Genomic DNA, 72089 nt, shown 5'->3' with positions numbered 1-72089 from the left:
GATGATGGTTTAGAGGAACCAGTTTATCTTGAGAGTACTATTTTCGAGTCAAACGATTTAGAAACAATAGTCTTAGATGAACTCGTAGAGATTAGCGAGGATGAACCTGACTTAGAAAAATCAATTACCGACCTAGAAATTAGGGAGGTTATGACCAGTCTATCTAGAGACGCCGAAAACTCTAAGTTTGGGGGTGAGTATCATTCTCCATGTGCTTTAACTCTTAGTAAGGTCCCTCACTTGGGACTTGACATCAATGCCTCAACCATCTTACAAGATTATCTTCATAATCGTTTTCCAGAACCTAATGATATCCAACAAGAGTCTCAACTGTTAGAAACCCATCCTCTGGTTGATGTGGTTAACCCAGGCAATAATACCAAGATTGATTTTGTTTTCCCACCAAATAGTTTTCTTCCAAATGTGGGAACGTATAGATTTCAAATGTGTCGAATATTAAGTCGTGAGACTAAACCTAAATGCTTTAGGAAATTAGAATCGACACATTTGCTTAAGAATGACCACTACTCTCATTGTGGTCAAATTTGTAAGTCAAATCTTATTGACTTAGAGGATCCTCAGTTATTTAGGTTATTATTGTGCGCTTCTAAGATCATATTTGAGTTTTTCCAGACTCTAGGACCTAATAATTTGGATCCAACCTATGAAGAAACGCATCCAATGAAAATATTCTATTTAGACCCTTTCATAGAACCTGAACCTGAACCACAATTAGATATTATCAGGAAACTAGTAAGGGCATGTTATTCGTTCATTTCTTGGGTTATTGTAGTTTCCTTTGGTCAGCTCTTTTTCGTTTTGAAGACCCACAGTTATTTCGCTACTTTATGGTTCGAGTTGACTAACCTTTCCTAAGTCTGGCTGAAGACTTTAAACTTAGCACTTCTTGGGAGGTAACCCAATCTTGCAACGGTAATATCCTTCCTTCACTCTTTGCTTCAAAAGTAACTGTCTCTCCTTGTTCATGCTTTTAATTTCATCTTTAGAACATTGAGGACAATGTTAGATTTAAGTTTGGGGGTATGGGAGAAACTTTTTAGTTGCAATAAATAAACTCCAGAGCCTAGAAATTTATGCGTATTAGGATAGCACTAACCAATCTAAGTGGATGGAAACATTTTTGTTTTAGGAGTTGAGGAACCAATCTGACTAGATGGAAACATCTATAGAGTCTATTCATAAAAGCACAGAGCTCAGGTGTTAGAAATAACATGATAGTTTCGCCATATCTTGTCGAGTCCTTTTCACTTTCTATTTTTAGTTTTCTTTTGTTTCAAGTGATTTGGTGGGGCACACGATTCAAGTTGTTACCTTTGCTAGGGTGAAATAGAGTGACTGAGTTACCTTTTCAAAAAAAAAAAAAAAAAAAAAAAAAAAAAAGACCGGACCAGTTAGACCAATCGGAATAAGTATTAACACTTGGATAGCAATATGCGTGTGTTCTCCCTGTTTCCGTCGCCTAAGCAAGCGTGGAATGCAGGACCCGTGGGAACTATCGTGTAATCTGCTGACAAGAAGCATGCGCTTGGATCCAAAAGATCTATTCATGCCGTTAATTAAAAAAAAAAAATGGTTATTGTTATGTGTAGTCAACTGCTGGTTCCCTTGTATTTGCCAGTTTGTTGATCTAGATTTAAGTTATTGACCACTGGTTCCCTTGTATATGCCAGTGTGTTAATATTAGTCAGACCGGTATCTCAGTCATTTAGGTTAGGTTCATCTTGGCAGAGGCCTTCAGACAGATATGGGAAACACCGTTCACTTTTCAACCATCTACATTTTTCTTTTTCCATCTTCTTAATCTTTTCATGTGATTAGTCTGACTCCGAGTATGATGTCCATCGTGAAACTATCTTAGTAGAGCTCTGTCACTTATATGAATTTTAGTATGCTTGAGTGCAAACTCGTGTACACAATTGGAATTTCGCATCAGGGTTCTTCCTCTTAGAGTCAATAATTGTATGCCAACCAAGGAGGTTCTTTAGTGCTTTCCAAGGTTCGGCGTAGATAGCTAGGGACTGGAGTATTGGTTTTTGTGGGTACACCTCTGATAAACCCACCCGAGATTAACTCGGTCACTTTTCAAGAATAATTTTGCTCGAGGACTAGCAAATAATAAGTTTGGGGGTATTTGATAGACACATTTTTGTGTCTAATTTGATCTCAATACTATATATTGTTGGCACTCGATTTTGTACTAATTTTGTTATTTTATGTATTTATAGGTATTTTTTGGAAATAAATATTTTTGGAAAATTCGGCTCGAAAAGTTGATTTTGGCACCCGGAGGACACGTGTTATTCGGACTCTCGCTTTTGGATAAGGGGTAACCTAATTACTAAGGGGCACCCCCAGGACACCCTCTTCTTCATTTGAATTTCGATTTTGGCGGGAAAAATATTCATAACACAGGAGAATTTTCGATCGAAGAAATGAAGTAGTTGTAGGTCGATTCAATGGCTGAATTTTGGCAGAAAGATGTGATTTAGCCTAAGGAAGATAGTTTGGGTGTCGAATTTGATCGGAATTGGCTGGAAATATCGATTTAATTCTCGAGCTCAAAACAGAGCTACACGGAGTGAACACGACCTGTACACGGTGTTGTGTGTGTTTTGGTTGTGCATGGAAGTGTTTTGGAGGAGTTGGATGACTTATGAGGCATGTATAAGGCTAACTAGAGCGTGCAGGATCAAAGTTTACGTGTGTAGAAGCCAAAAATGGAAATTATTGTTAAATATGGGCAGCGAGCAATGACGGGATTAATGGGAGATTATACGGTGTTATGGTCGGATATTTTTGTTCTAAAACACTATAAATACAAGGCTAAAGAGTTGAGAAGGGTTGGAGAGTCTTTGGGATAGTTTAGGAGTCGAGAAGAATCAATACAAGAGTACACAGCGAAAAGCTTCCTGCTGGTGCAAGGAAGAACACGAAGAACATTAGACAGTAAGAGAAAGTCGTTGAAAAGTGTCGCTTAAGTGCGACAGTTTCCAATTCCTTTCTCGCGACTTAGGAACAACAGCACTTCTGTTGTATCGTTTATTTTGAACGCTTTATATGCGTCGCAAACACTGTTGTAAACCGTTTTTCTCCATTTTCTCTTGATTGTAAACAACTTTTGAGTATCAATGAATCAATTTGAGAGGTTTTTCATCATGAGTAGCTAAACCCAATCCCAGGGGTGACGGAGGAAGCCGTTCTTCCAAAAGTTATGTGGTAAAATTTATTTAAATTATTTATGCAACTCTTTTATGATTAATTGCACCGAATAAATATGGAGTAAATGATTTTTATTAATCAATTGTGTTTTCTCTTGATGGAGTATGCTTAGTAAATTGCTTTTGATACTTCATGCTCGCGATTAACAATGGATGTTTTCAAAATCTAATTTAGGCAATGATTAGAATCACAATTTCCTTTTATTGGAGTTATATTGTCTAGAATTGCATGATAAGAACTGTTATTGAATCACATAAATTTTGGTGGATGGTGGAATCCTGACCCCTAGTAAAAATTCTCTCCCATATTTTGTTAATATTGTGCATATAATTTTATTTATTTAAATCTAGAAAAAAGTTACCTTCACAAGTTCGAAAGAACCTAGTTTTTACCACTATCTACAACAACATTTGAAAATACATCACTTGCTCTAGGGTGGTCGGTTTAGCCATGAAGCAAGTAAAAAAAAGACGCTACATGATAGTTGCTTGATTACTAAAGCGATTGCCTAGCTGCTCTAGACTTGTAGAAATCCCACCTTTTGCAACTCGAAAGAGAGAGCCAAATTAAGTCGCTTTAAGGGTTACAACGACTCAATATGCGCTTTTCCAACCAAAAATGCCTGGTCGCTTAATCCAACTTTTCTTGTAGTGATTCCAAATACCCAAGCAAGAACTAGAAGTAAGGAGAAAGAAATCAGACTTATCTAACCGAGGCGAGAATCGCTCTTTCCTTAAAACACAATTCACTCTATATACTATGCTAAACAGTTAACGGTGATGGTTTCCCAGGATACAACGGCTCCTTTCTAAGTAACACAACACTTGAATACTTCGAAAGCAGCGAACGCAAGATGAAGAACAAATTCTCAGACTTTTAATAAGATGGTTTAACAATGAATTTTTTTTCGGTGAATGAAAACAGAAAAGAGATGGGTTTTTATGCAGTTACCCACGTCTCTTGGTTTTGGACCAAATCTCCTTTCGTACGTGACGTTTGAAGTGGCGCCCCTTCACAATGGTCACAAAGAAATGGGTTTCTTTAGTCGTTAGATTCAAACCCTTTGGGGAGAGGCGCGATCCAACCAAAATGACTCCAGGCCATTGTTCGATCAAAACCCATAATTTTCATTCATATAACCAATAATCCCCCACATATGAATGAAAATTTCCTTACGAAGACGTATAACGAAAAACAAAATAAATTTTTAATGCAGACAGTAGAGAGTTTGTATACGGAAAATCACTACTTTTGGAAAGATAACTTTTGGCTTTGAATCTTCCATAGTGATTATCTACCGGGTGCACTAGTTGATTAGTGAACGCGATGTCTTGAACTATTCAACGGTATAGTGTACACTGATGCGGTATATATCACATAATGTATTTTCCTTTCATCTTTTGTTCTCGGTTGTGTTCATTTCGGCCCTGAACAATCCCGGTTTTCATAAGTGCTCTAGAGTAACATAGCCTTATAGTTCTCACCGAAGCGGCCCCACTTCACATTCATATAGGTGATATCCTATCAGAAGTATCCTGCCATACTTTTCTTTAACTAATTCTAAGCCATAGGAATCATTAAAAGATATTCTTAATCTCTCTCTTGACAGGCAACACCGACTATTTCATCCTGAAAATGGGAGTAGAGAAAATCTCTTCCAGTGTTATCCGGCGAGTAATTCACAACTTATATGTCCCTTTTGAACCTAGACCTTGGGATCTCAAATCACTAGGTTGGGTTACCGCTGCAACTTACTCTTTTATAGGCATCAATACCATTCCCCTTGATGAGGCAAATACTTGCTCTTTAGAGAATCCTTTTGTAAACGGATCCGCTAGATTATCTTTTGACCATATATAACTCACTGTTATAACTCCACTAGAGAGCAATTGCCTTATGGTGTCATGTCTACGGCGAATGTGTATAGACTTACCATTATACATCTTACTTTGTGCCTTAGCAATCGCTGCTTGATTGTCACAATGTATATTTATTGCAGACACAGGTTTAGAACATAACATTATATCCTCTAGGAAATTCCGAAGCCACTCTGCTTTTTCCATTGCTTTATTCAATGCAATGAATTCAGATTCCATTGTCGATCTAGCAATCAAAGTTTGTTTTGATGATTTCCATGATACCGCAGACCCACCCATAGTAAATACATAGACCCTTGTCGACTTAGTATCATCAGAACCTGAGATCCAATTTTCATCAACATATCCTTGAAGCACCACTGGATAAGTTGTATAATGCAAACCATAATCTTTTGTTTTTCTCAGATATCCCATAACTCGTACTAGGGCTTTCCAGTGAGTATTATTCGGATCACTCGTAAATCTACTTAATCTACTCACTACACATGCTATGTCTGGTCTAGTACAATTCATTAGATACATTAGACTCCCAATGATTCTAGAGTATTATAATTGACCTGTTGATTCACCTCTATTCTTAACAAGATGAGTAGCAGAATCTATAGGTGTACTAACAACTCTATTGTCATTCTTATTGAATTTATCCAAAATTTTCTCAACATAATGTTCTTGGGATAATTTTATGTCGTTCAAAGTTCTTGTAACTTTAATTCCAAGAATGACATCTGCTTTGCCTAATTCTTTCATGTCGAAATTTTTAGACAACATTTTCTTTGTAGATTTTATAGCTTCTAGGTCATTACCCATTATTAGCATATCATCTACATACAGACATAGAATTACACAACCTTTCGTTGCGGTTTTCGTGTAGACACATTTGTCACACTTACTGATCTTAAATCCATTTGATAACACTGTTTTATCAAATTTTTCATGCCATTGTTTAGGCGCCTGTTTTAACCCATAAAGGGACCTAACCAATTTACACACTTTCTTTTCTTTACCGGGCACAACAAATCCTTCTGGTTGTTCCATATATATTTCTTCCTCCAATTCTCCGTTTAAGAATGCAGTCTTTACATCCATTTGATGTATTTCCAAGTTATATAATGCTGATATTGCTATAAGCATTCGAATGGAACTGATTCTAGTAACGGGAGAATATGTATCGAAATAGTCTAACCCTTGTTTTTTCTTAAAGCCTTTAGCAACTAATCTGGCTTTATACTTTTCAATAGTTTCATCAATTCTCAGTTTTCGTTTGAAAACCCATTTACAACCCAATGGTTTAAAACCATTAGGCAAGTCAACTAACTCCCATGCGTGGTTTTGCATGACGGAATCTATCTTATTGTATGAAGCCTCTTTCCAGAATGGTGCTTCCGGAGTGGACATTGCTTCTGCATATGTTCGAGGCTCGTCTACTAACATAAACGTTACGAAGTCAGAGCCAAAAGTTTTAGCAACTCTGTACCTCTTACTTCTACGTGGCTCTTCAACAGTTTTCTGTGAAGTGTTAGTATCTACGCTACCTTCTTCAACAATTGTTTTCCTTTTTAAGGGATTTACATTGTTGTCTCGTTTCCATGGGAACACATTTTCAAAGAATTCAACCTCCCTTGATTCCATAATTGTGTTTACATGAATATCTTCAATTTCAGATTTATAGACAAGAAATATGTAGGCTCTATTATTTTCAGCATACCCAATGAAGATACAATCAACCGTCTTTGGACCTATTTTAACTCTTTTAGGTAACGGTACTCTAACTTTTGCTAAGCACCCCTACACTTTGATGAATTTATACAAAGGTTTTCTACCTTTCCATAACTCATAAGGGGTTTTCTCCTTTTTCTTGTGAGGCAACTTATTCAAAATGTAATTTGCGGTAAGCAAAGCCTCCCCCCACAAGTTGCCGGGTGCACCGGAATTTATTAAAAGAGCATTCATCATCTCTTTCAATGTACAGTTCTTGCGTTCTGCAATACCGTTTGACTGTGGCGAATATGGAGGAGTAGTTTGATGAATGATCCCACTTTTTTCACAAATCTCTTCTAAATGAGATTTATACTCCACTCCCCTATCGTTCTTAAGAATTTTGATCTTCTTGTTCAATTGATTTTCAACTTCATTTTTAAAAAGTTGAAATTTCTCAACAGCTTCGTCTTTATTTCTTAATAAGTAAACATGACAGTACCTAGTACTATCATCGATGAATGTGATAAAATAATTTTTACCACCTCTACTTTGAACCATTTTCAAATCACACAAATCTGTGTGAATTAAGTCTAATGGCTCCGTATTTCTTTCAACAACAGCAAATGGGAGCTTTGTGAATTTAGATTCAACACAAACTTCACATTTTTGTGTTGTATGTATGTCAAACTTGGGAAAGTGCTCCATATTCATTAATTTCTTAAAGAATTATAATGACCATGGCCTAACCTTTCATGCTAAACAGAGCATGAGTCGACAATGTACGGATAAGGTAAGACTTTATTAACTGTAGGCATAAGAGACACTACATTTGCCTTAAACATGCCTACCCATTTCCTATATACATGTCTTTCTTTGATATTACGAAGTTACTTCCTTCAAATACTAGTTTGAAACCATGTTTCACAAGCAAACCGCAAGTTTCTGCGGATGTCGGGAACATGCAACACTTCTACCAAAGTAATTTTCTTACCCGATGTAAACTCGAGCACTATGTTTCCCTTTCCTTGCACTACCAAGTCACGGCATTACCCATGTATACATGTTTTCAATGGTTTCATAGGTAGAAAAATAGACTGATCGAAGCAAACATGTCAGGTTGCTCCAGTATCAACCCACCACTCATGTGGATTGCTCACCATATCAATTTATGTTGCAACATAAATTAAACCCAAGCATACAGAGTTCATGGTTTACTGTAATAGAAATATCCAATATGCAACGTAGGTATATTGACAACAAAATATGTCACAACAACCAAATTTTGACTACACACACTAACAAGACTAAACTAATAAAAAATTGCGTTTTAAGATTGTTGTTTCTATGATTACTATGTACAAGAATTTGTTTATGACAAACTCTAATTCAACCAACTGTCAACCTATTATACTTTGGTTTAATCCAATTAATATGTTCAATTGATTTCAACTAATTATACTCACACTAACTTCAAAGTTCGGAGCAACTACACAATAACTGCGTAATTAATTAGTTAGGCAATGATACAGACAGTTGACAAGCCTAAAAGGATTCTTCAATTGTACTTTAAATGTACAATTCAATTATATCCAAATCGTGAATTGAAGCAGGCCAAGATAATAATAAGAATCACGGAATTAAGACAACAGTTGCAAGCAAGTATTCAATATGGAACATACCTTATGTATGCACACAAGTTTTCGCCGATTCTATGCATATATTCTACAAAACAGAAAGCATTCCAAATACCCAAGCAAGAACTAAAAGTAAGGAGAAAGAAATCAGACTTATCTAACCGAGGCGAGGATCACTCTTTCCTTAAACGCAATTCACTCTGTATACTATGCTGAACAGTTAACGGTGATTGTTTCCCAGGATACAACGACTCCTTTCTAAGTAACATAACACTTGAATACTTCGAAAACAGCGAACGCAAGATGAAGAACAAACTCTCAGACTTTTAAGAAGATGGCTTAACAATGAATTTTTTTTCGGTGAATGAAAATAGAAAAGAGATGTTTTTATGCAGTTACTCACGTCTCTTGGTTTTGGACCAAATCTCCTTTGGTACGTGACGTTTGAAGTGACGCCCCTTCACAATGGTCACAAAGAAATGGGTGTCTTTAGTCGTTAGATTCAAACCCTTTGGAGAGAGGCGCGATCCAACCAAAATGACCCCATGCCATTTTTCGATCAAAAACCATAATTCTCATTCATATAATCAACAATATTAGATGATCTCAACACTCAGAGAGATGGGTTTACATTTACATAAGCATTCCTATTCATAGATTGATAGGATAATAAGTAAACCCTACAAACCTAGAAGATAACAACCAATCTTATCTAGACTAGGTAAAACATGTTAGCTAGGATATACAAGATTTGCTAGCTAACTGATTTGTTTCCCACCATGTTTTCATTGGGTTAACAGTGAACATATTTGTCTTGACCATGACCTTCCACAGATGACTGATCTTAACATACATGATATTTCAATTTCATCATTTGATGTAGTTTTTAACTATGAAGTAACGGAAAATTAAACTCATAAGATGGATGCGGAATAATGAAACCCGTCGCTAACTATTCAACTAGTCTGATAGAAATGTCAAATCTAAACTTTTTAGAACGTGCAATACCCAGAGATTATGTAAAGCACGTAATTTTTTGAATTCCGTCATGAATATAAAGTTTTAATTTTGAATAATTTGCTGGCTAGCATGTTTCTTATCCGGTTAGATAAATATACAAAATATTTAAAAATCACGAGAAAATGTTTGTCCTAATCAATGATCCCTCAGCCTATCATATGAATTAGGACTCTTTATTCTTTAAATCTTCAAACAATATTATAAGTCAGTGGAGTCCGATTGGTAAATTTCGGGGCCGCAACATAGATATCTGGTTGCAAGGAAGATCTTGACCTTCCTTAGTGGCAATGCAGATTTTAGGTCAATGAGTATTTTTTGAGCCACTGACAAGTATCGAAACCCTACGCAAAAGGTCACACGTTATAGATTTTAGAGGCAATTTCTGGCAAGTGGCAAACTTTAGGTCTCGTGATGTAGATTTTAATTCAAGGGATAATTATTAGATTTATGATAAGAGACAAGATGAAGATGAAATAGAGAAGACAAAGATTAAAGTGGTTCGTTCTATTAGACCTACATCCACTGATAAAATCTGTAGTTGCAGGAAATCCTAAAATACACCCCTTGTATGATTTTATCGTTGATCAACCTATTTTTAGGTTTACACTCTTAATTTATTGATTAATTTCTGAATATTCTTACAAGGAAAATAAAGAAATCAAAAATGATCTCTGCTCTCAACTTTTTATCTCCTATTTACTTATCTCTCACTCAAAAAAGATCTCCCTCCCTTTACAACTCGAATGACTATTTATTAGGGAAATACATAGTGGATGACATCTAATCTATCCTTTATTTTCGGATATGGTTTGCGACATTCTCGCAACCTTACAAATGTTGACTTCGCAAGCTTTCTAATTTTCGCAAGACTATCACACCTTTCCCATGATCCTTGCTGATATCGTTTCTGAAATTGTTCTGCGACGCTTTTGTGCAATACCATTGTTAACTTAGCTGAAACATAACTGTTGCGAGATTCTGATCCTACATCTTGCCTCTTCTCATATCTTCTCTACAAAGTAGAGAATGATGTAAGAAATGCCGCAACCGCTTATTTTCTCATATTCTGCATTTATCACACGTATTCTTTCTTCCATTTATTTCTCGACACGTCTTTTGTAACCGTTACTTTTTAACCGCTTAAATCTTTCCGTATTAACCACGTTTATTTTCTCGAGGAAAAATTCCCTCTATATATATTTCTTTTCATCCTTTTCTTCTTTCTTTTTATTCTCTTTGCAACTTCATCGTTCTTCTGCAAACTCCATCGTTGCAACTTTTCTTCTTTCTTCTTCAATCTTTTTAAATTCTTCTTCATCTTCAAATTAGATCTTCATAGTTTGTGATCTTCTTCAAGATAATTTCCCTGCTATCATCTTTCATGGATTCATCAAGGTTAGTCTTCTTTTTTCTTCCTTATAAATTTTGCTGAAATTGATATATTTGAAATTGATCTTGTTTATTGTCTTATGTGATGTTGTTTATGTGATTCCCATACTCTTGTTATTTCAGCAAAAGCGGCTCCAACACCAAATTTTCAGTTCAGAATCCTAACAATCCCAAATCACAACATAAAGTTGTCGTTCATAAAAGGAAGTCTGTGAATGAGAAGGTAGTAAGAAACACTATCTTTTTCTAATAACAATATTGTTGCCTCTGTTTCTTATCTAGATTGTAATTCGCAGGGTGATAAAGATCTTCATAGACCTCACAAGAAATCTCGCCACCTCAAGGCTATTCCAACTATTGTTCCCTTCCATATACTCATTTCTTTCAAATCTCCTGCGACATTTTCGCAAGATAAACCTTTATCTCCAATTCATGAAGACGCTGCCTCTGACTTCATTTCTTCCAAATCTCCTGCGATATATTCGCAAGATAAATCTTTATCTCCAACTCGCGAGAATGCTTCCTCTGATTTCATTTCTCTAGTTGATCTTCCTATGACTGAAATTCCCCTTGTGGTTCCTTCTGCGAATGAAGCCTCTTCACTTCCCATTGAGAATGTTTCTCAACCTTCTGCTTCTACTAGTTCTCTTCCTAAGTCTCCTCCTTTGTCGAAAGAGAGCGTGGAAGGGATAAACATTGCTTTCAAGGTTTTATCTGAGATTCTAGATGATGGAAAGAAGTCTTCCACTGATCCCATCAAGTCTAATGTTTGCGAAATTCTGTGCAAGCATTTGGGATCCGACAAAGCTGCTTCGCAGACAACTTTAGAAAAAGAATGTAATGCTCTTCGTCTTGAAAATCAGAAACTTCAGAATGTTTTGCTGGATCGTGATAATCTTCCCCAAGAAGAATGATGAGTTAAGAGGTATAATTTCCTCATCTATGTCTTTGATTTGCTTTTTCGATGGTTTTATCCTTCCCCCGCTTAATTATCCTTTAAATCCCTCTTTCGTATGTTAAGCATTAAATCAGAAACGAGTAATGGAGAGATATCAATTTGAATCTGCTGTTGAAGAAGCCCGTGTTGATAAAGAAGTCTTAATGGATCAATATAACCAATTAGATAATCTCTATTCATATTCTCTTGATCAAATAAATAACCTTACCAATGAAAATACCCAATTAGTTGAAAAACAAGATCTATTAAGTAATGAAGTATCTCGTCTTTCTTATTCTTTAACCAAAGCTAATTTAGGGATGGAAACTTTATCAGATGAGAATAAAACCTTGTCTCAAGAGAAGCGAGTTTATTTAAACAAGATGGCGATATCTTCGCAACAACTTAATATTCTCCAAAAAGTATGTGCTGACCAAGAAAAATCTCTTCGCTCTTTAAGAAATGAACTTAAAGAAGTAACACAATCATCTATCACTGAAAGAGATTCACTTATTCAATGTAGAATAGCTTTAAGTGTGAAGGCAAATCAGCTTAAAGACCAATATTCCAAATTAGAAGAATCTTATTCTTCTCTTGCGAAGAAAAATGCCTTCCTTGTTTCTAAAGAGAAAAATCTTCAGTCTCGACTTAAAGGTTTAGTTGGAGATAAATTTGATGACGCAATGGATCATTGGGAAAATAGTTGTCTATCCTTGGTTCAACATCTTATTTCGCAAAAGGAAGGTAGTCATAATAGTTTGACTGCCTTAATTATCTTTCCTTTGTCATATCTCTCTGAATTCCTTATCTTAATAAAATTTTGTATTCTATTTTTCGCTGAGTCTGAGAAGAATCTTCATTCTTCTATTTCTGATTTGGAGGCTAAATATGCTAAATTCGCAAGGAGAATGCATTACTTGTCTCTACTCTTACTGGTTCTCGTGACCGGGCAGAAAGAAGACTTGATTATCTTGCTTATTTTAAGGATATTCAAGATAGGAATCATCAAAGAGCACTTCTTCGCCAAGTTCATCTCCGGGCTGAAGTCCTTGTAAATGACATTTTATTGTCCAACTCTCTTCCTCCTACATCAATTGATCCTTTAGAAGTAGATGATGATGAAGTTCCTCGTCCTGCTGATAGTGATTACGATTATGAAAGCGGTGCAGAGGATAATTTCCTGGAAGATGAAGAAAAGTTCCTTCTAAAGAAGTATCTGCTGGTGTTAATCAGAATGAGAAAGAAATTTCTCCTGAAGAAGTAGTTGCTGGCGATACTCAAGATGCTAATCAAGTAATTGCTGGTGATAATCAAAATGCTAGTCATGACGAAGATCAAAGCCGAAATGAAGGAGAAGCTTGCGAGAATGTTGGCGAAGAACTTCTGTCATCCTGCTACTGATATTGATATTGAAGCTTGAGCTTCTTTTCTAGCTTTGTTTTCTTGAGCTGTCTTATTTTTATACTTTTGAGAGCTACATTTTTCAATCGACTTTGGAGTCAACTTTTCTTTTAATATTTTGTTGATAAGAAAGATAATGCTTCTTGTATATCGATTCCCATACTTGCCTCTCATTATCTTTCTTGCAAAAATAATCTGTTATAAATGCTTATAATTAGTTGTTTTATTATATGGTCTTATTTTGCCTTCCTAATTAAAGGTCTTATTATGCCATCTCTTGTCATTGCGACAAAATCGCAGGACGTCCTTGCACTTTCATACAAAAACCCATTGATCTTGTCTTAACTTTTTCTTTTGTATTATGGCCTCTTCAGGAATGTTGCGACAATATGACAGGCCTAAATATTCTTGCGAAAATAAAGCCCCATGACATTGCCGTCTTGCGATGAAATCGCAGGACGTCTTCGCACTTTCATGCGAAAACCCATTGATCTCATCTTACTTTTTCTTTTGTATTATTGCCTCTTCAGGATGTTGCACAAATATGACAAGCCTTAATTATCCTTGCGAATAATAAGCCTCATGACATTTGCGTCTTAAGACACTTATCAGCTCCCTAATGGAGGGTGCCGCCCTTATCTTCCCCCTGGTTGCCCCTTCAAGGAGGCGTACTTCTACCATACAAGGTTAGCTCCTCCCATCCAGTCTTAACAACAACCAGTTGTTTTCGCAGCCTCTTATCCCTTTTACCTATAGGGCTTATGGTTACGAGACTGCACCCTAAGTGGGGTTTTCTTCAGGCCGAGTGCAGTATAAGCCAAGACTTGTCAAGAATGGCAAGGACGCTTCAAACGCCCTCGGCACTCTTGACTCAACCGTGTACCTCGGCGCCTTGATCAGATCTGCACTCCTTGGGAGAGTCCTTATTACCTTAGTCGCCCAACCTAAGTCATATGCTTAAGTTGAGAATCCAAGGTGCCTCTCCCGGATGGGTTTTATTGACCCCAAATCTCCATGACTCAGGTTCCGGTGGCGGTAGCCTTTCCCTGAGTCATGTAACAGGTACCCCCTAATATGACGTACTTTAGGTCTTACATTTGCCTCTTGCGAAATTTTATTCGCGAACTAGGGTGTACGCCATAAAGGTTCGCCCCTTTCTTTTATGTCATTGTTCTCTGCGAAAATTTCGCACATCATGATCTTGTTTTGTCATGAATAATCCTGCAATTATTCTTTCAGAATTCATAACTTCTCAAAGCTTCTTACGGATAATATCTTTTCAAGTACAATCTGTTCCATGGTCTATCTAATCTATGACCAACATCTTTCCTTCTGGGTCCATTAATCTATAAGCTCTGTTCCAACTATCTCCTTATGATGTAAGGTCCATCCCATTTTTTCGCTAATTTTCCACCATTTTCTCGCTGATATTGGTGTTTCTCGCAGAACTAAATCTCCTGGTTGAAATTCACGTTTTGACACGTTTATTATATTCTCGAGCAATCTTCGCTGATAATTCTCCATATGTTGTAAAGCTTTTTCTCTTTTTTCTTCTAATTCATCAAGTTTGTTTAGAATTAAACCCGCACTAAGATTTTCTCCCAAGCTTCTCTTTTTGTTGTCGGAATAACAACTTCTGTTGGTAACACCGCTTCAACTCCATATGTTAAACAAAAAGGTGACATTCCAGTAGCTTCTCTTCTAGTTGTATTATAAGCCCATACTGCATTATGTACTTGTTCACACCATGATCTGTGATGTCCTTCAATTTCTTCTTTAATATATCTGCAATTGTTTTATTTGTTGCTTCTACTTGCCCATTAGCTTGTGGATATAAAGGAGTGGACTTTCCACATTTTATCTTGAATGCATTGAGTAACATTTCTATGTTCTGCCCCTCAAACTGTTTCCCATTATCAGATACCAACTGTGCAGGAATTCCAAATCTGCAAAATATTTTCGAATATGAATGTAAAGATATCTTTGTCGCGAATATGTTGTACTGCCTTCACTTCTGTCCATTTTGTGAAATAATCTGTTGCGACTATTAAGTATCTTCTTTGTCCAGTTCCTGGTAAAAATGGCCCCACAATATCTAAGCCCCATTTTCCAAAGGGCCACACACTGGTTGAAGATGACAATGGTGCTCCTGGTGCATGTATCTTCTTTCCATCCGCTGACAATCTTCGCAACGTCTTGATATTTGTTTTGCATCTTCATGCATGTATGGCCAGTAATAACCTTGCATTTTTGCTCTATGTGCCAAAGATCTTCCTCCACTATGATTGCCAGTCTCCACTATGTAACATTTTCAGCATTTTCTCCTTCCTCTCGTGTCAAACATCTGAGTGATGGTCCACTAAAAGATTTTCGGTATAACAACCCATCTCTTAATTCATAATTCGTTGCTCGGCTTTTTAACTTGTGTGTTTCCAATCTATTTCTTGGTGTTTCTCCTTTCGCCAAATATGCGTGAAGCTCCATTCTCCAGTCTGCGACATTATTTATTTGTTCTTCTTTTTCATTATCTATGACCATCACATCCACATCTTCCTCTTCTTTATTGACTGATGGTGACAGAAGTGTTTGTATTTTTATGCATCTCGCAGTTGGATCTGTCATCATACTTGAGATGAAAGCAAAAGCGTCTGCGAGTCTATTATCCTTTCTTGAAATGTGCCTCCATTTTATTTTTGGGATTTTCGCTGACAATTCCTCAACCAGCTTCTTGTATTTCTTCAGGGATGGTTCATTTGTAGTATACTCTCCTTTTATTTGGCGAATAACTAGCTGCGAATCACTAGTGATCCTGGCGTTTTCTAGTTTCATTTCTATTGCGAATTTTAATGCATGTATCACAGCTTCATATTCTGTTTCATTATTAGTGGATTCAAATTCCAACCTGAATGAAAAAGCCATCTTTATTCCTTCTGGCGAAATTAAAACAATTCCAACTCCATTTCCTTCTCCATTTGATGATCCATCTACCAGTATTTCCCATCTATTTGGTTCTGTTAATAAATCTTTTGGATCTCCATGTTCGTCTTCTACATCCATCATTTCTTCTACTGCTTCATCTTCTTCTAAAGGAAATTCTGCCAAGAAATCCGCAACAACTTGTGATTTTGGTGAAGATAAAACTTCATATTTAATATCAAAATGGCCTACTTGTGCATTCCATCTCTTACCCTTCCTGATCTTTTAGAATTCTTCATCACTGATTCAATTGGTACTTTTGTTAATACCTTATCTTGTGTGCTTGAAATATATGCGGAGCTTAAATGATGCATAAACTAATGCTAAGATAACTTTTCAATTTTGAGTAATTCTTCTCTGCGGTATTAAAAGTTTTGCTAATGTAATAAATGGGTTTCTCCACTCCTGCGTCTACTCGCAATAAACAACACTTAATGCATGCGACGTTGTCGCAAGGTAAATCAATAATTCTTCTCCTGGTTCTGCCTTTTGTAAATAGTTGTATTCATAAGATGTTCTTTGATTCCTTGAAAAGCCTTTTCACATTCATCACTCCATTTAAATTTCGCACCCTTCTTGAGTATATCGAAAAAATATTTGCATTTGTCTGATGATCGCGAAATGAATCTCCCAGCGAAGCTAGAAGCCCATTCAACTTCTGTACATCTTTTATTGTTGCTGGTGTTGGCATGTCACGAACTGCTTGCACTTTTTCGGATCAACCTGTATTCCTTCCTTTGATACAATGTAGCCTAAAATTTTCCCGATGCAACTCCAATAGTACACTTCTCGGGATTCAATTTAATGTTATACTGCCGCATTTGTTCAAAAATCTCCCTCAAGTCTTGTACATGGTCTTAGCTTCCTTACTCTTTACCAACATGTCATCCACGTATACTTCTAATGTTTTGTGTATCCATTTTGCGAACACCTTCTCTACCATTCTTTGATATGTTGCTCCCGCATTTCGCAAACCAAACGGCATTTTCGTATAACAATATAAACCTCTAGGAGCAAAGAAAGCAGTATGTTCTTGATCTTCTTCAGAGAGGAATTTGGTTATACCCTTTGTACCCATCTAAAGATGATACCCTATCATTTCCTGCTGCAGATTCCACCATTTGAGGAATATCGGGTAACGGAAAACTATCTTTAGGGCAAGCTTTGTTCAAATCAGTGAAATCTATGCAAATCCTGATTCCCTTGTTTTTCTTTGGGACAATGACCATATTCGCTATCCATTCTGGGTATTTAGCTTCTCTTATAATTCCTGCTCCAGCATTTTCTGTAATTCTTCTTCTATTTGGGAATGGTAAGTTGTTGCGATTTTTCTTATTCTCTGTTTAAATGGTCTCACATTTTTGTTAATCTCCAGTTGTGGCAAGCAATTGTTGGATCTATTCCTGGTATCTCATCCATGTTTCCTGCGAAAATATCTTTATATTCTCGCAGTAAATTGACAGTTTTTCTTTCTTCTTATATCCATTTTGGTTCCAATTCTCAACACTAGAGGCTCCTCTTCAGTCCCAACATTTATTTTTTTGTTGGTTCTGCGGCAGTGTAACTGGGTTTAGGTTCTCCCATTGGTGTGGGTTCTTTAATTGCTTTTATGGATCCTTCTCCTTCTTCCGAAATTTCGCTGGGTATTCCTTTGCCTTCTTTCGCCCTTATCATATACTCTAAATTCTTCTTCCTTCTTTGCTTCCTTTACCAATTTTCTGCGAAATTGTTTCCTTTTTGCTTGTTCTTCATAACGCCTTACTTCAATTTGATGACATAATTTCGCATTATCAACATCTCCTCTGATTTCACCTATTCCACTTGGAGTGGGGAATTAATACATTGATGCAACGTTGATACCACAACTTTTATCGCATGTATCCATGATCTTCCTAATAACATATTATATGGCGATTCCATATCCACCACGCACAATGTCACATGTGTTTCGATTTCTCCAAGTGGAATTCGTACCACTATTTCTCCTTTAGGTTTTTGTGGATTTTCCAAAGCCGTGAACAAAATATGTTGAATTGGACATTTCTTCATCTTTAAATCCCATTCCCCGAAATGCATGATAAAATATTATCAACTGAACTTCCTGCATCAATTAAAGTTCTGTTCAACATCCATTCTCCTGTGGATTTTATTGTTGTATCCTTCTCTTTTCGTGTAATAGGCATTGTGACAACCAATGGAGATGTATGATTCAAATTTTCTTTTGGTATTTCTTCTGCCATGAACACAATTCTTTGCTTTTCCCAATCTTTCAAAGGTGAAGTCTTTTTTATTGCCATAATTTTCTTTCCTTCGAAATTTCGTTTATGTATTCTTCCTTTGATGTTTTCATGGAATTCATTAACCAAGCTTTTTGTTATCATATTACACTCCAATTTTTTGTCATTTTCATTAATTCTATTCATCTTTCCTCTAACTGATTCACTGATTTGTTTAATCACTTTCTTGATTTAAATTTTCTCGATCATCAATCTTCAACTTTCGATCTTCAATCTCCCTGTTTCTAGCGCCATTATATAGTTGCAGGAAATCCTACAATACACCCCTTGTATGATTTTATCGTTGATCAACCTATTTTTAGGTTTACACTCTTAATTTTATTGATTAATTTCTGAATATTCTTACAAGGAAAATAAAGAAATCAAGAATGATTTATGCTCTCAACTTTCTCTCTCCTATTTACTTATCTCTCACTCAAAAAAGATCTCCCTCCCTTTACAACTCGAATGACTATTTATAAGGGAAATACATAGTGGATGACAGCTAATCTATCCTTTATTTTCGGATATGGTTTGCGACATTCTCGCAACCTTACAAATGTTGACTTCGCAAGCTTTCTAATTTTCTCAAGACTATCACACCTTTCTCATGATCCTTGCTGATATCGATTCTGAAATTGTTCTGCGACGCTTTTGTGCAATACCATTGTTAACTTCGCTGAAACATAACTGTTGCGAGATTCTGATCCTACAAAACCCCTTAGGTGAAATGGTATTCATGATCATCAGGACATTCTGAGATAGTTTACATTTACATTAAACTCTTATTTATAGAGTAAACTAAACCTATGAGATAATACAATATCTCATTTGAATAGGTAATATTATCTAGAAATTGGTTCCACAATTATTTTGGATATCTTTGATTGTATCTTCACTTGTGCACAAACTTCACGGTCACTTGACTGTATCTTCACTTGGGTCTTCACGGTTACCTTGATATCTTGTATATGAGGGATATATTCCAACACCCCCCTCAAGTTGAGCATGGAAATGTTTTGAAGTATTCAACTTGAACAATTTCTTGAAAAATACCAATCTTGTAATCAAAACTTTGTATGAAAACTTCAACCACGATCACTTGATCTTCGAACACAGATCACGGCACTTGAATAAATGTAACCACATAACATAGGCAATGAAGGATCTTTACAGGTAGTCATGATCTTCCATGATATCATTGACGGATTGCTAGTACTTGGTCTTGTATTCTGAAAACGCGTCATTAAGGATGGAGAATGACGATATCTAAGGAATTTAAATTGAACATGGAAATATGTTCGGAAGTTTCTAGATATCCGAAGATATGGAATGATATATTCGGAAATAAGTGGATTATCCTTACCAATGAAACAACGAGATTAGTTGCTCCTTATAGAGAAGGTGATAGGATCGTGATTAGATGACAGAGGAAATGGAAATTTTAGCCATAAGAGGAACTAAAACCGAAATCACTTCAGTCTATGCAAATCAATAGACTAAACAGAGTCTGTTTAACAGACTATAAAGCCGTCACGAAACAAATGATTTTGTTTAAGAGAAAGAACACACCAAAGTCAGGTGAAAAAAAATGTTGTATAACTTTGATGGAGATTCACAAATATTGTATTCTATTTAATCGACGAAAATCCATGTCGAACTGTAAATTTGAAACTTTGTTTGATGAAAAAAAAACACTATTTTGAATTCAGATTTTGATTAACAAAATTGAATAGAGGAAAAAAAATGATTACAGTGATCATTAATATATCGAAGACAAAAATCTTCAAGAACACATTAATTAGTTGTTTAAACTAATAGAATTAATCTGAAAGATCAAAAGTCTGTGCATATGAATAAGGCACAAAGAATACCAAAAACAGGTATATATAAAGAAATAGGAATCACTCAAACAAGAGCTAGATTGCTTGTAACAAATGATATTTGATTTGTTCCAAAGAAAAATCATAACAAAGCCAGGCAAGAATTTTGCTATGCACTTTGATGGATAAAAACAAATTTAGTGTTGAATATATATATATATATATCGGAAACACTTGATATGATGGTACAAAGACCTGATTTTGAGAGAATGAAACATGTTTTGATGATGCCAAAACAGAGAGAAAATTGTTGGTATGAGGATTACGATATACCACACTAGACAAAGAGATTGACAAAATAAAAAAGAATATTGAGTCAAAATAGTGCATTTTCGATGAGTCCCAAAGATTAGTGAGCAAATAAGGAAATATCAGGTGAGTAAATACAGCTTCAGCGCCATGAATAGCGATAACTGCCGATCCAAAACATTCTGTTCCAAAAATAGAGGTTCAGAAAAAATAAAAATATTTCCAGAATTATCAGATGATAAAGATATCTTCCGAAAGAAGATAATTAACGAGCGTTGTCAACATAAGTTAGTTAACAACACTAATATTTGCGGATGTCTCATCATCAGGCAAACAAACCAACGTGGATAGCAGAATGAAAGTGATGCAAATACATGATTATTATTGTTCACTGATGACAAAGAAGTGAATATTTTTATCTTGAATAAAATTCAATTGTAGAAAAAAATTGATTCCCGGGAAGGGAAGATATACGAAAATATATTTTATTTTCGAGATTTAATTGATTGAAATATTTGCTCAGAAAAACAACGATTGTTCTTGGGAAAAGAAAACTTGTTGAATTTATTTTGTTTTCTTTGAACGTTTAACATGACAGGGAAAAAAAGTGAGTTCCTGTAAATGATTTGATCTGATTATGAGAAAATGTAATGAAACATCATATAATAGAAAATCAGAATCGATGAAAATGATAAGCCGAAGCAATATTTGATCAGAAAAAGAAATTTGGATCTTTTCCTACTCTGTAACATATTAGATTTATGATAAGAGACAAGATCAAGATGAAATAGAGAAGATAAAGATTAAAGTGGTTCGGTCTATTAGATCTATATCCACTAATAAAACCCCTTAGGGTGAAATGGTATTCATGATCTTCAGAACATTCTGAGATTGTTTTACATTTACATTAAACTCTTGTTTATAGAGTAAACTAATCCTATGAGATAATACAATATCTCATTTGAATAGGTAATATTATCTAGAAAATGATTTCACAATTATTTCGAATACAGATATTTTGTTAATTAGCCCTTGAATTTGAATTTTTTTGTATATAAGACAAGCAAAATATGAGTACCTTTCAAATATCCTAAACGGGATGTTTGACCCAAATTTACATCTTTTAATATCGATGACTGACTTAAGTACCCTTCGCTATAACTATGAGAAAAAAGATGGACGGAGAAAACAGAGTACTCGGTTTTAATCAGGAGAAAACAGAGTACTCCAATTTTTATCAATTTGAAAGAAAGAAAGGTTACGAAGAATGCTATTTAGTTTCTAGAGGACATCGGTGTGCATTCTCAATTGATTATAATGTAAATCACGAACCTGGTGATGGGGGAGACAGTAAATTGTTTGTTTTCAAAGATCCAACTGGTCACGACATTGAGGTCACATATGAATTAGGTCCTGAGTTAGAAGAGGTGAATGTGGTATCACTTATTTTATGTACAGATAAAGCATCGGGTGGTGGAGCTTAATGGAGTTTTACTGTCTTACAAACTTTCTTTGGATTTGATGTTACATTCACTGCACAGTTTCCTTCAAAGCCAACGTTTTCTCTACATATAGTTGATGAATTTGAAGTTGGATGAAATAGTGGAGCTAAACAAGAGGAAAAAAGTAGGTTCTCCGTTGAATTTGTGATAAATGGTTGGGACAGTGGACTCAATAGATTTTTTAGAGCGGTGAATGGATTAGAAGTTGTGGATTTGTGTTGATTTCATGCAATGCAGGGAAGGAGTTGGTTTCAACTATGTACGTGGCCATAATTAGTTTGCTAGACGCACATCAACTGTTCGACAGAAGTACCCAACCAATCTTCCATTCCTTTATGCAATCGTGAGCTTAGAAGTGAATTCAGTGGATAAGAGAGACACGGAAAATTAAAATTGATTTGATATTTAGTTTAATTATTAATAGAAATGAATGGTATGCTTTGTACGGTGAACCGTTAGTCTTAATTATCGGCTGCGCGCAATAATCATCGAAATACATAAGATACACCTGAGCGCATAATGTATATTCTGACAGAAAAATAGATTTTGGCCTATCCACATCTTAGTGCATAATGTATATTTTTTTGAATTTTACTGTTGTTCCTCTTTAATACTTAGTTTCAGGTAGATGTTTTAATGGTGAATGTGATGGCAACGGTGGTGGGTTTATTGTTCGAGATTATGAACTAATAATTTTGGTTGTGTATCATATATTCTAGGTGATTATTAGGATAAACCTGGATTTACTCAAGAAGTACATAAGATGCACCTGAGTTCATAATGTATAATTTTGGAAAATAGGTTTCGGCTGGTTGCACACAGGTGCATAACATATATTTTTTGATTCTTGTAGAAAAAATATTTTGGCCCGGTTGGACCTGGGTGCATAATGCATATTCTTATAGAAAATAAATTTTGGCCAAGTTGCACCTAGGTGTATAATGCATATCTTATAGGAAATTCTTTTTGGCTAGGTTGCACCCGGGTGCATAATGTAACCCGAGCCTAGCTTAAAATAATATTTTTTTCCTTCGAATTTCATATCAATAATGGATCTTGTTTTGTAGAGATTTTCGAGCCCTTTCCAAAAATATGAATTTTATTAAAATCCCATTTATATTTTGGAAGTTAAAACCTTGCTCGCGATTAATTCTAAATTAGAGAGAGAAAATAAATAAGAAAGAAAAAAGGATATAATAAAAAATAGTAAAATTTAAAGTAAATGGTATATATGACTATATTGTCTGGTGTCTTTTTCACCCAGACCTAGGGGTGAGCAACGGACGGACGGTTGCGGATTAGGGGTCACCCGCAACCAAACCGTCAAAGTTGCGGATTTGGGAATTCAAACCGTGACCGGCCCAATCACCCGCGGATTTGCCCTGTGCGGATCAGCGGATTTTGCGGGCCGGTTGCGGATTAACCGCGGATTTGATCACAAGACATCAAAAAAAAACTAAGTACAGAAAGAGTACTAATTCAGTAATTCAAAAGCAAAAGAGTACTAATTCAATAATTCAAAAGCAACAAAGGACATAAGATAGTTAACAGTTAACACAAAAGAGTACTAATTCAAATGCAACAAGTCTGCTGCAAAGCCATATGAATCTCTGATGCCAAAAACTGAAAAAGAGCCCTTGGATTCGAGTACTAGTTTATTCAATCCGTGATAGATATGTCTGGAATCTCCTGCAAGATTTCTGCCGCATCTGTAAAATGAGGAGTCATAGATAATTAGTAAACACTATAAGGCAGATATAAGGCAGCAATAAACAAGAAGAAACAAAAACCAATCAACATTGGTTAGTAAAGACCATTTAAAAGGGCTGATCACAACTAGACCGCAGACCCAATCGACATTGAGGAACAACAAGCCAAAGTTTTAAGATTGATTATGACTAATCAAATTCCAAGGAGACTAATAGAAAGTTATGCCCGCAGACCCTATAATGAACTGATCAGGTCACATTTGCACACAAAAAGTTATGCCCCATAGGCCGCAAAGTTGTAGCATAACATCAAAATATAGCAAGGTTTGAGAAATCAACTTAATTAGTGCAAGGCTGATCACAAAGAGAAAGATGCAAAAACAAAGGAAGCAAGGTTTGAGATTTACCTAAGTCAATTTTTTCAACCGCTTCTATCAGCTCATCGAGATTGATTGGTTTATCTAGAAGCCAATTTTGAGCACAGATCAGTGCTTGGACTGTTTTTGGCAGCATGGAACTTCGAAACTCATTAAGAACACGACCACTCGTGGAGAAAGCTGATTCTAAAGCTACTGTTGATACTTGCATAGCAAGCACGTCTCGAGCTATCATGGACAAGATCTTATACTTGGAAGAGTTAACCTTCCACCAATTCAGAATATCGAATTGTTGATTAAAATCCTCTCTTTTCTCTGAGAAATACATATACAGCTCTGTTTTTCCCTCCACTGTTTCTTGATGTTTTTCAGACTCAACAAATCTGTTGATCGGATTCTGAGATTCTAGTGAACGAGAAGTCTGTACTGAAGCTGTTGGTCTTGAATCCGTATCATCCCCTTTATATAACAGTGCATACTCCTCAAACATATTTGTTAAAATAAGTTTCACTGCAGTCATCATCTCATGGACCTCGTGGTCAACTGTAACATGATTCTCTTTCAGTAACTCTGTCAAAGCAAATCTAAGATATGCTTCCTTGCGTCGTGGGTCAAGCAACACAGCAATGTATAACATTTTGTTGATTTTATCCACTGCCCAATACTTTTCATATTTAAGAACCATCCAGTCAGCCATGTCAGACAATAACATATTACCATTCTTAACCCATTCTTGCAATACGTCATTAATACAAATTACTTCGTCGAGGAATAAATTAGACGTGACATAAGTTGATCCAGAAATTTCAATGTAGCATCATAGAAAGTTTTTAGCAATCTAACAAATGCACGAGCTGTTTCCCAATCAGAAGCAACGGGCCATACCTTAGGAACTGCTGGTACTGCTGGTACGTTTGTTTTACCTCTTGTTGGTGGTCGAGGGGGATTAAGAAATTTATCCGCATACCCTAATTCTTCAAATTGGTAGAAGGCCTCCTCATATTTTTCAGCTGCACTCAACATATGGTAAGTATAATTCCATCTAGTCTCGCAATCCAAGCTAAGAAATTTGGTGATGTTAATCTTCCGTTGTTCAGCGCATTCCTTAAACTTCTTCAATCTTTCTGCTGATCCTCTAACGAACTTAACGGCCTCGCGTATCCTAGAAATAGATTTATTATACAAATCCATATCGTCTTTAACCACTAAGGCAAGGATATGTGCTGCACATCTAAGATGCATGTGCTCTCCTCCCAAAATTGCAGCCTTCCAACCCACAACTCTCTTGGAAAAATAAGTAACTGCTTCGTTGTTAGAACTAATATTATCAACCGTCAAAGTGAATACCCTTTCAATCCCCCACTGTAAAAGACAAGCTGCAACTGTTTTACCTAATTCCAGACCAGTATGATCCGTAACTGGACAGAAATTCAATATCTTCTTCTTTAACACCCATTTCTCATCAATATAATGACCTGTCAACACCATGTAGCTCATGTTTGTAACTGAAGTCCACGTATCAGTGGTGAGACATAACCTTCTACCATACTTTTTAAATTCAGCTTTCAATTTGTGGTACTCACTTAAATACATCTTCATGCAGTCTTTAGCTTCAGTAAAACGAGAAGGAACATCAAACCTAGGTTCTAGTTGATGACAAAATTCTAAGAAGCCTTCACGCTGTACAAACATAAAAGGTAATTCATCTTTGATGATCATTCTGGTGAGGGATGCTCTGCATGCATCTTGGTCAAACGAGTGATTCACAACGGAACGAGTCTCACCATTATCACTTACTTGAAAGGCTAACTGTTGTTGTCCAGGTGGAGTGTAGTTAGGACACCTTCTTTGCTTCATATGGTTGTTCATGTTTGTTGTTCCATGAGAGTTAGAACCCCCTATATCGTCTTTACCCCATGAAAACTTCCTTTTACAATGCTTGCACTGAACTTTAGGTGGCTTAAGATCAAGACGCTTATCAAAATGTTTCCAGCAGTCTGATTGCTTCTTACCAGAAGCTTTCGGAGGCTTTGAAACTTCAACCAGAGATGATGGTGTAGCTGTAGATATGCTCTCGACGGTTGCCGGGTTAACTTTAGTCATGCTCTCATCAGGATCGTCAACAGGAATAGAAGGTCCCTCAGTACTTGAAGCCATCTGCTAACAAATTTAACACATTAGGTAAATGAACACAACAAGGAAAACACATTCTAAGAGATTAAGTCAATTGATCTGTATATAGAGAAATATTGTAGTCTTTGATAGAGAAGTGTGGTCAAGCAAGTAAGCTCATGAAATAGTAGCTCAAGGTAAATAGACAGTGCTCTCAGATTCTCCTGTTCATACCCATTGACAGTAGATATTGAAAAATAAGATTGACAGAATCAATGATGCAATGATCTATAAACTAAAAGAGTTAAAATCAACTCAAGGATGGAGTAACTGAGAACCAAAAACTGCAATATATGAGGACAAAAAAAGATGCAAGATGAACAGATAAACTGAAAGGAATTTAACTATTATGCGAGAATGCTTAACATGTATATTACATGGAAACAGTGAGTATGAAACACAGGGTGCAGCTAAATGAATATAACAAATGAAACACATGGAACAGATAAACTGAGATGTACAGAGATAAGCTACAATTACAGATTACAAAATGATTAGATGCAACCAGATGAATGGCTACAAAATGCAAATAAGAAGATATGTTACAGAATGCAGAGATAGCAACATCATACCCAAACAATTGTAGCACTGACAATACAAGCTTCACCACCTACCCAAGGATTTTAAATATTGTTCTCCTGAAGATTCTTCTCTCCAATCCGTGGATCTGCCTTGTTTCGTAAATAACATACATGAATTAGACAATCCACACCCACAACTGGTTTAATAATCAAACATACTGGTTTAATTTTCAGCACTGATAATACAAACTTCAACCAGAGATGATGGTCTTTACCGACCAAATCACCCAAAATCTCTAAACTGGAAGAAAAAACTAGTTTAAGAAAACCCTAAATCAAACATACTCAAAATTATTTTGACATCTAAGAAAATTCCAAACCAATTAAAACGAAATCAACATCACTAGAACATATAATAATCATTGAAAGTCAAAAGAAATGAAAATGAAAGAACTACTTACAGTTACTGATGCTGATGCTGCTCAGAGAAGAAGAATGATAGAACAACTAATTTGGTAGCAAGAGAGACTTTAGATCAGAAGGATATTTACTGTGATGAGAAGAAGATGAATGAAAGAACAACTAATTTACTCAGAGAAGAAGAAGAATCGAAGGTCTCTTCCTCTGAGACTATTAGGTCTCTTCCTCTCGAAAAAAAACTGATGATATTAGGTTTCACCGAAAGATAAAGATGTTTATATATAAAACTCCAACTTCCCATATTATCCTTAATACATTTACTAAATTCCCTATATGTCCTACGGTGCGGGTAATCCGCGGTTATCAAATCCCAACCGCAACCGTAACCGCACCGCGTGCGGATTTGAGAATGCACCCGTGTCCGGTCCTTAACTCTTGCGGATTGTTTTTCACCCGCAATTTTGCGGACGGATACGGATGAAATCCGCGGTTACGGTTTTTCTGCTCAGCCCTGCCAGACCTATATTTTACAAGTCCATTACTCCCACATTTTATGGGTTTTGGTCATATGACCCATTTTCCGTTTTTGAATATGTTTGACTGTATCTTCATTTGTGCACCACAAACTGCACGGTCACTTATTGGGTCTTCACGGTTACCTTGATACCTTGATATCTTGTACACTGAGGATATATTCCAACAATAATGTTGGATCAGTGGTTCCCTCGGCCAAGGAAGCAATTTAACAGAACTTGGGTTTCTAAGAAAAATTGCATGTCATGGCAGATTTTGGATCACTATGACAATTTTTGAGTTTCTCAGTGATCACATGATAAATTTTTGGCTGGCAATGGCAGATCATTGAGGTCAAAATGTAGATTGTGAAAGCCAGTATGTAGATTTTGGTCCAGTAATATAACTTTAAATCCAATTTAATGCACACATTCTTTGAAGGGTTTTGATCTCATACTTTCAAGCTACAACTTTACGTACTAAAAATATCGTCTATCATAACCAAAAATTACATCAAAGAACAAAATTTCCAGATAACAGAGTCCCAATTAGCAGAAGAACAAAACAAAACGTATAACTAAAAAAGAAACGCAATGTTTTCAACACATTCTTATTAAAATAAACCAAAATAAAATCTTCAATCAAATATGAGAACCTCATATCTAAAACCCTCCATACAAATGGCTCTTAAATGGAAAAGTTTCTGATTATTTGGTTCTGCTTTTCTTGTCTTACATTTCTTCCCTTTCCATGTGGCATTTTCCCTTAGTTGTGATCATTCACGGCAGAGACTTCACCTGATCCGGTAAGTTTTCCCCAAACAGTTTAGCAGCCACTTTTCCTTTTCTTAAGTCATCCGCAAATGCAATATCTGCATCACATTTCTAAACGTTAATGAATCAGAATTTCTGACGAAGATGCTTATACTCATAATAAAACTATACTTACGTGAAACAAATATCATAAGCAGTAATAAGCAGCTGATGAGAAGTACTCTTGCCATGATGATGATGATGATGATGATATATATATATCAAAATTAATCTGATACCGATGATACTCCGAAGTTCGACTTGAATTCTGGATGTTGAAAGTTCTATTGAACTCTTGGTACTAATTGTATATAAAATAAATGGCACCTCTTCTCACGAAAGCTACGCACTATAATAATTGCAGCAGAGTCAAAATTTGCCTAAATTAAATATGCCGCAATTTTGCTTGTCAAACGGTTCTGCCAAATTTCCGGGCGCTTCCTTTGATTTTCTGGAATAATAAACTAAGAAATTGTGTAAAGCACGCAAGTATTATGAATCATTTGCTGGCCACCATGTTTCCAGCTGGTTTGGATAAGAATTCAAAACATTTGAAAATGACGAGCAAATGCTCGACAGTGACTAGATTTGTCCTAATCATGACACTTCTTTTTGGAATGTGAAATTAAACATTGACTGAAACACAATTATTGGAAACAAAAATGATCAACTCCAGAGAGAAATTAATCCCAAGATTTTCAGCTGATTGGCCTGTGAAAATCGGAGTCCGAGCACAACTAACATAACGTCAAATTCCCTACGTGACCATTTAATTATCCTAGTTTAATTGGTGCCATAACTTCTAATTGGGGGCCATGGAATTTTGTTTGCCCCCAAATTTTTCAGGGTGTAAAAATCAGAAGATGAAAATACTATTTTATCATTGATTAATTTTTTTTTTTCAAGTAACGACCCTTCACCGACATTAACGACAGTTTAGGGTCGTCATATACATCATGATCAAAACAATAACGACTCTAAACTGTCATACACTAACGACTCTTTTTAGAAATTAACGACAGTCTATAACGACATTTCTAAAACATTAACGACTGTTTAAGTCGTCAAATGCGTAACCAAAACAGTAACGACCCTTCCAAAGGGTCGTCAGGGAATTGATCATTTTTATGACGACCCAAAACTGTCGTACATTTCCGCCATTAATGAATCTTCGACAGTTTAGAGTCGTCACTTTTTTTTTGAAAGATGAAAATTATTTATTAAGAAACCGAACTTACATATTTGGAATATCAAAAGGGTTCTTAACCCCTAACAGCCTAAGAGGTAAGGGCTGTAGTTGAGTGATATCCGCTTTTCGGTTAGAGACCTTTGTCGGTTTTTCCATGTTTAGCTTACCTAAGTTACATAGAAACATGTTGGTGCTTAGGAACTTCTCTAGCTTGTTGGTGATATGAGACTGCCTGGTTGTATGACACACCCGACTTCTTCTTGATTTCGATGTCAGCTGCTTGTTGAAGGTGCGGTAATACACTCTACTTCGAGAGTGGTAGAAGGCGAAGGCTAAGATTATTAGCGCTTCTTGAATGACTACCCATAAGAGCAGCCCAAAATTTTCAGGACGCAACGGTTCCGAGACTTTGTCATCCCTGATTGGCAAACGAAGTACCCGTCGGAGATAACCAACCCCAATTTCCTCGCGGTCATCATCCCTAGTTGGTAAACTAAGTACCCGCCAGAGAAAGTCGACGTGGAGAGAGGGATCACTTGGAACTGAAGCTGAGTATGGCCTATGTACAGGTTGTTGTGGAAGCACGCTGATGTAGAATCTTTTCCGGAGTCGAATGGATCTTAAACCTCCAGAGTAGCAAGTTGTCTGACCAAATTTCCTATCTTCACATAGAACTAGATTTTCATAGTAATTGTTACACATAATCTTAGACATGTTTACGGACATAGTAACTAAGACAGACATAAACACGAAGCAACTAAATGACACATAAACTAAAACAGACACGTACTGGAAGCAACTAAAGGGGTTTAACTTCACCTTCTTATTTATATACATGACATGAGGAGTTGATCTAACATTACTCTGTAGTTCATGAGTAATTTGGACTGTCAAAAACTGGAGTTTTCTTTGACAGTCCTCCTAGCTATTACTCATTTTGCATGCGAGAGTTGGGTCCTGCCAACATCTCGCATTTGTCCACAAAGTGACCCAGCAAACCTCTTTCCAGTGATTGAGAAGTCGCATCCAGGTTGTGATCGCCTCTGAATTGGTTTGTTCGGGGTACTAACGGTGCTTTGACTGCATGTTCTTTTGATGACCGCTGCCTTGACTTTCAAATTACCGTTAGTTGAAGCTATTGTTTTTATAGGGTAAAAAAAAGCAACGTGGTCAGGGGATTTTTGTCCCATCTTTTTCTGTTCAAATGTTTCTAGGTGTCGTCCCATAAGACCTATATCCCTTACTTTGTCAGAAACATTAACAGAGACAGGGACAGGCACTCTTCCCAAAACAATATTTGTCCCCGTTGGAGAAATTGTGACCCGAATCCATTTCATATCGGTTCGAAACGCATGGGTCTTCCCCAATGAGATTCTTTCTGATTCCATAACCCAGGTTTCCATCGACTCGGCCAAACTGCTCGGCGAAGAAAGTGAAAAAAAACGAGGAAGAAGAGAGTAGTATCATCTTCCCTGTGAAACACTTAACTAGGAGTGGGATTTCCTTGATACATCCAGATTGAGCCGAGCTTTGAGGATGAATTCCTACGATTCTTTAAAGATGCAGATCGATTCCCAAGGCATTCCAACCACCACCGATTTGCAGACGGAATACTACCCAATAAACTGTTTTCTCTTCCAGTTGTTCTACCAAACTAACATCTCTGTGTGGATTAAAGATCTTCTTTGGTTGATGATTTACCAGGCCCTGTTTAGCCATAAATTTAATCCTTTTCATCTGTAACGTCTTGGAGATCCAGATGCGGATCCTTTTGAGGAACATATAGTTTATGATAAACCCATCAAACATTAACCGGTAGATATAAGGGATAGTATGATGGAAGCAAGAAAACAGGTTGTGAGGTGATCTAGCTGATGTTAATTGAGATTTGATCATATTAGTTGTGACTGTTGAAATAGTCTGGACTGATTTTGGCATAGAAAAGTAAGAAGATTTACATAAATAAGGAAGAACTTTGAATGAACAGAGACTCGAGGTAATATGGTTTGTTAATATCTTCTGCTAAATCTGAGAACCATAAACAGACCACATACGAACTAAACTGAAAAACAAAAGGTCTGATGCTTAGAAATATGAGGATACTTACAGGAGGAAAAACAGAGGACGATTCCAAGAACTCAACCTAGTTTCCGACTTCTGGTAGAATCAGATTTTCATCTACTCAACCAAATACAATCCAAAAACTCAAGAGGTATGAAGAATACATATCTTCTGATTCCATCAATTGCAGAGCTATCCCAATTCAATCGACATCAAATTGAAAAACCATTTTGATTCAGGTTCGAATTAGTTGATTTGTGAATATGGAAGATCAGACAAAGAAGAAGAGGATGATGATGGTGGATCGGTTACGAACTCTCAAACCAACCGAGTCGCAGAGCAAACTCGGAAGAGAGAGAGAAAAGAGTGTCAGAGTCGTCACTTAAACAGTCTAAACATTAACGACTGTTGAGGGTCGTCAATGAAAATTTTTAATACCTTGACGATTTTTCATACTATCTGGGCAAAAAAAAAAGAAAAAAAATTTAGACTAAAAATTGCAGACAAAAACTCTGGAAAAAAATTAAACTCTAATTAAGTAAGATTATCACTAATTAATTAAGATTATCACTAATTAATTAAATTTTAACACTAATCATTTAGGGGCATTTTAGCCATTTAAAAAATATTTTTATAAGGGGTGACCCAAATTAGGTTCTGGTGACCTTTTTTGTCCTCTAATACATGGCCCCCAATTAATTCCGATGCCCCCAATTAAGCTAGGTTAATTACCCGTGGAATCCGAATCACTTTCCAGTAGCAAATGCCAAAGGGGCAATTCTTTTTCTTTTTCTTTTCCTGAACTCTTTCTGTCTTTTGAATTACTGATTTCTGTTCTTTAGTTAAGGCTATTGTTTGTTCAGGTACTTGGTTGGATGTGATAATCTTCTTGCCAAGTTACACACAAAGCATCCCTAATTGTGCGACAAGGTCATGGGCTCTTAACTATGCACATTGATGATACTAAAGCATTGGCCACTTCCTAGAGTTGAGCCTGTTCTTTTTCCACTATGAAGACTCGAATAAATATGTTGCTCCAACCCATTAATAAACTAAGCAGAAGGATGCAATGATTGTACAGGAAATCATGGTTGTGACAGTTGAAGGATGGTTCTCTTCATTTACCCAAGAGATCAGTCAGTATGGGATGCAATGAAAATAAAGAATATGGAATTCACGCCACAAACTGTTCTCCTCATTGAATTTTTATGTGTTCACTTTGCAAACTGATTTTATCAGCTTAAGAGAATCGATACATTAAAGGATTTCAAAAACTAGCACCGTACAACAGAAAACAAAACATCTACCCTTAACCCAACCCTTTTGTCCTGTTCCATAACCCAGGCAGTAGATGGGGTGTATTACTGTTATAAGTTTGGAAGCTGTAGTTTATACAAATCATCACAAGTTTTAGATGGAGTGATAGGGCTAAACCTGACCGAAAATGAGTAGGGTACTGGAGGAATCAGATACTTATCATGTACACACGGGTCCAGATATTATCTCCACCAACACCCATGTGTTTGTGATCAAGGTGCACCTGTCGAACAATACCACAAGATCGTAAAACTAATAGCTATTCAGAGAAGAAGAAAAAACAAGGAAATGAGCAAACAAACTTCCGTGGATCGATTGAGCCAAAGCCTATAAACACATTTAAGAAAGGGGTTGATTTATTTCAAGTATTCAATGTAATTCTCTAGGTTCTTTAGCCAAATTGGAGTACAATAGAGAGGTTTATAGCGTCAGACTAATGTTCTTATTTAAAGTGAAAAAAATAGTCACAATTAGGTTTGTAAGTTGTTGTTGATGTTATATAAAGACATTTAAAGAACAATTACCTCTATGGTATCTCCTTCGACAAGCTCTTCATTGTGTGTCGCCCTGTCAAGCTCCATAGTGCTATAGTTACTAGCATTCATTTGCATCAGGGGAGAGCTGTCATATACGGAAGCAAATATGCCATACCCACCACTGTTTCGAAGTGCAACCCATCTGATATCAGCTCTGCCAGAAGACTCCCCAGGAACAATGTTGGGCACATGCATGTTGCCCACATTCTCCTGATATACCCCGACATGGGCAGCCTCTTTTCGATCCGGATAACATTCAAATGGCCCTCTTCCATACCACTTGATTTGATCTAGAGATTTGTCCACATGAAATTCAACTCCAACACGTGGCAACAGAGGAAGGTCAGTTCTTGGGCATACATTGAGTTCTAGAATCACATCTCCGGAACCATATATTGTATACATCATTTCAACTTTAAAAATAGTAGTATTAGATCTTTCAGAACTGGAAAGGGTGCTTCCTTGATTTTTTCGGATACCAAGATACACTATAGCAATCTTGACAGTGTAGTCTGTCACATCCTGTATAGAGCAGCTAGCAATGTGAAAGAACAGGTTGTCCAGAAAGGCAGCCCTCCATTTGGAGGCATAGCTAGTTTCACCTCCACCTTTGTCGTTGTCTGTAGGTGCCCTCCAGAGGCAAGGAAATATGCCCTTATTCATCACCGAAACTCCTTCAACCTGTCAGCATGATACACATACAAGATGTCAGAAGGACAATAAATATAACTCTCTTGCCTCTTGTTTGTTTGTTTTTTTTCTCAACAGGAGTTCCGTTGCACAAGGAACCCAGTTCCATATTTTAATATTTTCTTGCTCCTTCGTTTTTTGAGAAAAGCGGATACATTGCAGTCTACTGGATTTCAAAAGGTTTTCTAAATAATTTAAAGTGCTTTTTCACGTCAGCAAACTCCTTCTGAGATGATTATAAGTAGAAGCAACACTCCAATAGTAAGAAAACTACCTTCCAACTCTCAATTGTTCCTGTCTGCGCATTAATGTTTATCTCCCAAGAATCCTGCTTGCTGACTCTGATAGTATCACCAAGACATTTGCCAAGAATTGGACCTCCTGTGGCTTTGATGACCTGAAGGCACTACCATGTTTTTCCTCAGAACTGTAAATGATATATATGTATTTTAGACACCTCGTTAAGATAAGAAGAAAACATACATGTGGTCCAAATTCTTGTTTGGCAGGCAACTGAAGTTGTGTGGAAGCAAGGATATGACCCGCTACAGCCCAGCGTGTCGATTTCGAGAGTTTGACAGTGATTGTTAGGAATACTTTTGTTGCCAATGACGATGCCCACAAAGAATACCATGGAGAAGATATAAATTCTATATCATAACTGCTTTGTGGTTTTATGACAAGGAGAGGTAGTAACCCAGATCCAAGGAGAGATCCATCCCCATGAACCACCCAGCTGAACTCCAATTCTTTTGTTGTATTAAAAAAATGTGTGTTTGACATCTGCATTTGCAATACCATCCAATTGTTACGGAAATTAAACTTCATATGTTTGAAATTGCATTTTCAAGATTAGGATATTTAGTTGAAAGTTAATACCTTGAGGGCAACATCCTTGGATAAGACCTTTATTGGCTGATAGACGTATTTAACTTCTGAAAGACAAATAACTGAAGGATTGAGTAGATACACACCCATAATGTCACCAATAACATGGTTTAGAATGATAGATAAAAAAATACATAATTACTATCAACTTACCATTTAGTGCAGGATGAAGGGTTCTATCTGGCCATACAAGACCATTTTAAACAAAAGTTCAAGTCATTAGGAGTATCCCCAAAGTCCCCTCCATAAGCCCAATGCTTACAACCATCTGAACCTTCCTTCAGCATCCCCTCTACACAGTTTGCAAAAAAAAAAAAAAAATTAATAGCAGAAGGAAAACAAAAGAACAACAAAAGTATACAACATATATTTAAAGACATACTCACAAGTTCTAAATAGAGATTAACAATGATGCATATACAATAGTGTGTCGACTCTTAAATAACCATAACAAAAGCTACCCACGAACAGACTCTGCTTCTCTAGACTTTTGCTACTGAAACGATCATCCATACGTGTTCTACCTCATCTGTCTCTGAAACTGGAAGTGGGAATCGAGTGAGCACATCGTCCCAAACGGGTGCTCAGTGGAAACAAATATAACGTCCATAATCACTAACATGCTTTAAAGTTCTACTAAAAGATCAGATAATTTAAAGGATAGTAATAAAGTTAAAAACTCCACAATCTATACACCCAACAATCAGCAAAAAATCCTAAATATGATATTAAGGAAGAAATGTTATCCTAACGTTACCAACTAAGCCACGCCTACCTCGAATCCTATAAGTTCTATCCTAACAAGAGTAAAATGGTCGAGTGCTTTGAAAACAATCATAAATAATCGTCTTCATAACTCCCTGGCGTCGTGGTTTTTCGTGTTCCTTTTTTCAATTTCTACCCACACCAGAAATCAATATATTTGGTTCATCTGAGCAAAACAAACTCTGGATTGCCATGTAAACAAAATTTACGAAAACCAAGAACCATCCTAAACACCCAAGAAATAAGATTTCCCGCTATAGGGATATTGTTATAATTGTTATAAAAATAAAAACGATAATTAATTTTGGACACGATGGAAGGAGACCCTCTGTCAATGTTTATCAGACTTGTTTCTCTATGATTCCTCAGTGCGGCTTTTACAGAAACCCTTCCTCACTGTATTAAGAAACCTGAGGCTAGGTTGGGCCCAAACTCAATGGCTTGAACCTTTTGCTGCGCTGGGGTAGGTCGTATGTGACCAGCTGCCCAAGTAGCTCTCTTTAAGTCTGTTTGCAAATAAAAGCCTTAATATTTCAACCCACCTGTTCAAAATGTGTTATCAATTGCCTCCCAATATTCATGAATATTTCCATTGCTATTCCCCATTGCATGAGAATACCTTCAAATAGTTGGGAATCACAACTTTGAATAAATTGGACACCTAAACGCAGCAGAGATAAGATAAAAGGCATGTGTGCAGTAATATGATCAGACACAAAAGAAGTTAAGGACATACTCGCATAAAATTATTGGTCTAGTTTCATAAGGATCCTTTGCAAGCTTAACAATGTCCCAGACACGCGTATACATCCGGCCAATTATATCTGTTGATGAAGTTCTTGATCCACCTCCTTCATAGTGCACTGTCCTTGTGGGATCCCTCCCTCGAATCCAACCTGAGGCCAGAAATGGTTATTGGCATAAATAAAACTAATAAAAGAATGACAATAATTGAACAAATACATGTTCAACCAAACGAAATATTACCAGCTAAAGCAGAATGATTAGGTCCATAACCAGCCTCATTTCCCAATGACCAAGATATAATGCATGCATGATTTTTGTCCCTTTCCACCATGCCTATTACACGATCTAGCATAGGATAAGCCCAACTTGGTTCTAGTGTAGGGTGCTTTATATGATCACAGTAATCAAATCCATGTGTCTCAATATTAGCTTCGTCTATCATGTAGAAACCAAACAAATCGCATAGCTCGTACCACCGTGGATGTTGGGGGTAATGGCTGTTTCTCACAGCATTGACGTTGTTTTGCTTCATTAATATCAAATCCTGAAGGCAAGGATAACATAGAAATCTCAACAAGATGCACATAACATACATATGAGTATGGAGAGTGTATTACAGATTTGGACGAGTCAAATATCAATTGCAACAGAACAGAAAGTAATCACCTTAACCATGCAGGACTCCATATTTGTCTTTCCAAGACGTGCATGATGTTCATGTCTGTTGACACCCCGTATTATTACTGGATGTCCATTAACCAGTATCTCATTTGTTGCTTTTGAAATTTGTCGAAAGCCTACTTGGCATGACTCACAGTCCACCTGTTGGCCAGATGCATCTTTGAGGATGACAACCAGCTTATAAAGGTTTGGCTGTTTATGACCCATATAAACAATTCATTAGAGAAAGATATATCCAATCCGATAAGAAAGCTAATAAAATTTGCAAAGGGCAAAACCATTTTGCAGAAATACAAGTTTTGACATGCAGTGATGAAGGAAAAGGAGAGTAACAGCCCTCTAATAGGATTGCACACAAATGATGAAGGAAAAGAAGAGTAATAACCCTCTAATAGGATTGCACACAAAATTGGGATACTTACTCAGATATAGGTATCAGACTATCATTATATTTCACAAGTACTGTATGAGATATTAACTTTGCTAGAGCTACAGGGTGAACACATTACACATAGTTCCTACACTCACATGCAGCTGATATATGTATCGTAGGATCCAATATGACAATTTAACACATTGATGAAGTTAAATCACACACATGCAGAAACCCGTTCACATGTGTCATATCACGCAAAAAAATCACACATCATTTTGAACTCACATATATGGAATAAAGTCAGATCCCAGACCTGTTCATCAGACCAAAGCTTTGGCGATTCAAGTTTCCCACCAAGTATATAGCCATGAAATCCACGAATTGGATTGGGGATGTGATGAAGTTTCAAATGAGCAACACTAGATGCAAGAAAATCAACTTTCCCATCATACCAACTTGCAGTGTCGTAAATCACAGCTTCTAGTGAGAAGTTGGTAAGTAAGCAATTGCTGACAGGTTCAATTTTCACTTCAACCTGGATAATTTGGAAAAAGCAACTAGTGTTATGGTTTTCCACATACAACAGACACTGGTGCATCTTTCATTTTTCACAGATAATAATTTCAACCTTTAGATTTACAACAGAGCCAAAGGATAAAAATGAAGTTGATGCATATGCAAACACTCAAATAAGATAATGCACTTGACTGGGAAATACAGAGAAAGTGAAATGTATAAAGATGCAACTTTTATTATAGCAGAGAATTCTTCTTAAAGTTACATTTGGTTAACAAGATACCAACTAGATGACTTGAAATCATCATGTATCTAATAATACTATAATAGAATATTCGACGAAGCTGTACAGTGTCCTTTTCAGCAGTAAAATTTAAATTAAAAAAACTGCACGCGATTTGGTTATCTGATAATAGACCATATAAGGATTACAACTGACAACTATTTGCCCAAATAAATCCGAATGAGGACAGATCAGCTGGATTTCGCCAGATTTAAGACTTTGACGTGTTGAAGATTTTTGTATTTCTACAGGTAGAAAATTGTATTAAATGAACGATTAATGCGAAAAGATATTGATCAACGATCAAAGAAGATGATCCAAATTGTATTTTGTTGTCAACTTTTAGTGGGGTTTTACGGATTAGTTCTGTATACCTGTATATCTGCAAAGGAGAAATCCTTACTCAAGCTTGATTTGAAAAAGTGATCCGCAATGAAAACCTGTAAACCAATCATTCCCTCAGTTAGAATTAATCCATACTTCCAAGGTCCGCAATAAATAGATAATTGCAAAAACGATGAACAGCCATATAATATTAGAATATATGAGTTTGTATAGCATGATTTATCATATGTACAAGGACACTGAATTAGTGAGCTGTGCATCTCACTGTCTTGTCACTCAACCGAGAAACAGAATACTCTGAGTAGCGAAGAAATATTTCTAATAACTATAAATGTTAATGCAACAACTGCACAAGTTTTATACCTGTAAAGTGTAAATGGAACTGTGTGCTTCTTCTTCAAAACCAATTTAAAGTTTAACCGGATGTAGTACAACAATGGAAGCCTTGACACACTGTAAGCTAACGACGGAACAGAAACACCAATTTGGCCAATTTATTACTTGTGGTTGTACCGCGAGTTAATAAGGTTTATTTGGTATATCACGTTGTACTAGGATTCTGCAAGCGTGTGGTTCTTTATAAGAAAAGGTTTCAGGGTGGGATAACTATAACTTTCTCTTTGTATTGGCATCTTAAGAATTATTGAGATGGATAACCTACCCCAATTTATTTCATAATTAACACTCTGTTTATTTGGCACTCTATTTACACCAGTGTTTGGTTAATATTGAGTTGGTCAGATCCGCATGCCAGCACTAAGATAATTAAGGACTTGGCATAAAGAGTGTCTTGAGACACTCCCAGGCTGCAATCAATTGATTAGTAATCAGGAGGCTGTTTGCTAAGCTCCTAAAGAGAACTAAAATTCTTCCAAGTTCACAGAGCAGTTTGCTAAGCTCCTAAATAAGCGAAAAATAAGTACGAACCTGTGGTTCGGGAAGAAGAAGCACATCCCTATGAATACCAGACAACCACCAATGATCTTGATCTTCAAGGTAAGAACCATCACTCCATCGCATCACTTGAACAGCAAGTACATTCTTCTTATCCAAACCGAAGGATGGCAGAAATCACTGATTTCAAATTCAGCAGGAAGCCTACTGTCCTGACTGACCTATGCATTGAGTTATGTTTTTCTTTTGTTAAACTACCTGGAAACAAACTGAAAAACAACTGAACCATTTGTATCTGGGTATGTTTTAAGCATCCATTAACAAAGACAAAACAATAAACCAATATGCAATCACTTTATTTAACCAAAACAAAGTAAAATGGAGCGGACAAACCTATATCCAATAGAAATCCCATTAACCCACACGTAAAATGCAGAATCAACAGCTTCGAAGTGCAAAAATATCCGACGATCTGACAAATGTCAACAGATGTATTCAATAAGAGGTCGACCGAAAAATTTGATGGTGCAATCTGAATTTTGTGAGAAATTACAGTGAAACATTTGCATGGGAGAAAATTAACCATACTCTTCCATTCTTCGGGGATTTCGAAGTATGTCCTGTAACAACCAGTGGGATTCTGAGCGGGAACTTTAGGTGGATCTAGTGGAAATGGATACGCAATATTTGTATAAATTGGTCGATCAAATCCATGCATCTGCCAATTTGACGGAACTGTTTCACTATCAATGAGAAACACAAACATATGAGTACCCTCCGAAAAAGAAAAGTTAGGAGAAACTAAAATCAAAATTCAGAGAAAATATTAAACAACAACCAAGCCTTCAGCCCCAAACAAGTTGGGATAGGCTAGAAATGAAACCCATGTCGAAGTTACTAAAACCAGAAATAGAAAAATAAAAAGTAACAGTAAAATTGGTAATGCTACCAACCACGTTGGTAATATACAGATATTAACTACACTAACAAATCCTATGGGCCAAAGTCTTTAGCTCTAAGTCCTTGATCCCGGGTCGCTAAACATGGTCCTAGCCTCTAATGCTACCCCTAATTAAATCTTAACCGAACTCCCTAAGTCATGGTTCTGGTATGTGGATCACTAACTTCCCCGCATATCAGTCCAAAGCAAGTTCTTAGGACACATTCCACTCGATTTGTACTTTATGGTATACAAGTAGTTAAAGAAACAAGTAAACAAGCAACAAGAGGAAAACGAAAGGTATACAAGTCATTAAAGGGGCATGAACTATACTTTACCTGGCAAAGCTTCCCAAGAAGAATCTTCAAAACCACTATCGTAGAAACTTGTAGGGGTACTTGTAGGACTTGTGGAGAGCAAAAACTTCCAATAGCCAGACAAGGATTTAACAAAAGGCAACCCCTTCACCCAGAACGTTGCGCTGTCTATGGCTTCAGCTACAGCATCGTCATTCCAGACAGCAGCTTTCGATACCAGAATGCCCACCTTGTTGCGATCATACCAGTATTTGAGAGAACCTGATAAAATATCCATAACACATCAAATATTTCTGTTACGAAATAAACATATTAATAATCATTGGTATAAAACAACGATAAAGAATCAGCTTAAATGAGTCTAAACAAAAATAAGGTGGATAAGCATAAGGAATGGGGCAAAGCAAAGGACAGAAGTAAAAAAGGCAATTAAATTATGAGCATAAATTTGCAAATTAGTACTGACTTTCTCAATTGTGAAAATGCAATTTGTGCCAGATTCTTAAAGATGTGCATCAGTTTTCTGTAAGATCCACACAATTGCAGTTAAAGTTACATTGATGAGCAAATGTTACAAGCTCTTTTGGTAATTTGGAACATTGATGTTTTTAGAAAGATTGATAATGAAAGAATAGAGGAAGTAGATTTTCACCTTCAACTGATTCATGGCAATGCAAGATTGATCTTCCCATACTCTACGAGAAGGATCCATTTCTTAAGTATGGATTAGATCTGCATAATCACCAATCTTAACGCACTACTTAAATTAAGAAAAATTAGGGTTCAAGTTACAAAAGAGAAACCCCAATTAACTAACAGTACTTGTCTGAGCTGATTAGGTTTTCCATTTGATTTCAAACTTGAATTCAATTAATCAAGTGTGAACTAAAACTGAAGGCGGAAGAAATTAAAAAAAAATGGTGAAGATCAAGATTTTCAAAATCGAATAATACCAGACTTTCTTCACTGTATTGATACTCCCGAGGGGAAAGGGTTTAACCATAGGACCACCGGGATTGCCTGGAACCGGTTGATTTAGTTCGGGTCCGGGTACCGGACCCATTAGCATTAGCAAATGGGATTTTTAGGGTAAGGCCCACCCATGGGTAACCTATAATATCAAACCCTTAATTAAAAGAAATTTAAATCTAGGCCCGAGATATTAAAAGACATTGATATCCTTATGCATATTGTCAAGCTCATAATTAAATAAAACTCAAATTTAAGCCCAAAGTTATTAAATATTATGTGATGATGTTCCAACCACCTCCGACCACTAAAGCCACCGCCAACCACCTCCGACCACCACCGCCACTGCCAACCACCTCCGACCACCACCGACAAACCTCCTCCGACCACCACCGCCAGCCACCTCCGACCACCACCACCAACCACCTCCAGCCACCACTGCCGACCAACACCAACATATGGATGTGTACACAGAAGTTACACATGCATATGGCATGTGTAGTGTATCCCAAAGTTACACATTCATATGACATGTGCAATGCAAAGTTACACTTGTATATAGAAGTGTACTCAGTAGTTACGCCGCCAACATATTGCATGTGGCAGAAGTTACACATGCATATGGCAAGTGTAACCAGAAGTTACATCAAATATCATGTGTAATATGCATGTGTATATAGAAGTTACACATCCATATGGCATGTGTAATGAGAAGTTACACATCAAAAATACACATAGAGAAAATACATGTACTACTTTAATATTTGTTTACAATACAATAATTTCTTCGTTTATCAAGCATAGTAATTGGTTATATTTTAAACACAATAAACGAGTTAAAAAAACTAGATATGTAAAACGAAATTCTAGAAAATAAGTCATGCCATCCTATGATATAAATGTTCCCTTCCCTTCTTGTCTTCCTCGATACCAAAATGCTTGTATATCTACAACAAAACAAACATCCATGGGATTAGGTTGGATGAACAAAAAGAAAAAAAACAAAATTATAGAACAAATTGCAAGGAGAATAATAGAGATTACAGAAAGAAACTTAATAACATCTTACGATTATATTACAATTGCAAGGAGATTAACAGATTATATTATCAAGTGATTCATCAACTATATGTTTTATTGACAAAATTATATTGCGACTGCAAAGGTAGATGTCAAACTGGTGTTATGCCAGTGACAAGGGAGTTAGCAACAAGTCGGTTTCAGTAAAAACTCAAAATATTTAGTACCTCAAGTTTAATGAAAGGGTTGTGATTAGATGTTTCGTCTTCCAATGTGCATTGGTTCAAGGACTGCAGTATAATAAGAACAAAGTAAAACATTCATCATTAGGCTGCTATTACATCTATATATTGATTGATCTGAAATTACATTAAAATATGAGAGAACCTGAATCTTCCGAGCAAAACCCATGCCATGCATTTCAAAGGGCAAATAAAAGTTACATATTACAAGACAAGCTAAAAAGTTTAAAGATTAAGAACTCATCTCAGAAATCCCAAGTCCACTGTAACTCCGAAGTAAGTAGTCTGGACAAAGAGTGAAGCGATCTACACCATCAATATAAATTAAAATTACCCCAAAATTCAAACAAACAAAAAGCTCAATCTTTCATCCTAATTCATGTTCAATAATCAAAACTGTCCAATCTCTTCTACAAAAACTAATCTCAACAATCCAATGAAAACAAAAACAACAAAACAGACCACAAATCATTTCAATTCAATCACTAAAACCAGAAGTTACGTATTCAATCAGTATGTGTAAGTAAAAGTTAAACATCTAATTAGAATGTGTAACTAGAAATTACACATCTACTTAACTTGTGTAACTATGAGTTACACATCTAACTAGCATGTGTAACTAGTAGCTACACAGTACACATCCTGATGAACATAAACAATAAACACGCATTTTTAAATCAAATTATTGCCTCTTCTTTTCAAAGATATATTTACCATCCATAACTGTAAACTTGGAAACTACCTCAAGTATATATTTGATGTACTCTTCATTTTCTAAGGTGCCAAATTCTGGTTGTATAAGAGCAGCAACAACTAAAACCAGTTGGAACATGATGAGTGCTGAAAAGTGCATATTTCTATATATTTTTCTTGGCATTTAACTCATCTTTTGTGCATTAATTCTACATTTTATCCCATATTCTGTATTTTCTTTGTTTTCAAGAATAAATATTTTTATTAATTAATTTTGCATTTTTAGGTAATAAATAAAGACTAGATGAGTTGCGGAGCGAAAAGTGCAAAGACACGGAGAAAGCCGGCGGAAACTCAAGAGGAAAAGAAGTGCAGAATGCGGTATGGAAGACTCAAGGATGAAAATGGGCTCACAAAGGAAGAAATTGTTCTTAAAGAAGAAGTGGGCTCAAGATTCTTTAAGCCCAAAACCCATTTTCTAAGCCTAAAATTAATACCCAAACCCGTTTCTCTCCTTCACCGTCAGATTGAATCCATTCCATCATCCAACGGTCGCTCCATCAGAGTGCATCGAGTTTTGATGTTCCTGTCTAACACTATAGCACCCAACTCCATCTCAGACCGTCAGTTTTGATGTATCCCAGATCCAAAGGTCGCTTCATATCCATTTCCATCGAGTCGTTGGATCATTCTTTCATATTTTCATCCTACGCCTTTCACCATCCAAACATCAAGACTTGATGAGCCTTCTCAACACCCAAGAACCCAAATCTATTAACCCAACCAAACACCCCCTACTCCAAAAATATTGAACCCATCTTCTTCTCCTCCCTTCTCTGCACAGCGACGCTGTCGCCATCACCACCACCTGCTCCGTCTGCCACCACCACATCCACCACCAAAGCCATCATGACTCCTACTGATGAGTGCCAAATATTGTATATATATATCCCTTTTTGTTGGCAATTTAACTCATCTTTTATGCGTTAATTCTACATTTTATCCCATATTCTGTATTTTCATTGTTTTCAAGAATAAATATTTTTATTAATTAATTTTGCGTTTTTAGGTAATAAATAAAGTCTGGATGACTTGCGGAGCAAAAAGAGCAGAAAAGTAGTGAAAAGCCGGGAGAAATCACGCAAGGAAGCCGCGAAGAATGGTGCGCACAACCTCATTTTCTACACACAAAAGCGCCTCCGTTCTCAGCCATCAGATCAGTTCTCAGAAGCATCCGACGGTCGCTCCTTCATAGAGCATCAAAATCTGAAGTCTCTGCCAAGCACCACAGCGCTGAAATTCCAAGCCTTCAGATTAGATGGTAGTTGAATCCAACGGTCGCTCCCTTGCTGTTCATCGAAGTTTGATATCTTCGCCTTACACTACAACACCTAACCCCATCTAGAGCCGTTAACTTCGTTGTATCAAAAAATCTGACGGTCGCTCCTCGCTTGCCTCCGCATCACCATCCGATCTACCTACCAGCTTCGCATCCAGTGACTCAGCGTCGCAGAACATCAAACTCGATACGCCCGCCTAACACCCAAATACCTAACACCCTCCTACCCAAAACAGTCGACCTCTCCTCCCTCACTTCTCCACAGCAGAGAACCACCATCACCTCCCTCTGCAGAAACCGCTCCGCCGTACCACCATGTCCGCCACCACCACCAACTCTCCACTGTCACTACCAAATACCACATACACGCCGTAGCTACCCCCCCATACCTCTATAGCCATCTAACTTATTGATTTTTCACCACTGAAACCCTAGGTGATAAATCAATAAACTAGGTGAGGCTATAAGTTGCAATTGAAGCATGGGAAAGGTGCAGCAGACCAAGGAGGGTAATGGGTCGAGTTCAATTTGATGTTGCTACATCAAATTAGGTAAGAATTTACCAAACCCTAGATCTGTCAGTTTGGGGATTTTTTTTGGGGATTTTTATTGTAGAACCCTAATTGTGTTGTGGGTATAAATATGGGTGTGGTTGTGATGTAAAAACTATGTTTGGATTAGCCTGCATCCAGAACCTTCAAGTTCTGTTAAATGTTCACATTTCAGTCAATTTCAGTTAAGTTCAAATTTTGTTAATGTTTGTGCAATATCCTGTTAGTGTTTCTGTTAAATGTTCATTGTTAATTTCAGTTATGTTCATGTTAGTTGTGTTAGTCTCCTGTTAGTTCAATTTTGTTAAGGTTCTGTTAGACTCTAGAATATCCTGTTAATGTTTCTGTTGAATGTGCAATGTCATGTTAGTTCACTGTTAATTTGTCATGTCAGTTAAATGTTCACTGTCATGTAATGTTATGTTCCTGTGAATGCTAGGCTAGATACATTTGAAGCTTTGATGTGATTGTGCAATGGAAGAAATCAGTGCTTATAGCAAGCTGATTTTCTTGCCATTCCTTGTGTATGCTTAGATTGCAATGTGTTGATTGTGCAATGGAAGAAATCAGTGCTTATAGCAAGCTGATTATCTTACCATTCTATTTGTGATTGCCTGTATTCTTGCCTTAGCCTTGTCCATTTCAGTTTCTCCACATCCCTGCCCTTGGCCTTAGGCCTTGGTTCATTCTTTGTTTTTGCCACTGTTTTACTTTCACTTCCATGCTCATTTTGTTTGTTGTTTCCTTCCTTGCTTGTGCATTCTGTCACTGCTGTTGTGCACTTTCCTTGCTGCATTGCACTGCTGCCTTATACTATTTGCTTCCCCTGCTGCTACTCCTTTTCCTGTTAACTGCATTACCCTGCTACCACTGCTGCATTCCTCTGCTGCACTGCTGCTGCAGCTGCTGTTGCAGCTGCTGTTGCTGTTGCTTGTGCCCTGCAGCTGCTGTGCAGCACTTCTGCTGCTGCATTGCTACTTCTTTCTTTCTTGGCCTTGCTGTGCAGCTCTTGCTCCTGCTGCCAAGCTGTGCAGACTTGCCACTGCTGCTGCCTTCCAAAGCCAACTGAGCCCAAAAGCTCACTTCAAAAACTGAAGCCCAATTCAGTCAACTGTGGGCTTAACCAAAGCCCAGTTGTTTAAGACCAAAGCCCAGTTGTTTAAGACCAAAGCCCAAGTTCATTATTAAGGCCCAATCCAATTCAGGCTTAATCAAAAGCCTAAGTTTAAGGCCAAAGCCCATTTACATTTCAAAGACCAACTGAGCCCAAGCTCAGTTCATTTTATTGTGAACAAACCCATTAGTACTCAAAGCCCAATTTAAGCCAAAAGGCTTCAAAACCCAACAACAAATCTAGGAACCCAATTAGCTAAAACACTCCAAACACACCCGATCTCTGTGGATCGACCCGTACTTGCACGAGCTACAACTGACGACCGTGCACTTGCGGTATTACTGTAGGCCCCCGTTTTCATTACGCTTAATTTATACACCCTTTCAAGGCCTGCCAAGTTTTTGGCGCCGCTGCCGGGGACTACCAAGTTTTTGGCGCCGCTGCCGGGGATTGGTGCTGTGTTTTTTGTGTTTTTCTTAGCTATTTTTGCATTTCACTGCATAGCATTTGCATCTGCATCTGTTTCACTTCATTTGCTGTTGGACCTGCTTTTCTGAACCTGTTTTTCCTCTGCTGGGACGCCACCAAGGAAAAGAACCAAAGCCCAACTGGGTTTTTGCAACAATATCAGAGCAGCTGGGCTGTGCTAAAAAGGTAAGCCTAAACCCATTCAATTGAGAGAACCCAACCTGTGGGCTTCCAAATTTCTTTAATTGTGGGCTTGTAATAATTAACCCAATTTTTTGGGCTTTTTATTTTTCTATTGTGGGTTTGTAATAATTTATTTTTGGGCTTGTTGTTTAATTTGTGGGCTTGTATTTATTTTGTGTGGGCTTGTTTAAATTTTTCCATTGGACTTGTATTTTGGACTCTGGGTTTAAACCCAGCTGAGCTTATAACTGATTGTGGACTTGTATTCCACTCAAGAGTGGACCTCGAAACCAAAGTTTTAAAACAAACGTCGGGCCTTAACCAACTGGGCCAAATTAAACTTTCAAAATTAAAACTTATATTTTCGTAGGCCGCAGCCTTCATTTCATTAGAGGCTTGCACAGTGGGCTTGCTCCCAATTTTAAAAACCAAATTTTATTTTCTTTAAAAAAAAAAAAAAAATTTACTTTACTTTTTTTTCCGGTTTTATAAAAAAAAAAAAAAAAAATATTTGCTCCCATTTTAAACCAAGTTTTTTTCCCATTTTAAACCAAATTTTCTTTTTCAAAAATTTTCCCATAAAAAAACCAAATTTTCGAAAACCCATTAAAACCAAATAGTGGGATTTGTGTCATTTCAAAATGGACCAACCTCGTGCTCTCCATGAATACATGTATCCATCAATACAAATTCCATTATCATGTATTGTATTGCCTCAAACCAATAACCCTTTTAAAATAAATGCAAGCATGATACAAATACTTCCTATATTTCGAGGGTTCGATTCTGAGAACCCCTATACTCATGTAAGAGAGTTTGAACAAATTTGTCGGACTATGCAACCTGATCATTTGTCCGAAGACTCTCTGAAATTGCGTTTGTTTACATTTTCTTTAAAGGAAAGGGCCAAAACATGGTTTTACGGTTTGAGACCACAATCAATCACCACTTGGGAACAACTCACTAATCAATTTTTCCAAAAAAATTTTCCACATCATAGGACCATCGCTATTCGTCAAAATATCAATTGTTTTGTCCAATTGGATGAGGAAACTGTTTTTCACTATTTTGAACGTTTTAATGATTTGTTGAGTGAATGTCCGCACCATGGAATTGAGAAGTGGAGACTTGTCGTCATCCTCTATGAGGGACTAGACTTTAAATCTCGAACCATGGTTGAGTCTATGTGTAATGGTGAATTTATTGATAAATCTGTGGATGATGCATGGAATTTTTCAGCCGAGATTGCAGAGAAAACCCATCAATGGGAATCCGTTAGGGAAACAGGAACAACACCACATGATATGAGTCATCCCCATGAATTAGAGTTTTATTCTTGTAATAGCTCCGACCTTAGGATTGAAAATTATCCTAGATTGCAAAATTCCTATCATGATGATGATGATGATTATGATGTTATGTTAGAAGAACATGTCTATAGTGAAAATGTTATGGAACCTTTGGGTTCAAATACATTAGGCTTCTCTGCCCCGACCTTAATGCATGATATTTCTTCTAGTATTCCATGTGATGTTTCCCCTGATGTGCCGATACACGAGAATAAATCTGTTGATGATGTTGATAATTCTGATTGTAATCTTGCCAATTTGATTGATGATTGTGAGCATGATGTGACATGTGTATATGAGTTAGAAGATTTTGATTTGATTGATGATGATATGCCTATTCTTCTACCTAAGTCACAATATGATGGCCGTCCACCCAACCTAGATTTGGTTTGTACCAATATTGTAAAACCGATTTTTCTGAAAATTCCTAATCTAGGATTGGAACTGTGTGCTTCCCAAGTCCTCTTGGACTATTTTGCTTCAAAATATAACACTTTTAAAGAGCCACAGTTGGAAATTGCATGTTTGCCCATCCCGAAAACAGTCCATTATGAGTTAGACCTTTTGAATCCTGAACCCCTAAAATTGTTAGATTTTGTGCTTAAAAGTAAACCTGTTGAACAATTTAGGTTTAGGGATGATTCATTCGGTTTTTCACTCTCACTCTCATCTAAGTCCAATTTTAGTGTTTTAAAACTTCCTTTGTCTCTACACTTCGTCTTTTGGGTTGATCCTCAACTCTTTAGATTGTTAGTGTATGGTGAATATTTTTGTATATAATCCAGTAGATAAAATTTTAAAAACCCTTTTGTTCCTTTTGTATATATTTTGCTAATCCAATATGATCTCGGTTGAAATATGTTGGATTTTTGCCTTAAATAACGGAGTTTTAATTCTGCTTTCGCCGAAATCGGGTATTCTCTCTCCTTTTACTCTACTCAGCATGTCCCTTTCCATATGTTGCATTTTAATTCTTTCCATATTTTGAAACATTGAGGACAATGTTTAGTTTAGGTTTGGGGGTATAGAGTAGATACCACGATAATATGCTATAATTGAAAACAAACTTCTTCTTTTTGAAAAAATTGAAAAATTCCAAAAAAATTGAAAAATCAAAATTCAAAAAAATTAAAAAATGAAAAAATCATAAAAAATGGAGCTCATTTACCTTGAAATGCTGACTCTTGTGCAAATATGTATTTTTATTAGGAGTCTTAGTCTAGATATTTAGGCACCCTGATTCTAGCACAATTCACATAGTGATAAGAAATTTGCACGCGCACGATCTACCAATACATGTATGGCCTCGATCTTCAAGGTGTTGGATAGGAAGTTACGATTGCCAATCACTTTAGAATACTGAACGAAACTGGACTAGCTTGTTCTTTGGTTGGTTGGGATAGAAGGTGGAGGTTACATTAAGAAAGACAACCATCGAATTTAACTGGGTGCATCAAAAAGGGCTACCTCTTGCAAAGTGTCATGTAATTTTTTGTTTCCTTTTGTATATGTATCAAAAGTGTTTCCTTGTAAAAGTGCTTATCAAAAAAAAAAAAAAAAAAATCAATGTATATATTCAGAAAAAAAAAATATCAGAAAAATACAAAAAAATCAAGTATTTCTCAATTCCATCATCTCTTGTTCCAAAAATAAAAAGAGAATTGTCAATGTAAATAAGAGTCATGTAAAGAGTCATTTTGTTTTATTGTAATAAGCAAGGAGGGTGTATGCCATTGATGTACAACGCGAGTAATTGTGAAATACCTCCAACTCATTCACAATTCTCGTAAAGTCCAGACAGCTAGCTAGATTTCGACCTCAGTTCTTAGCCTGAGAAACTATCTCTTGGTGATTAGTAGTCATGACTTCAGATCTTTCTTTACACATGTGTAGATACACTTTACACTCTTATCACATGTCTTTTATTTGTTATCAGTGCTAGGATTGTGCCTTCGATAGCTAGATTGACATCTCCATTTTGCTGTGAGCTTAACTGTTTTGCACATGTCACGTTTGATGGAATCTGAGCTCATATTTTGACCTAGAACTTTGTAGGTACGTTCTAAGCAAACCTTCACGAGACTTCAACTCGTCCACTAGGGACACTTAGTGGTTTAAAAGGCTTAGTGCATACGCTAAATGCATTCGAGAGACCAGCGACAGTGGTATAGTTAGGATTTCCTTAGTTTTGTTTTACTTGAGGACAAGTAAAATTCAGGTTTGGGGGTATTTGATGAGTGCCAAATATTGTATATATTTATCCCTTTTTGTTGGCAATTTAACTCATCTTTTATGCGTTAATTCTACATTTTATCCCATATTCTGTATTTTCATTGTTTTCAAGAATAAATATTTTTATTAATTAATTTTGCGTTTTTAGGTAATAAATAAAGTATGGATGACTTGCGGAGCAAAAAGAGCAGAAAAGTAGTGAAAAGCCGGGAGAAATCACGCAAGGAAGCCGCGAAGAATGGTGCGCACAACCTCATTTTCTACACACAAAAGCGCCTCCGTTCTCAGCCATCAGATCAGTTCTCAGAAGCATCCGACGGTCGCTCCTTCATAGAGCATCAAAATCTGAAGTCTCTGCCAAGCACCACAGCGCTGAAATTCCAAGCCTTCAGATTAGATGGTAGTTGAATCCAACGGTCGCTCCCTTGCTGTTCATCGAAGTTTGATATCTTCGCCTTACACTACAACACCTAACCCCATCTAGAGCCGTTAACTTCGTTGTATCAAAAAATATGACGGTCGCTCCTCGCTTGCCTCCGCATCACCATCCGATCTACCTACCAGCTTCGCATCCAGTGACTCAGCGTCGCAGAACATCAAACTCGATACGCCCGCCTAACACCCAAATACCTAACACCCTCCTACCCAAAACAGTCGACCTCTCCTCCCTCACTTCTCCACAGCAGAGAACCACCATCACCTCCCTCTGCAGAAACCGCTCCGCCGTACCACCATGTCCGCCACCACCACCAACTCTCCACTGTCACTACCAAATACCACATACACGCCGTAGCTACCCCCCCATACCTCTATAGCCATCTAACTTATTGATTTTTCACCACTGAAACCCTAGGTGATAAATCAATAAACTAGGTGAGGCTATAAGTTGCAATTGAAGCATGGGAAAGGTGCAGCAGACCAAGGAGGGTAATGGGTCGAGTTCAATTTGATGTTGCTACATCAAATTAGGTAAGAATTTACCAAACCCTAGCTCTGTCAGTTTGGGGATTTTTTTTGGGGATTTTTATTGTAGAACCCTAATTGTGTTGTGGGTATAAATATGGGTGTGGGTGTGATGTAAAAACTATGTTTGGATTAGCCTGCATCCAGAACCTTCAAGTTCTGTTAAATGTTCACATTTCAGTCAATTTCAGTTAAGTTCAAATTTTGTTAATGTTTGTGCAATATCCTGTTAGTGTTTCTGTTAAATGTTCATTGTTAATTTCAGTTATGTTCATGTTAGTTGTGTTAGTCTCCTGTTAGTTCAATTTTGTTAAGGTTCTGTTAGACTCTAGAATATCCTGTTAATGTTTCTGTTGAATGTGCAATGTCATGTTAGTTCACTGTTAATTTGTCATGTCAGTTAAATGTTCACTGTCATGTAATGTTATGTTCCTGTGAATGCTAGGCTAGATACATTTGAAGCTTTGATGTGATTGTGCAATGGAAGAAATCAGTGCTTATAGCAAGCTGATTTTCTTGCCATTCCTTGTGTATGCTTAGATTGCAATGTGTTGATTGTGCAATGGAAGAAATCAGTGCTTATAGCAAGCTGATTATCTTACCATTCTATTTGTGATTGCCTGTATTCTTGCCTTAGCCTTGTCCATTTCAGTTTCTCCACATCCCTGCCCTTGGCCTTAGGCCTTGGTTCATTCTTTGTTTTTGCCACTGTTTTACTTTCACTTCCATGCTCATTTTGTTTGTTGTTTCCTTCCTTGCTTGTGCATTCTGTCACTGCTGTTGTGCACTTGCCTTGCTGCATTGCACTGCTGCCTTATACTATTTGCTTCCTCTGCTGCTACTCCTTTTCCTGTTAACTGCATTACCCTGCTACCACTGCTGCATTCCTCTGCTGCACTGCTGCTGCAGCTGCTGTTGCTGTTGCTGTTGCTTGTGCCCTGCAGCTGCTGTGCAGCACTTCTGCTGCTGCATTGCTACTTCTTTCTTTCTTGGCCTTGCTGTGCAGCTCTTGCTCCTACTGCCAAGCTGTGCAGACTTGCCACTGCTTCTGCCTTCCAAAGCCAACTGAGCCCAAAAGCTCACTTCAAAAACTGAAGCCCAATTCAGTCAACTGTGGGCTTAACCAAAGCCCAGTTGTTTAAGACCAAAGCCCAAGTTCATTATTAAGGCCCAATCCAATTCAGGCTTAATCAAAAGCCTAAGTTTAAGGCCAAAGCCCATTTACATTTCAAAGACCAACTGAGCCCAAGCTCAGTTCATTTTATTGTGAACAAACCCATTAGTACTCAAAGCCCAATTTAAGCCAAAAGGCTTCAAAACCCAACAACAAATCTAGGAACCCAATTAGCTAAAACACTCCAAACACACCCGATCTCTGTGGATCGACCCGTACTTGCACGAGCTACAACTGACGACCGCGCACTTGCGGTATTACTGTAGGCCCCCGTTTTCATTACGCTTAATTTATACACCCTTTCAAGGCCTGCCAAGTTTTTGGCGCCGCTGCCGGGGACTACCACCTACCAACTAAACCCATCCCCTATATCACGTCTTATATCCCTCTCAACGACTAATTTCACCCATTTTCACACCTCTAATCCCTAGCTGTGGAGTTGGTGAAATAAGTTGATGAGATGGATGTAATTGAAGCATGGGAAGGAGCAGAAGACGATAAGGAAGCATGGGTCGAGACTATTGGGTAGAAATCAGAGCTGTTAGGTGAGTAATTTCGATTCCTATTTCTCAACAGGAAACCCTAATTTTACAAATTGGGGATTCTTAGGAATTGATGATTACAACTAGAAATAGAGGCATGGGTGAGTGTTATTGAGTAGATTCAGTGACATTAGGTAGGATTATTTTGATTTAATTTTGATTTTCACCAAACCCTAATTTCACTGTTTTGGGGAAAAGGGTGTTAACCCTAATTTTGGATTGTTGTATAAATAGGGATGATGGGTGTGTGTTAGAAGTCATGCCTGGACTAGCCAGTGCTTCACCCAAGAGGACTGGAATAGCCAGTGCCTCAAGGGTTAGTTTTTATTTTAAATGATGTTGTGCATTTCAATTGTTTTTATCCTATCCATGCTTTGATCTTGTTGTGCTTGAATTGTCTAGGATTGAATATCCTTATAGGTTGTTAAAACACTAAGCAAGCTTCTCTGCGGGTAGTTGCAGTGTGAGAGCCCCAACTATCACAAGGTTTAGAATTCATCTTAGTGCCTTTAGCCTCCTTTCTAGACCAACCCTTAGATGAACAGCCGGCTTTGAACCGCAACTGGAATCTAGTTATTCATAAAACCTAGAAGCTGACTGATAACTAACAAGGGACAAGAACATAGCTGGAGGACCTGCCTTTGTTTCTTTATCACTGCCCTTGGCTCACAGCCTTGGTTTGTTTATCTTTGTTTCAATGTTTCTTATTCACTTCCACTGAATTTCACTTTCTTTGTTCTCTGTCACTGTTACCTCATTGCTTTAGTTACTGCCTTGTTAATTTAGATAACTAGATTAAAAACTTCAACTATACACCCTAGTCTCTGTGGTTCGACCCTGCCTGACAAACTCACTACAACAGACCCTGTGCACTTGCAGGTATCATTTCTGTGACTCTTTTAGAGAGCCACCAAGTTTTTGGCGCCGCTGCCGGGGACTGGTGCTGTGTAGTTGAAAGAAAAAAATTGCTCTTGGCTTTCTGTTTTCCACCTGTAGTGTAACTTAGTATAGCTTTAATGTTGCTGTTTTAGTGTAGCTGTAATTTTGTATCTATAGCTGTAACTTAGTCTAACTGTAACTTAGAGCATCTGCATCTGCATAATCATAAGCATCTTAGTTTAAGCATTTTTTCATTTCTTGCATCATCCTGCATTCTTTGCTTTCTTCCCTGTTCACTGCCTCTGCTGAGCTGTTGTGCTTGTGCTGCTGTGGTGCTCCTGCTTGTGCCAGGCCAAGACTGCTGCTGTGGCTGCTGAACTACCCATGTTGCTTCCTGTTGCTGTTGTTGAACTGTACTGCTGCTGCTGCTGAGTCCCTGCTGCTCTGCTGCGCTTGCTGCTGCTGTGCAATTGTTGCTTTGAACCAGACTCTTGCACTGAATTGTAGCTGCTGGCTATCCCTTGCTTGCTAGCTAGCTAGCTAGCTGAATCTGCCCCTGGTGCTGCCTTAAATCCCCTGCTGCTGGTGCAAAGCCCTGAACTGGTGAAGTTGCTGAGCCTTGATTGCTGGTGAAGCTGCTACCTGCTGTTGCAAAGCCCTTGCTTGCTTGCTTTGTCATATTTGGGCTTCACCATTTTGAACCTGAACTGGTGCTCCTGCTGCTACTGAAGCTGCTGCAGCTGGTGTAAGATAAATCCCAACTGGGCTTGTGAAGTAAACTGATTTGAACCAAGCCCAACTGGGCTGAAGCTGCAGAAGGAGAGGAAATTGAACCAAGCCCAACTGGGCCTTGAGTGTTGAATCCAAAGCTTAGGATGATCCAAAGCCCAACTGGGCTTTTGCAACCAAACTGAACAGCTGGGCTGTGCTTCACAGGTAAGCCTAAACCCATTAAGAGAACCCAAACTGTGGGCTTCCATTTTTTTTGTGGGCTTGTAATATTAAACCCAATATTTGGGCTTATATTTTCTGTTGGGTTTGTAATTAATTTCTTGTGGGCTTGTTTGTTTAATTTCTTGTGGGCTTGTGGTTTTAGATTGATTTGGTCCTGTTGTTTTAATTAAAGAAAACTGAACTTTTGAAAGCCCAGTTGGGCCTCAAGTAGCTAGCCAAAGCCCAACTAAATTTCTGGGACTGTGGGCTTAACATCCATTTGAAAACTAAACATTTACACTGTGGGCTTGACCCAAAAACAGAAAACGTTTTCAAAGCCCAGTTGGGCCTCGACCTTTGGCTATTTAAGAGCCCAAATTTCAAATTGTTACCTGGGCTTGTTTCTGAACTGTGGGCTTGAACCAAAGTTCGAGTGGGCCAAAATTTCAAAATTCCAAAAACCAACAGTGAGCTTTACTCACCAGCAGTGGGCCTGTTTTTCAAAAACGTAGCTGGGCTTCGCAAAACCGAACAGTGGGCCTGGTCTCCTTATCCCATTCAAAACCAAATGTTTGTCTCCCATAAAAACCAAAGTTTTCCAAATGTTTCCCTAAAAACCAAAATTTTTCTTTTTCCCATCAAAACCAAATGTCTCCCGACAAAACCAAATTTTTCCCAAAAAGTCCAATCCCATTAAAAACCAAATTTTCTTGTATAAAATCTAGTAGATAGTTTCTTAGTTAAATCTTTTGTTTCTTTTGTATATATAGTGCTAATCCAATATGATCTCGGCTAAAAAAATGTTGGATTTTGCCTTGAATAACGTAGTTCTAATCTTGCTTTCGCCGAAATCGAGTATTCTCTTTCCTTTTTCTCTACTCAGCATAATCCTCTCCATATGTTGTATTATAATTCTTTACATCTTTTGAAACATTGAAGACAATGTTTAGTTTAGGTTTGGGGGTATAGAGTAGATACCACGATCACATGCCATAATTGAAAACAAGAACTCCTTCTTTTTGAATTCTTTTTGAAAAAATTGAAAAAAAAAAAAAACCAAAAAATTAAAAAAACATAAAATGGAGCTCATTTACCTTGAAATGTTGACTCTTGTGCATGTATGTAAACATAAGGATTCTTAGTCTAGATATTTAGGCACCCTGATTCTAGCACAATTCACATGTGATAAGAAACTTGCACGCGCACGATCTACCAATACATGTATAGCCTCGATCTTCAAGGTGTTTGATAGGAAGTTAGATTGCCAATCACTTTAGAATACTGAATGAGACTTGACTAGCTTATTCTTTGGTTGGATGGGATAGAAGTTGGAGGATACGTTAAGAAAAGCAACCATAGAATTTGACCGGATGCATTCGATAAGGGCCACCTCTTGCTAAGAGTCATGTAATTATGTTTTTCTTTTTGTTCATGTATCAAAAGTGTCACTATGTTGTAAAGATCAATGTTATTTCTTACAAAAAAAAAATAAAAAAAAATCAAGTGTTTATTCCATGTTTTGTCATGTTAAAGACAATAGTTCTCTCTTGTTCCAAAAATAAAAGAGAGTAATCAATGTAAATAAGAGTCATGTAAAGAGTCATCTTTTTGTTGTAAATAGTCTTGTAATAAGCAAGGAGGGTGCAGCCATCGATGTATAACGCGGGTAAACTGAAATATCACCAACTCATTGGGTGAACATTCACAATTCTCGTAAAGCCGGACAACTAGCTTGGCTTAGAATTCGGTTCTTAGCCTAAAAACTATCTCTTGGTGATTAGTAGTCATAACTTCAGGTCATTCTAGAAACATGTGTAGATACACTTTACACTCTTATCACGTGTCTTTAGTTGTTATCAGTGCTAGGATTGTGCCTTTGATAGCTAGATTGACATATCCATTTTGCTATGAGCTTCTACTGTCTTGCATATGTCACATTTCATGGAATCTGAGCTTATATTTTGTCCTAGAACTTTGTAGGTACCTTCTAAGCAAACCTTCACGAGACTTCACTCGTCCACTAGGGACACTTAGTGGTTTAAAAGGCTTAGTGCATACGCTAAATGCATTCGAGAAACCAACGACAGTGGTATAGGTAGGATTTCCTTAGTTTTGTTTTACTTGAGGACAAGTAAAATTCAGGTTTGATGGTATTTGATGAGTGCTAAAAAGTGCATATTTGTATATATTTTTCTTGGCATTTAACTTATCTTTTGTGCATTAATTCTACATTTTATCCTATATTCTGTATTTTCTTTGTTTTCAAGAATAAATATTTTTATTAATTAATTTTGCATTTTTAGGTAATAAATAAAGACTAGATGAGTTGCGGAGCGAAAAGTGCAAAGACACGGAGAAAGCCGGCGGAAACTCTAGAGGAAAAGAAGTGCAGAATGCGGTATGGAAGACTCAAGGATGAAAACAGGCTCACAAAGGAAGAAATTGTTCTTAAAGAAGAAGTGGGCTCAAGATTGTTTTAGCCCAAAACCCATTTTCTAAGCCTAAAATCAATACCCAAACCCGTTTCTTTCCTTCACCGTCAGATTGAATCCATTCCATCATCCAACGGTCGCTCCATCAGAGTGCATCGAGTTTTGATGTTCCTGTCTAACACTATAGCACCCAACTCCATCTCAGACCGTCAGTTTTGATGTATCCCAGATCCAAAGGTCGCTTCATATCCATTTCCATCGAGCCGTTGGATAAATATTTCATCTTTTCATCCTACGCCTTTCACCATCCAAACATCAAGACTTGATGAGCCTTCTCAACACCCAAGAACCCAAATCTATTAACCCAACCAAACACCCCCTACTCCAAAAATATCGAACCCATCTTCTTCTCCTCCCTTCTCTGCACAGCGACGCTGTCGCCATCTCCTCCCTTCTCTGCACAGCGACGCTGTCGCCATCACCACCACCTGCTCCGTCTGCCACCACCACATCCACCACCAAAGCCATCATGGATCCTACCAACTAAACCCATCCCCTATATCACGTCCTATATCTCTCTCAACGACTAATTTCACCCATTTTCACACCTCTAATCCCTAGCTGTGGAGTTGGTGAAATAAGTTGATGAGATGGATGTAATTGAAGCATGGGAAGGAGCAGAAGACGATAAGGAAGCATGGGTCGAGACTATTGGGAAGAAATCAGAGCTGTTAGGTGAGTAATTTCGATTCCTATTTCTCAACAGGAAACCCTAATTTTACAAATTGGGGATTCTTAGGAATTGATGATTACAACTATAAATAGAGGCCTGGGTGAGTGTTATTGAGTAGATTCAGTGACATTAGGTAGGATTATTTTGATTTTCACCAAACCCTAATTTCACTGTTTTGGGGAAAAGGGTGTTAACCCTAATTTTGGATTGTTGTATAAATAGGGATGATGGGTGTGTGTTAGAAGTCATGCCTGGACTAGCCAGTGCTTCACCCAAGAGGACTGGAATAGCCAGTGCCTCAAGGGTTAGTTTTTATTTTAAATGATGTTGTGCATTTCAATTGTTTTTATCCTATCCATGCTTTGATCTTGTTGTGCTTGAATTGTCTAGGATTGAATATCCTTATAGGTTGTTAAAACACTAAGCAAGATTCTTTGCGGGTAGTTGCAGTGTGAGAGCCCCAACTATCACAAGGTTTAGAATTCATCTTAGTGCCTTTAGCCTCCTTTCTAGACCAACCCTTAGATGAACAGCCGGCTTTGAACCGCAACTGGAATCTAGTTATTCAGAAAGCCTAGAAGCTGACTGATAACTAACAAGGGACAAGAACATAGATGGAGTACCTGCCTTTGTATCTTTATCACTGCCCTTGGCTCACAGCCTTGGTTTGTTTATCTTTGTTTCAATGTTTCTTATTCACTGCCACTGAATTTAACTTTCTTTGTTCTCTGTCACTGTTACCTCATTGCTTTAGTTACTGCCTTGTTAATTTAGATAACTAGCTTAAAAACTTCAACTATACACCCTAGTATCTGTGGTTCGACCCTGCCTTGCACACTCACTACAACAGACCCTGTGCACTTGCAGGTATCATTTCTGTGACTCTTTTAGAGAGCCACCAGAACACTGTGTAAACTTGTTGGCCCAAAATTCAGAAGAAAAAAAGTAATCAATATAGCAACTCCGTAAACCAATTTATAGGTCTCTAACACTCTAACAGTACTCCACGTTTTATTCAAGTCAAGAACTAGAAAAACTCACTTGAGAAGATAGTCAAGCAGCTATTTTACCACGGGCGCCTAAAAATTTAGGGTAAAACTTCATTATACTGATTGACGTCTTGCTTTTCTTTTCTTATTGTGGATGTTATCTATTTTGTGATAACCATTTGCATATGCATAAATGTTGCAGGAAAATATCCACATATTTATGCCCTAGGCATGCAAAATGAGTTGCTTACGCATCAGTATGCACCGGGTGCTTAGTCTCGCCTGCTCCACAGACAACACAAACAGGCAGTACGATGAACCATAGCATATAAGAAGATAATGAAAGACCAAATTACCAGAAGTGTGTGTTCAAACTGAGCACTACGTTTTCCATCTGCAGTAAGAACTGTCCATCCTGAAAATGCGGGGGTCTAACAACCTCACCCAATATTTTGATTAGCAATCTGTATGGACTAACTCTAATATAATTTTAAGAGAATCGACTAGACAGTCAGACTCAATCTTAATAAAAAGTATATCAAGGAGTTAATATCTCAATCTCTCGATTTTATCTTTACTCAAGAAATCTGCGAGTCTTTATCAAATACAAGAGACATAAACTTGGATGGTACCAAAGGAAAATATCCAAGGATCAATCAATTTCCAATCAACAACCAAAGGTTAGATTTCACAATTGATCGATACAACGCACAACTTGTGATATTTCAATTATATATAACAAAATATAATGCGGAATAGAAATAACACAGACACCAGAAGTTTTGTTAACGAGGAAACAACAAATGCAGAAAAACCCCGGGACCTAGTCCAGATTGAACACCACACTGTATTAAGCCGCTACAGACACTAGCCTACTACAAACTAACTTCGGTCTGGACTGTAGTTGAACCCTAATCAGTCTCACACTGATTCAAGGTACAGTTGCGCTCCTTACGTCTCTGATCCCAGCAGGATACTACGAACTTGATTCCCTTAGCTGATCTCACCCACAACCAAGAGTTGCTACAACCCAAAGTCGAAGACTTTAATAAACAAATATGTATCACACAGAAAAGTCTATGATAATAGATAAATCTGTCTCCCACGGATAAACCTATGAGTTTTTGTTCCGTCTTTTGATATATCAAGGTGAACAAGAACTAATTGATAACCCAAACTTATATTACCGAAGAACGGCCTAGTATTATCAATCACCTCACAATAATCTAAATCGTATGGTAGCGAAACTAGATATTGTGGAATCACAAACGATGAGACGAAGATGTTTGTGATTTCTTTTTATCTTGCCATATCGGAGATATAATCTCAAGTCAATTATTCAATTGAACTCGTACGATAAAAAATGGCAAGATCAAATCGCTCAACTACAAGAGAAGTAGTTTCGTCTGGCTTCACAATCCCAATGAAGTCTTTCAGTTGTTAACCTACAGGGTCTCGAGAAGAAACCTAAGGTTAAAGGAGAATCGACTCTAGAAAAACCAACTAGTATCACACATGAGGTGTGGGGATTATTTTTTCCAGTTGCTAGATGTCTCCTTTATATAGTTTTCAAATCAGGGTTTGCAATCCAAGTTACCTTGGTAACAAAGCATTTAATATTCACCGTTAGATTAAAAACCTGATTCAACCAAGCTAATATCTTTCAACCGTTAGATCGAAACTTAGCTTGTCACACACAAGTGAAATGTATTTCATTTAGGTTTGATTAACCGTACCTAAACGTGTACACTTAGTTGGTTCAAAAATAGTTAACCAATGGTTAGCCATATGAGCACTTTCATATTAACCGCATTCATCTTTCTCATAACTAGTTCAAATGACTCATAAGAACTAGTTATAAAGTTGTTCAATTGCTTAGGTATTTATTCATAGACACAATTGAAACAAAATCGGTTTGATTCATTTGAATCAATCCATGAACAATATAGCCACGGTTTGCAAAGATTGCATTCCTTATAATTTATTATTTTAAGTTCATGAACTACCGATTTGAGAAATAACTAGCTTGGGTACGCGTACGGGTATGCGTATCTTAGCTACCGGATTTGAGTTTACAAACTCAGCAAAAATTTTTGGTTCGAAAACTTCTGTGGTTATGCGTACGGGTATGAGTATCTAAGGTGACTGGTTTTACTAGTTTGCAAACTACAAACTCAGCAGAAATTTTCGGTTGAAAACTTCCGCTGGTACACGTACCCAACCTGTCTCCTTCACCAATACCGTATGCACACACTTGGTTTCCGGCACATGGACTTATACACTAATGTGCGAACACACTATATATTCTTATATCCATAGTTGGTAATCTCAACTCTGCATTTCAATCATTGAAATATTCTTCTATAATGTTATAACAATCGTTATTCACGACTATCGTCATCAAAGCTATTTTCAAGATTGAAACGTCATCATGACTTTCGTAACGGGTAAAGATGAATATGGTTAAAGAAAAAGCTTACCAATACATATTTCGAGAAAAAGATAGCCGAGTAAACTCGGCTCGAAATAGCAAATATGTATGTATGAAAACTACCATACTTATACGACTTTGTCTCAAGAGTAGGAGATAGAATAGACTTTTGAGTGATAGATTAGTTCAAGACTCCACATACCTTTTTAGTCGGATGAAGTTCCACTGGTTCCTCGAGTAGTTTTTCGTCTTCGTAAGATGATCGCCATGGAGTCTGGAGCTCAACTACACTTAATTATCCTAGACCGAGACTTAGTCATAAGTAAACTAGAAATCAAGACATATAGTTTTGATCACTAATATTGACAAACATGCTTGAGATATCAATGCATGAGTTCGACCGAGCAATGCTCTAACAATCTCCCCCTTTGTCAATTTTAGTGACAAAACTATCAATACATATGGATTACAAAATAAATAAAACTTTGTAGCTTATCGTCCACATGCTTGATCTCCTTGGTGCTTCAACATTACTCGAAAACTTCATGTTTTCCAAGTACTCCCATGATTCCATAGATGTTCAGTTCAGCATCATAGTTGTTGAAGTTCCGTAGCCATAACAATGAGAAAACAAAAGCTCTCGATCATTGTTATACAGTGTCATAGTATTACTACACAACATCAAAGTTCTTATATCACAACTTTGACAACAATACTATGGAGATATGTATTACTCCCCCTTAGTCACTATTCCGTCTCAACACGAAACCACTCCCCCTTACATAATGATCCGAAAACTATATGTATTTGTAGTGTGAATTACATATTAATTCTCCCCCTTTTTGTCAATAAAATTGGCAAAGGTACGAAAACGGGATCCTAATGAAATTTTCATGGAGACACTTCAAGACAAAATAAAAGTACGTATTAACTTTGTTTAGATGCAATCATAAAGCCGAATCTAAATGCATTCATCACGGAGTTTATAAAGATACAAGATAACTCCTCAAATATTCCACAGCCGCACTCCCCACAAAGATATGGAAATTAAGCGCAAGTTCAAAAGAACTTTCCTCCATTTGATGTCATTCCCGAAAGAACAACAAGAGCGACATTACTTTTACGAGAAAAAAAGGATTTAAAGATAGCACTAAGATACTTAGAAAATACATCTACTTAGAAACAAATGTGGAAAATAACTTTACACCTCAAGAAGTTCCAAACTCAATTTCCCAAAGGATCTAGATAAGAGCAGGGGCAAGAGTTATGGAAGACTAATGAACCAGAACGACACCAATAGACTGCCATAGGTGTTGAAACATAGCAGTATCTAATGGTTTGGTGAGAATATCATCAAATTGTTGTTCTGAGGGCACAAATTCCATATTAATAATACCATTTTCATAAAGACCTCGAATAAAATGATACCTTATGTCAATGTGCTTAGTCCTTGAGAACTCAGATGGATTTTCTGTTATGCGAATTGCACTGGTGTTGTCGCATAAAATTCTCATTATTCCAGTGTTGATTCCATAATCAGCAAGCATTTGTTTCATCCATAGAAGTTGAGTACAACATGAGCCCGCAGCGATGTATTCTGCTTCACATGTTGAGAGGGATTGTGAATTTTGTTTCTTTCTATGCCAAGCTACAAGATTCATTCCTACATAGTAGAAACCCCTGACGTACTTTTTCTATCCTCCACACATCCTGCCCAATCTGCATCTGAATAGGCAGTAAGATCAGTGTTAGTATCAAAAGTGTAAGATATACCATACCCTGCAGTGTGATTAATGTAACGTATAATTCTTTTTGCAGCTGCAAGATGAAATTCTTTTGGATTTGACTGGAACCTAGCACAACAACCTAAAATCAATATCAGGTCGAGTAGTTGTAAGATATAAAATACTTCCAATAATAGACCGGTAGAGTTTTTGATCCACATTTACACCTTTATCATCCCGATGCAGTTTACCAGTGGTAGGCACAAGAGTTAGTTTAGGAGTGGACTTATCAAGGCCAAATCTTGAGGCAAGATCCTTAGCATATTTTTCTTGAGATAAGTAAATTACATCCCAGTGTTGTTGAATTTGTAAACCCAAAAAGAATTTTAATTCACCAACATTGCTCATTTCAAGCTCCTTTCCAAGAGACACTTGAAAATCTTGTGCAAGTTTCTCCGATGTTGATCCATATATGATATCATCTACATAAACTTGAGCGATCATAACATCTTTTCCATTCCACTTGGTAAACATCGTTTTATCAGCTCCTCCTCTCGAAAAACCTTTCCCAAGAAGAGATGAGGTCAGTTTTTCGAACCAGGCACGAGGTGCTTGTTTCAACCCGTATAGCGCCTTATTAAGCTTAAGGACGTGATCTGGGAAGTCAGGGTTTTCATATCCTTTAAATTGAGCTACATAGACTTCTTCCTTTATGGTTCCGTTTAAAAAAGCGGATTTGATGTCCATTTGAAATAACTTTACCTTAAGAAAACAAGCATGAGCTAATAACAATCTAATAGACTAAAGGCGTGCCACAGGAGCAAAGGTTTCGTCAAAGTCGATTCCTTCGATTTGTGAGTATCCTTGAGCGACAAGTCTTACTTTGTTTCTGACAATTGTGCCACACTCATCAGACTTGTTCTTAAATATTCATTTGGTGCCAACTATATTGACAATTGGAGGATAAGGTACAAGCTTCCATACATCTTGTCTATGGAATTGATTTAATTCTACATGCATTGCATTTACCCATAAGAGATCTCCAAGAGCTTCATCAACATTCCTTGGTTCTACTTGTGAAAGATAACAACCAAAATTTCAAAAATTTTGAAGTTGTCTTCTAGTCTTTGCAGTAGAATCTCTTCCTTCGATGATACTGTTGGGATCATGGTTTCTTTGAACCCAGATGTGTCGTTGGGGGACACGTTCTTGTTCAACAGGCACAGTCTGATCAGTGTTTTTCTCCTCGTCACTAGAAAAATCGCGATCAGTGATTGTAGGTACAACTTCAACTGAATCCAGAACTTCTTTGACTTTCTCAGTTGTCTCAGTTGGAGGAAATTCAGTAGGAGAAAAATCATGATGAAAGTCGCTAATATCATCAATGATAACGTTAGCGGATTCCATCATCACTTGGTTTCTGAGATTAAATACTCGAAAACCACGACTATCATATGCATAGCCCAAAAAGATAACTTCATCGCTTTTAGTATCAAATTTCCCTCTCTGTTCTCGATCTTTTAGGATGTAGCACTTACTTCCGAACACTCTAAGATAGTGTAAATTGGGTTTTCTACCATACCGCAATTCATATGGAGTGTTTAGGGTTTTAGACTGTAGATAGACACGGTTGATCAAGTAACATGCTGTGAAGACTTCTTCTCCCCAAAATCTTAGTGGTAAGTTTTTGTTATGGAGCATAACCCTGGAAATTTCCTGAATATTCCTATTCTTTCTTTCTGCAACTCCATTGGCTTGAGAAGTAATAGGTGGTGAGTATTGTTGAATAATCCCCAGTTTGTCACAGAATTCAAATACTTTGGTGTCCTTGAATTCGGTGTCGCTTCTAATTTTCTTTAGTTTGCGATCCTGTTCATTCTGGATTCTATTAACAATAATTTTAAATTCACCAAGGGTTTCATTCTTATGAGTTAGGAAAGCTACCCAAGTGAATCTGGTATAGTCATCTACCATAATTAAAGCATACTTCTTTCCTCCAACAGTAGATTGTTGAATTGGTCCGAAGAGATCCATATAAATTAAATCAAGTGGAGCCTTAGTGAGAATATCTCGAGATGACTTATGGCGAACTTTTGTTTGTTTACCCTTTTGACAGGCACCACATACGTCAATCTTTGCATTGATTTTGGGAACGCCTATAACAAGTTCTTTGTTAATGATCTTAGTTAAGAGGCGATAATTGATGCGACCAAAACGCTCATGCCAAAGATGTGTAGATTCCACCTTAGTCAAATTGCAACAATTGATAAACTGAGTATCAAGGAGATAACAATTATTTTTACCACGAGTTCCTTGAAAAATTACTTTTCCAGTTTTGTCTACAATGTCACATCCATTTGCATTGAAGACAACTCTATGGCATTTGTCACAAATTTAACTAATAGAAAGAATATTTGCAGTCATACCTTTGACGTATACTACATCATGGATTTCTGGAACACCGGGAAGCTTGATCGTACCCTTCTTGCTAATGTAGCAACAACTCCCATCTCCGAAAGTAACTGGTCCTCCTTCAAAGTCACTTGTGGAGACGAACCACGAAAGGTCACCAGTCATATGTCGGCTACAACCATTTTCAAGAAACCATTAGAAGGGTGATGTTGATTTTAAGAAAAAAGCTCCCATACTAGTACTACTTTCCTGTTTAGGATTTCTTGTTAGTATTGTACACCTTTTTAGATAAGCAAACAGTTGTTCATCTTTCTTGTGGAGATTGCTCGCAACTTTCATACTTTTCTGAAAACGTGTACATGTATGTTGATTGTGATTGTGAGACTCACAAAACATACAAAGACCAACGTCAGTAATCCTATTTGAGAAGTTCTTCCTTTTATCAAGTTTCTCAAAGTAAAAACTTTGTTTAACACTTGACTTAATATGATCCTTTACATATGAATCAAACGAGTTATTCATCATAACTAAAGAATTTTTGACAGACGTCAAATCCTTATGTTTTGCAATTATTGCAGCAAGATCACGGTTGATCCGAATTTGTTCATCCAACTTCATTTGGAGAATAACAAGGGTTTTAGAACATTCCCTAAGATCATGGTTTATTCCTGGTGAAGCGTTTATAGAGACTTTACTATCCATCTAGTCAGATCGCCACAAACACAGACTTTTGAGGTCTTGAACGTGTTTGCCTGCTCTGATACCAATTGAAAATGCGGGGGTCTAACAACCTCACCCAATATTTCGATTAGAAATCTGTATGGACTAACTCTAATATACATTTAAGAGAATCAACGAGACAATCAGAATCAATCTTAATAAAAAGTATATCAAGGAGTTAATATCTCAATCTCTCGGTTTGATCTTTAATCAAGCAATCTGCGAGTCTTTATCAAAATACAAGAGATATAAACTTGGATGGTACCAAAGACCAATATCCAAGGATCAATCAATTTCCAATCAACAAACAAAGGTTGGATTTCACAATTCATCGATACAACGCACAACCTGTGATATTTCAATTATATATAACAAAATATAATGCGGAATAGAAATAACACAGACACCAGAAGTTTTGTTAACGAGGAAACCGCAAATGCAGAAAAACCCTGGAACCTAGTCCAGATTGAACACCACACTGTATTAAGCCGCTACAGACACTAGCCTACTACAAACTAACTTCGGTCTGGACTGTAGTTGAACCCTAATCAATCTCACACTGATTCAAGGTAAAGTTGCGCTCCTTACATCTCTGGTCCCAGCAGGATACTACACACTTGATTCCCTTAGCTGATCTCACCCATAACCAAGAGTTTCTATGACCCAAAGTCGAAGACTTTAATAAACAAATTTGTATCACACAGAAAAGTCTATGATAATAGATAAATCTGTCTCCCACAGATAAACCTATGAGTTTTTGTTCCGTCTTTTGATAAATCAAGGTAAATATGAAATAATTGATAACCCGGACTTATATTCCCAATGAACAACCTAGTATTATCAATCACCTCACCATAATCTAAATCGTGTGGTAGCGAAACTAAATATTGTGGAATCACAAACGATGAGACGAAGATGTTTGTGATTTCTTTTTATCTTGCCCTATCGGAGATCTAATCTTAAGTCAATTATTCAATTGAACTCGTACGATAGAAAATGGCAAGATCAAATCGCTCAACTACAAGAGAAGTAGTTTAGTCTGGCTTCACAATCCCAATGAAGTCTTTCAGTCGTTAACCTACAGGGTCTCGAGAAGAAACCTAAGGTTAAAGGAGAATCGACTCTAGGAAAACCAACTAGTATCACACATGAGGTGTGGGGATTATTTTTTCCAGTTGCTAGATGTCTTCTTTATATAGTTTTCAAATAAGGATTTGCAATCCAAGTTACCTTGGTAACAAAGTATTCAATATTCACCGTCAGATGAAAAACCTGATTCAACCAAGCTAATATCTTTCAACCGTTAGATCGAAACTTATATTGTCACACACAAATGAAATTTATTTCATTTAGGTTTGAGTAACCGTACCTAAACGTGTACACTTAGTTGGTTCACAAATAGTTAACCAATGGTTATCCATATTAGCAATTTCATATTAACCGTAGTCATCTTTCTCATAACTAGTTCAATGACTCATAAGAACTAGTTATATAGTTGTTCAATTGCTTAGGTCTTTATTCATAGACACAATTGAAACAAAATCGTTTTGATTCATTTGAATCAATTCATGAACAATATTGCCACGGTTTGCAAAGATTGTATTCCTTATAATCTATTGTTTTAAGTTCATCAACTACCGGTTTGAGAAATAACCAGCTTGGGTACGCGTACGGGTATGCTTACCTTAGCTACCGGATTTGAGTTTACAAACTCAGCAGAAATTTTCGGTTCGAAAACTTCCGTTGGTATGCGTACGGGTATGCTTACCTAAGGTGGCTGGTTTTACTAGTTTGCAAACTATAAACTCAGCAGAAATTTTCGGTTGAAAACTTCCGCTGGTACGCGTATGGGTCCGCGTACCCACCTGTCTCCTTCACCAATACCGTATGCACACATATGCACACACTTGGTTTCCGGCACATGGATTTATACACTAATGTGCGAACACACTATATATGCTTATATCCATAGTCAGTAATCTCAACTCTACATTTCAACCATTGAAACATTCTTCTATAATGTTATAACAATCGTTATTCACGACTATCGTCATCAAAGCTATTTTCAAGATTGAAACGTCATCATGACTTTCGTCATGGGTAAAGATGAATGTGGTTAAATCAAAAGCTTACTAACATATATTTCGAGAAAAAGATATGCGAGTAAACTCGACTCGAAATAGCAAATGTGTATGTATGAAAACTATCATACTTATACGACTTTGTCTCAAGAGTAGGAGATAGAATAGAATTTTGAGTGTTAGATAAGTTCAAGTCTCCACATACCTTTTTAGTCGGATGAAGTTCCACTGGTTCCTCGAGTAGTTCTTCGTCTTCGTAAGATGATCGCCATGGAGTCTGGAACTCAACTACACTTAACTATCCTAGACCGAGACTTAGTCATAAGTAAACTAGAAATCAAGACATATAGTTTTGATCAGTAATATTAACAAACATGCTTGAGATAGCAACGCATGCGAGTTCGACCGAGCAATGTTCTAACACATCCATCAGGCCATAATAATCACGCCACACTCCTACACTAAAAAAGTGGCATATTCAATCAGTATGTGTAAGTAAAAGTTACACATCTAATTAGCATGTGTAACTAGAAATTACACATCTATTTAGCTTGTGTATCTATAAGTTACACATCTATTTAGCTTGTGTAACTAGTAGCTACATAGTACAAATCATGATGAATATAAACAATAAACAGTCATTTTTAAATCAATCCAATGCCTCTTCTTTTAAAAGATATATTTAGCTACGCAGGTGACTTGAAGCTATATCTTAGTTAGGTTAAGAAAAATAAGACTGATACTATTTAAAGACCAACTCACAAAGGATACTTGCACAGTGTGAAGATTTGAATATCAACAGATATATTACCTCAATTCTTTGAGCCGGTTCTCGTGAATCCATGGTTGCTTCTAGGTCCTTCATTTTCCAAGGAGTTATGGAAAATTATAACTATATTTAGAGATGCCAAATCAGATAAAATTTTGAATGTAATATAAATATTACCTCCTCGAGCACTTCAGAAGGTTCTTATGGATCGTTGGATGTTGTTTCTAAGTTCTCATTCAGTTTTTCCGCTAGCTCTATTGGTACCTGATGAAAAAGATAACAACATTTATCTATACATGGAACTGTAGGAAAACAAATCGAAAAAAATAAGAGCAAATGCTTGTATCTCTACCTTGAGTATTTGAGCAAGTTCCAGCGGTTCGATTTTAGCAAATAGTACCTATAGAAGACACCAGGCTCAAAATTAAGGACAGAACTGCATACATACAACTTTGAGGTTCTTATTTCTTTGTATATGCTTTTTCAATTAGAATTTTAAAGTGAATGTGTCTACCTTGACTTGATTAGATATCCTCTTACGCCTTTCTGCCATCCTTTTGCGCCTTTCTGCGAGCTCAATAGCACTTTGAATCAAAAGTAAGTAAATATTCAAATCAATTCAGAGGGTGATAAGGATTAAGATGCTCTAATCACGAATCACAAGTTCAATTATCGATCGAGATAACAAATTAAGAGACAAATTAATTTCTAGTTGTAAGCCCTGGAAAATTTGTCGACAAATATTTTTCAAATTTTTTAACTCAACATGAAGATTAGGATAAGATGATAATCGATCTATACTATGATCATGAATTAATCAAGGAATTTTAGTTCAAATCAAAGTTATTTAGATTTTCAAGAGACGTGAGAATTAGTTTCTTCTGAGTTTTATTTCCGAATCCATTTCCGAATCAATTTCTGAATCACATGATAAGGAATTTCAATTGATTTAAATAAGATTAGAAGGGAGAAACTTATCTTTCTCAAATTTTTGTTGTTGAATCTTCAGATCTAATTGTTGATGACAATCTTCATCGTCTCTGCATCTCGACTTACTCAGAAACAAATGAAGATCCAGAAACATCATCAGTAGATACATAAGTAGAGATCAAAGAATCTTATCATTTCTTCCTCTTCGTAGTGCATCGAATCAAGAAAACCCTAGAAAATGAATCTAATGAGAGCAACTCTGGTTTTCGCTCTGGTTTTAGAGGGAGAGAGAAAAAAAAATAGAAAATGAAACTGAACATAAGCTTACGATACATTTCATCAAATGTACATGGGATATTTTAGGTATTTTAAAAGTGTAGCTTTATTGGGAAGCCCTAATATTAAAAGTTCTGGACCTAGGAATATCAAAATGTGAAAGTATGGAGTTGATAGTGAAGGATCCATTTTGTGGGGCTTCTATATATTGAACCCTTATAATAGGGAGGTTTAGTATTTTTCACTTAGAAAATAGTACTATGCGAATAATTAGTATTTGAAGGGTATTTATTTTTGATATTAAGGTTGTGAAATCGGGAATTGCAACGCAAATTTTTTTCATATTTTAAGGATTGAACTGATCGAAGATTCATTGTCTTTTTTAAATTATCTTAGAAATAACTCAAATTTGTATAAAAGTTAATAAAAGTCCATTATTTTCTTAACAACGGACTTGGCAGAGTGGTTTAACATGTAACTGTTGAGTAGGAGGGTACGTGATCGTATCTTCTTAACTACCTTTTTCAGTTCAAATTTCTTTTCTGAAAAGACACGTCTTAAATTGACTGGTCAATACAAAATCTCAGTCAAAAATCGCATATTTAAAAAGAATCTTTGTGATTCTTTACAGATACTGATACGTTCATTCTAACGATTTGAATCAAATTACTAAATATTAACTCGAATAGTACGAGTCGACGCATACATCGTATGATTTTAAAAACCATGTTTGATAGGATAGGAGGGACGATCCAATTAGAGCTGCACACAAGAACCAACACTCTTACCC

The 72089-nt window shown here is 36.9% G+C and overlaps 1 long non-coding RNA gene and 1 pseudogene across 1 annotated transcript; both read right to left on the bottom strand.

The window, feature by feature from the left end:
- Positions 1 to 28320: 28320 nt before the first annotated feature.
- On the bottom strand, positions 28321 to 29083 carry LOC113335527. The gene is made up of 2 exons (XR_003353398.1): positions 28743 to 29083; positions 28321 to 28665 (listed from the first exon to the last, which is right to left on the bottom strand). It is a non-coding gene; the product is annotated as an uncharacterized LOC113335527 (long non-coding RNA).
- Positions 29084 to 33029: 3946 nt separating this feature from the next.
- Positions 33030 to 42112, bottom strand: LOC113335724 (annotated as a pseudogene).
- Positions 42113 to 72089: the final 29977 nt, after the last annotated feature.

The sequence above is a fragment of the Papaver somniferum genome, unplaced genomic scaffold, assembly GCF_003573695.1.
Source record: "Papaver somniferum cultivar HN1 unplaced genomic scaffold, ASM357369v1 unplaced-scaffold_15, whole genome shotgun sequence".
In the NCBI taxonomy this organism is placed as follows: domain Eukaryota; kingdom Viridiplantae; phylum Streptophyta; class Magnoliopsida; order Ranunculales; family Papaveraceae; genus Papaver; species Papaver somniferum.
The sequence above is the reverse complement of the archived record's forward strand: the minus strand, read 5'-3'. Positions and strand labels throughout refer to the sequence as shown.